The sequence below is a fragment of the Mytilus edulis genome, chromosome 9 (genome assembly GCF_963676685.1).
Source record: "Mytilus edulis chromosome 9, xbMytEdul2.2, whole genome shotgun sequence".
Taxonomy (NCBI): Eukaryota; Metazoa; Mollusca; class Bivalvia; order Mytilida; family Mytilidae; genus Mytilus; species Mytilus edulis.
This window is the reverse complement of record NC_092352.1, coordinates 50087942-50160030: the sequence shown is the minus strand read 5'-3', so window position 1 is coordinate 50160030 and position 72089 is coordinate 50087942. Positions and strand designations below refer to the sequence as shown.

The 72089-nt window shown below is 31.6% G+C and overlaps 1 protein-coding gene and 2 long non-coding RNA genes across 3 annotated transcripts; 2 read left to right on the top strand and 1 right to left on the bottom strand.

Annotated features, from left to right (window-relative positions):
- Positions 1-3927: 3927 nt before the first annotated feature.
- LOC139488530 (uncharacterized) lies at positions 3928-9646 on the bottom strand. The gene is made up of 3 exons (XR_011656024.1): positions 8849-9646; positions 5523-5610; positions 3928-4643 (listed from the first exon to the last, which is right to left on the bottom strand). It is a non-coding gene; the product is annotated as an uncharacterized lncRNA (long non-coding RNA).
- Positions 9647-14756: 5110 nt separating this feature from the next.
- LOC139488529 (uncharacterized) lies at positions 14757-19189 on the top strand. Its single transcript, XR_011656023.1, has 3 exons — positions 14757-15215; positions 17192-17390; positions 18800-19189. It is a non-coding gene; the product is annotated as an uncharacterized lncRNA (long non-coding RNA).
- An 8266-nt stretch (positions 19190-27455) lies between these two features.
- On the top strand, positions 27456-49172 carry LOC139489754 (uncharacterized). The gene is made up of 9 exons (XM_071276523.1): positions 27456-27655; positions 32971-33243; positions 39013-39279; positions 40205-40252; positions 41475-41525; positions 42082-42387; positions 43157-43237; positions 44638-44713; positions 47065-49172. The coding sequence occupies exons 1-9, from the start codon at positions 27580-27582 to the stop codon at positions 47471-47473; spliced, it is 1587 nt and encodes a 528-aa protein (XP_071132624.1). The 5' UTR covers positions 27456-27579; the 3' UTR covers positions 47474-49172.
- The last annotated feature ends 22917 nt before the right edge of the window (positions 49173-72089 follow it).

Below are 72089 nucleotides of genomic sequence, written 5' to 3'. Positions count from 1 at the left end.
CCCCTTCGTATGGTGTTTACATATCACAATTGATACGTTATTTTCGTGCATGTTCACACTATACGGACTTCATATACAGAAGTGTGCTCCTTACACAGAAACTGCTTCAGCAAAGTCATGAGGAGGACAGATTAATATTGACACTCCGTAAATTTTATAGACACCATCACGAATTAGTTGATCCATACGATGTGTCTTCGACCAAACTAGCGAAAGACATTTTTACCAAATGGTAGATTCTGGTTTGTCATTACGTCGTCTTATCTTTTAATAACCGAACGTGACTTATTCCCGATTGTGGCTGTTTTTCTGAGAGTGAATTCGTATTACTTTAAGTTTTTCTTAATGCTTATAACAATGTATAATAATTATAATGATTATATAATGAATAACCCATATTTTAGCCAATACTTACATCTCATATATTCTAGCGAACTTGAAATTAGGAATACTACTGATACTAGATGGACTGATTCATACCTTGATCTTTTCCTCAATATTCACGCAGATGGACGACTTCACACGAAAATCTATGATAAACGGGACGATTACAACTTCCCAATTATCAATTTCCCATTTCTCAGCAGTAACATACCCTCTGCCCCTTCGTATAGTGTTTACATATCACAATTGATACGTTATTCTCGTGCATGTTCACACTATACGGACTTCATCATGTTCATATACAGAAGTGTGCTTCTTACACAGAAACTGCTTCAACAAAGTTATGAGGAGGACAGATTAAAATTGTCACTCCGTAAATTTTATTGACACCATCACGAAATAGTTGATCCATACGATGAGTCTTTGACCAAACTAGCTAAGGATATTTTTACCACATGATGGATTGTGGTTTGTCATAACGTCGTCTAATCTTTTAATTACCGAACGTGACTTATTCCCAATTGTGACTGTTTTTCTGAGAGGGAATTCGCATTACTATAAGACGTGTTACGGTACTTATCAATCCAAAATTCATGTCTTTAGTTTGATGTTATATTTGTAATTTTCATCGGATTTTGTCTAATTGATTGACGTCTTTTCTATTATATTCAAGTGTTATGGTTAAGAAAATTAATCACCACCTTCATTTAACGAAAAGTGGAAAGACCTTTTGTTTTTCTTCTGATTATTTTTTTTTTCTGCCGTCTGAGATGCTTTTTTGTCTAACAACATATCGAATGGATTTTTTGGACAATGATGTTGTACAGTAATGGAGGTTTCAAAACTCACACTGTGTGACCGAACACTTATTCTTATAGGAGTTATCTCCCCGCATCCCTTTTTTCTTGTTATCGCTATATCTCTAAAACCGTAAAAGATTTTAGCAAACTGTTTTCACCAAATTGTTCGTCTGCTCTTAAGAATGATTTGGTTTTTTTTTTAACTTGAGTGATCGGAAGACATCTTATGGGAGTTATTTCCCTTTGAAAATTTAAGATAGGCGATTTTTTGGATAAATTCATACGTTTTAAGTCGTAGAGGCCTACAGTCTTTTGATATGAAATCCTTGGTCCATTTGAAGGAAATTGAGGTCAAGGTCATGTTCTAAATTTTGAATTTTGCTTGTCGTTATTCCACAGAGACTGTGACAGTAAATGATATGATTTGTTTGCCAAGTTACTGTTTACAAAAAGGCGCAACTTCAACCTATTTCAGTCGAAGTGTTTTGGTTAACACATATAGGAGTTTTCTCCCCTTATGTATTTGAAATCAGTATTTCTCCACAACCATACAAATGATTGACCTTGCGATTTTTGATTTGAGATCACTGACCTATGACCTTGAAATTGAGGTCAAGGGCAAAAGTCAATTTGACGTTCTAGATATTGACCTTTGCTAAAAATTATTTTCTGTTTATACTAAAACAATTAAGTCTTCTGCATATACCTATTAATCTTATTTTTTTATATCAATTCGAAAAACTAAATTACATCAACAAGGAGTGACATTTTCTAACATCGTTTTTTAAATTTCATTTTTATTATCGAGGTGGAAAGACCTGCAATTGTTCTCTGAAGAATTGGTTTTTAATTAGTTTTGATTTTGTTCAACGTAATCTGTACGATATTTTATGTTTGAAGTTAGATTCAAAACAAACCGGACATATATATAATATAGTTAATTGTTATTAATTAGTATTGCAATGTGCATTGTGTTTAAATGTAATATCAGTATTATGTTCTATAATAATCTTAAATCAATCCTATTTCTATCTTGTTTTGAGATATAGTTTTTCAAATGTGACGTCATTTTTGTGCTGTTTCAGAAATTCAAATGTCTGTGTGACATAATTTTTGTGCCTTTCACCACTTCGTACGTGACGTCACTTTTATGACTTTTTGCGTTGAGGCCTGGACTAAGTTAGGTGTGTCTATTTTTTTGTGTTGGTCTTCAATGTATTATGTATTCGGGTTTTGTTTTCTGTAATTAGTTAAGACGTCAGTTTTATCATGTATATCTTAACTATTCATTTGATAAAATTTACTGTTTGCAATAGCATAAATTGTTCTAAATTATAAGTTGTTCTTATCCCAAGCAGAAAACCCGCGCCGTATTTGGCAGAACCTTTTTCAACTGTTGATCCTCAGTGCTGTACAACTTTGTCCCCTTTTTTGACTTTCGAACTTTTATAACTGGGCGTCACTAGTAAGGTTGTGTGGACGAGGCGCGTTTTTGACGTATTGAATTTTAAACCTGATAACTTTTGTTATCTATTATTTATGTGTTTCTTTGCCTTATACGTTCTCCTATTTATTTGTAGTCCTGTAATATTATGTTTTCATTTTAATGTTATATTTAACAATGCCATTAAAGTGCGAGGTTTGGCATGCCACAAAACCAGGTTCAACCCTACATTTTTTTCTTTAAAAATGTCCTGTGCTAAGTCAGGAAATTGGCCATTGTTAAATCATAGTTCGTTTCTGTGTGTAACATTTTTTTCGTTGTGTTTCCGTTGTGGCGTTTGTTTCTCCTGTGTTTGAGTGTGAATTCACATTACTATACGACGTGTCACGGTACTTTTCTATCCCAAATTCATGTATTTGGTTTGATGTTATATTTGTTATTCTCATCGGATTTTGTCTAATGCTTAATCCGTTGCTGTGTGTGTTACATTTTAATGTTGTTTAGTTGTTCTCCTCTTATATTTAATGCGTTTCCCTCAGTTTGAGTTTGTTACCCCGATTTTGTTTTTTGGCCATGGATTTACGAGTTTTGAACAGCGGTATACTACTTTTGCCTTTAAACACTGGACACTTTTAATTTGCAAAACACTCATTTGCAAATCCGCCGCCGCCTCAAACAAGAGCTACAATATCATGTATATAACCAAAATGTGCGGAATTACATGGGATTCAATAATTTCATTTGTTTTGTACTGTTACTTTCATATTTATTTTGCAATTTGAATTATAAAAACATGGGATTTTCAATATCCCATGGGACAGGGCAAAATCCCATGGGATTTACCATTATCCCATGGGATTTTGGTTAAATCCCATGGGATTTTTTTTGGTCCCATGGGATTATTGTAGTCCCATGGGATATTTGTTGTCCCATGGGACAAAAAAAATCCCATGGGACTATAATTATCCCATGGGATTTTTAATATCCCATGGGACAAAATAAAATCCTATGGGATTAAAATTATAAATATATATATATAAATATAAAGTTATGTGTATGTTACAATGAATGCTGTTTGGTAGTAAAATGTTTTAAATGTATACAAGTTTTTTTAATATTTTTTATATATACATATATATAATTTTTTTTAAATTTTGTCACAAACATGTTTTTTATTTGTTTATATGACAATAAATATTATTCTTATTTTGGAATGTATAATAATAATATTTTACAGTCAAAGAATAAAGTCCTTTCACTGAAACAAAATGATGAAATTTCTAAATAAATGAAAAAATATTGTTTTGAAATCTTTGTCTTGTTTATTCTATTATGAAAAATAGAACTGAAAAAATATTTCATATTCTGACTGAATAGTTCACTCTTTTCATGAGGTAAGATTTTCTTTGTTATAGGTTCATTGCAATACTTGTATAGGCAAACAATTTGAATTATATATAACTTTGTGGTGTACATAATAGTATGCTTATAATTGCAAATTTATAATATAAACACTTTTTGTTAAAGTTTTTGCTTTCTTTATTCACAGCTTGCTATGTACAATTATTCAGTCCACTATATAAGAGTGAAGTCAATAAATAATTTCATTCACTAGAATATTCCTGCAATTCTTAGACAAAACATTTTTTCAATCTGTTCTTTAAAGATCTTCCTCTGTACATCTTTATTGAATGGAGAGATTCAAATGAGAAGACAAAGCAAGTTTATTTGGACAACAACATTCTAATATCTTGTTCATTCGTTCCATCTTTCAATTGATAATTACATTGTTGTATTTATATGATCAAGTTCTTGTGCATCAATGATCGTGATGATATGACTCCATTTTGTTTATAGTCATCATGTTGAAATTTCCTCTTTGAAATAAATGTAGGAAAAAACATGTTCCATTTCAAATTAATAAAAAAGTCGCACTATGGAGAAAAATATCAGCTTTAAGTTTTCCGTTCAGTATTGATCTGTGAATGATGACCATGAAAATCCAGATTTCTGACCTACAAATACACAAACTCAAAAATTATCAGTGAAGAGATCAATAAAATGGCTATTTTATCATGTTTATGATTAATATGATAAACTTTCATTTAAATATTCAAGTACTAAATTACAGAAATCGCTTAAATTTTATAATAGTTTAGTTAAAGTACAGCTTTTTTAAAATTATAATAAAAAAATATAGGCCACCGATGAGTTAAATAAGATATTACATTTTTAATGCCAAAAAATGGCTTTTTTGCACCAAAGGGAGATAATTTGGAGCTTTTTCAATGGTATATGCATTTTAAAAGTCATCTGGGGCCAAACCGAATTGATTGTTTTGAATGATTTGGTGTACCATATGATAAAGATATAAATAAATTGAGTTATGAAAAAAAAATATTAAAAATTTTTTCTGAAATTGTTATACCCTAGAGCCTCCTTAAATGTCATTTGATCTCTATTGGAGAAATGTCTCATTGGAAATCAGACTGCTAAGTGTTTCTTATTTTTATATCAACCCAGCCATATTATACCTGTCTAATATCAGGAGCTTGTACATAGTTCAGTGGTTGATGTTGGTTCATTCATACCCGTCATTTTTATTTTTCATAATTTTTTGTTTTTATAAATTAGTCTGGTATATTTGACGTTTGAATTGATGCTCTGTTTCAAATTTGGTTAGTGTTGACTTTTATAGATTACTATAACATGTATAGGGTATGGGTTTTCTCATTACTTACAGGTCATCAATGGCCTCTAATAAGTAATTACAATGCTTACATCCACTAAATTGAACTCTGATGGATAGTTTTCTCTTTCGTCATACCACATCTTATTTTAATAAATATTTAATTATTATTCAAGGACAAAATTTTTTATAACAGTGGACTTACCATTTAGGCTTTGTTGACCTCTGTAAATCTTATTTTGTTGATAATTTCTTCTGTTTATAGTTTCCCCTTTATCTTTCATGTTCTTGCCCTACACATAAAAGGGTAAACATCATTTAATGACAAAAATAACTACTACATGTATTACATAATTCGTAGGCAACTGAAAATTTTGTCTTATTTGTATATAACATCAACTTACTCATCATTCTTGCTGTTCAATATCATGAATATTATCATTATTCTATGAATATGAGGTCACAGTAAAATTAACCTTGGCAGGCAGACATCTTTTTTTATATGATACCTTGTAGTCATTCCATACAACAAGTATACCTATGCTTAAAAAATCTAAGGCCAAAATTAAAATAATGTTTATTTCCCCTCCCCCCACACGGGTCAAAAATAAGCGCCCGGGTCAAAAAATTATTTTCTACAAAAAAATCGAAATTATTTTTTTCCTGAAAATAATTTGTTTCCATTTTTGGAAAGTGCTTGAAAGCACTTGAAAGCAGAAGGATTGATAATCTAAATAAATACACTCAAATTGAGCACAAACAACTGATAAGTGGCCTGGACTGGACAAGTCAAACCATTCATGTGACCATGCTATGACAATCACATCCAGTTAAAAAAAAATAGAGGCTCTCAAGAGCCTGTGTCGCTCACCTGTTAATGTGTTTACTGATGTCGGCCATCTTCGTTGGTAGGCGGGGTCATTAGACACTTTTTTTTTAAATAGATACCCTAGTACTATGATTGTGGCCAAGTTTGGTTAAATTTGGCCAAGTAGTTTTAGAAATGATTTTTATACAAGTTACAAAAATAACGAAAAGTTGTTCAATATTGACTATAAAGGGCAATAACTCCTTAAGGGGTCCTCTAACAATTTTGATCATGCTGACTTATTTGTAGATCTTACTTTGCTGAACATTATTGCTGTCTACAGTTTATCTCTATCTATAATAGTATTCAAGATAATAACCAAAAACTGCAAAATTTCCTTAAAATAACCATTTCACAGGCAGCAACCCATCAACAGGTTGTCCGATTCGTCTGAAAATTTCAGGGCAGATAGATCTTGACCTGATCAACAATTTTACCCCATGTCAGATTTGCTCTAAATGCTTTGGTTTTTGAGTTATAAGCCAAAAACTGCATTTTACCCCTATGTTCTATTTTTAGCCATGGCGGCCATCTTGGTTGGTTTGACAGGTCACGCCACACATTTTTTAAACTAGATACCCCAAGGATGATTGTGGCCAAGTTTGGTAGAATTTGGCCAAGTAGTTTCAGAGGAGAAGATTTTTGTAAAAGTTTACAGACGACGGACGCAGGACGACAGACGACGAACGCCAAGTGATGAGAAAAGCTCACTTGACCTTTCAGGTCAGGTGAGCTAAAAAAAACCTGCCTTCCTGGTCTGTTTACAAAGGGTAGACCCGGGGAGGGGAAACAGACATTCTTTTAAATGTGGCCTGATAAAATGACAAAACCAAGAAAACTTATCATTGACCAAAGAACAATAAAATGCGGTCATGGTTTATATATGAATCTGCCATTCAGACATGCACACCTTACAATTGTTTCATATCTACCAAATATAATCTACCTGTAACTTTAAACATATGATAAACTGACAAAACAATGCAGTGTTTCATTGACCAATGAACCATGCATGAAAATGAGGTCAAGTTCACATAAAATATGACAGACAGCTAAGTGCATCTTACAATTATTTCATTCACTAAATAAAGGGGCCTTATTGCTTACAGTATCTGGAAAATTGACCAAACCACAAAAACTAAATATTTTCAAAGTTCCTTATACCCTGCCAATTTGTTATGGTTGTGCCTGTTCCAAGTCAGGATCCGATAATTCAGTGATTGTCGTTTGTTTATGTGTAACATATCTGTTTTTCTTGTAAAAAAATTTTTTGTACATAAATTAGGTTGTTAGTTTTCAACTTTCAACTTGGCTATCATGTGTAAAATCATACAAGTGTTGGGAAAACAGGAAGTTGTCGAGTGATGAATCTGAAAATGCATCACACGGTATAGCTGACTTATTTAACCCCGAAACCAAATTTCAGAAATCCTTCTATTGTAGTTCCTAAGGAAAATGGGACGAAAAATATTCATCGGACGGACGGACTGACTGACGCAAGGATGGATGGACAGACAGGGGTAAAACAGTATACCCCCCCCCTTTTTTAAAGTGGGGGCATAATTTTAATACGGGGCTATAAAAACCCATGCAAGATGTCAAAACAAAAAGAAGTAACCTAATTCTTACTTGTTAGGGGCTATTTATTTATTGTCGGTTATACATATAACAATACAAAATATTAAAGGTCTGTAGAGCTTTTATCCGACATACATATATATGACAAGCACAATACATTTGTACATGAAACATAAAGCTCATCACTGAGATAGTAGTCTCAGATAGAGGGAGGCGGGGTCAACCAAACTCCCCTATTCAATCTGAATGCAGGACAGAAAGTCACAGTCAAAAAGTCACACACTGTCACAGGACAAAAAGTCACAATTTAGTTTTGAGATTATTTTTCTTTGAACAAGAAAACACTCTTTTTGTATTTTTCTTGAAGTTTTATACATGAACATGATGTAGCAACTTTAAATTAAAATTTATTAAAAACAAATAAATCAGTGCATTAGGTTTGCGCACATTACCATTACATTTGTGCACAAAAATCATTACGTTTGTGTGCAGCTTTTGATTACATTTGCACGCATTTTTTAACATGTAAATATAAAAAAAAAGATATAGTATGATTGCCTTTTACAGCTGACTATGCGGTATGGGCTTTACCTCGGGCTTTGTTCATTGTTGAAGGCTGTTTGGTGACCTATGGTTGTTAATGTCTGTGTCATTTTGGTCTCTTGTGGACAGTTGTCTCATTGGCAATCATACCATACCTTCTTTATATTGGCTTATGGTTGAAGGCCGTAAAGACCTCTAGTTGTTAATGTCTGTGTCATTTTGGTCTCTTGTGGACAGTTGTCTCATTGGCAATCATACCACATCTTCTTTTTATATTATGAACAATTTCCTAAAATTAAAAATGAATATATGTAATAAAAAGAAGATATTTCAAAATCTTTTTTCATTTATATTCAATCAATTGTCAACAAATTGTTTGTGACTTTTTGTCCTATTAACTTTGTTACTTTATGCCTGAGTTTGACATGTGTTTGACTTTTTGTCCTGTGACTTTTTGTCGGAATGTCCTGTGACTTTCTGTTTTTGCAGAAGTCCAGGGAGTGTTAAAAAATCACATGTGCAAGTTGAGAGTCAACACTTACACAGGAACTACACAATACTTTTTCAGAATGTCAGCAAAAAAGAATCACTGGTGACAGGGGAGTGTAACCGATGAATTGATCCTGAATCAGATAAGATTTTCCCGGTACGTCTAAACACCGCTCAGGAGGACCTCCTGGGTGCACACATGCAGGGCATACAAAGTGCACTCATGGCAGACCCTATATAGTCGCCGTCGTATCTGCACACATGATGGATGTAGATATTCGTTATAGATCGTCATACACTTCTCATTTTAGAGTTAAATTTGCAAGCAACCTCTTAAGATTCTAAAATAATAATGCTACTAAAAATATATTATTTCCCCCAATTTTCGCAATTTTTTCGCCATATAAAATATTTAGGCGACTGTGCTTTTAGTGAATATAAACGATGACGAGGCCTCACGAATAAATATAAATATGAAATATACTGGAACATCGATTAGCATAGATCGAGCAGCAGAGTAAACTTCCACATAAATCTCTAAGTTATTTACGCCGGATAATATAGACTGTGCTCCTGAATAAAGTTGTCAAATACATTAATTTGTGTTTTTTACTTCTACAAGAAATTTGATTCAAATGCTAATTACGCACCATTTGCTGAGCAGAGAATCATTCTAAGCCAGGAACCGTCTATACTAACTGATAACAGTAAGAATAGAAAGTCTCTGTAAAAAGGCAGTCAATACTAACAGAACTGTATTAACTTAATGATACATGTACATCAAGTTCCAGCACCTCACCAAGCACCCTTGCCTTGCATACTGAGATGGCAAACTGGTGTGTGTCAGTATTTTAATATAAAACTGTGTAGGTTCATATCGTTTGATTCAACGTTTGTTTGGTTATTTTTTAAGGATCGTTGTAAAATTATATCTAAATCTTTGTTAAAATACGATTTTAAATTGTTCAATTCTTTCTATTTCATAATTTTGTCAAAGTCTACTTTTTAAAGTTTTAAATTTTACAGAAAAAATGAATATTCCAATTTGATTTGAAGAAAATCTTTTTGAACTGTCATGACATGGTGTTGCAAAGCTGATTACAGGTAACTATAACATACAGTAATTTTCCATTACGACAGTGCGTGTATTCTCGGGTGTGTATAACGTATAGTTTTCTAGAGAACATCCTGTCTACGTGTAATACAGATTGATGACATTATACAACATTTCTTTGGTTAAATGTGATAAGGTATCTGTGTCCATTCCCTATTTCAACACCACTAATTTTTCGAAGAAACAAAACAAAAAATAATTATATGAAATTAAGAAGAAAAGTAGCAAATATAAACTTCAGTAATTGCGCATTGAGTAAACATAATTCCAATATTGCATGAACAAATCCGTGAGAAAACGTATATATACATGTATGAATAAAGATGTGTTTTAAAAGACCTATTGGCATTATTTCACACTAGGACCTAAGATAACTAGAACTAAGCAATGGTTGATCCAGAAATTTTCATAAGTGGGGACTCATTGACTGCCTTAGAGGGGTCACGTCCAGTCATGCTTCCGTGATTCCCTATATAATCTACCATTTGTTTCCCAAGATTTAGGAGGGGGGCTGGTACACACATATATATATAAATATACCTCTGCGGCGGAGCCAGCCATTTGAAAAGAAGGGGGTCTCAACCCAGGACAAAAGGGGGAGGGGTGGTTCCAACCATATGTCCCCATTCAAATACATTGATCGTTCAGAAAAAGGGGTGGTTCCAACCCCCGAAACCCTCCCCCTGGATCCGCCACTGATACCTAGTATGCATATAATTAAGAACAGCTTTGAATATATGCATATAAAATAATGGTACGTTTAAAAACCGTTCAGGATCTCCTGGTTGCACACAGGACATTAAGTAACTTAGGACATGTATATATAATAGTAAGAGTTCAGGGTATACATTCGATAACTAACATATTTTATAATTTTGTAATTTTTGTTTTGATAAAATCAGAGACATATAATACATGTATTGAGACATATATAATACATGTGTCTCTGAAAAAATCAAACCATCTTTAAAGAAGTTATTTCAGTTTGAATCGACTGTCTTTTGCATTAGAATTCCAAAACGTTAATGTTATTTACAAATGCCAAAACCTGCAAGAAAGAAACATTTATATTCGGTGATTTTTACACTAAACGTTTTCGTAATTTGTTTTAAAAATATTAAAAAGTACATGTACATCGTTTTTTCAAGATTTGTATAGTAACTGGTTTAATTAAGTCCCCTTGATGAAATTTAAATTGCGAGACGCTAATTAATAAACTATGATCTATCTATCGGCATGCGTCGTTATTTGGGATACGTCACGGATGACCGATGGTCATATTCAATACGATATACCAATCATCATTTGAATTTGGGCAATTGATCTTTAATAATTAGGACTAATTGGTGATGGCAGAGAATAAGTCGCTGGTGATGGTTAAAAACATATAGAATTAAATTTGCAAAAAAAAAGGTTTCCTCGGAAAAAATTATGAAAATATATGAATATGCTAAATAATTTTTTTTTTCCGAAATAATAATTAAAGACGTTTAGAAATAACAAATTTTCACAGTTGGGAAATTTTCAATTCAAGTTATTTCATTTTGAAAACGTTGAAAAATATAGATCTTATTATATGTTAAATGTGGGCCGCTTGGAGATCAACTTGTGAAACCCTGCATAATTAGGGTTTGTCTACTTTCGTCTTTTTATATTACCAAACATTCTATAATCAAGGATTTGTACAAGGCCTTGTTATAATGAATATTATCGCCAATATCACCATAATTAAATAAAGAACAGATACAATATTCGCCTAAAGAGTTTGCCATCTAACAATTCAAAATGAAATGTTGAGTCGAAACTGAGGTACCAAATCTATAAAAAGAATCACTATTTTAGTCGAAATTAAACTGTATATAATATTCTTTTTTTCAAAACTCCTGAAATAATTTAACATTAACTATAGAGAGCTTACATATGCAAATCTGTTTAAAAGTATGTGAGCGTAAATAAAATTTGTTTATTACCCCCCCCCCCCTTTTTCCTTCTATAAAATTTAATTGTAAACGATTTTCGTTCTTAATTTGTGTTTGCTCATTAACTGGGGTTCATGCTGTCAAAAAAAAAAAGGTCTCCTTGTGTAAAAGTTATTGATAAGAAAAAATTGAAGCTTCCAGAAGAATAACGGTACGTCTAAACACCGCTTGAAGGACCTCCTGATTGCACTCATGACATACGAAGTGCACTCAGGACCCTTTATAGTCATCGCACACAGGATGGATGCATATATTCTTTATACGCTTCTTATTTTAGAGTTAAATTTGGTAGAATTTGTAATTCTTAGAAAATAATAAGGGCACGTGTCACTGATTACACAACTACTGAGCCATGAATTATCCAATCAACAAAATTAATTGGATGTTTATTGTTGTTTTATACATTGTGTTGTTAGTACAGTGTGACCATGCGGGAAGTAATATTGTGACGTCTAGAATGAATATCACGATGTTTTAAGATTTTCGTCTTTTATTAAAATTTCGTTCCATAAATTTTTAAGTTTTATTCTTAATTTTATTATCATGTCCTGGACCAGTAATTAATTCTTTGCACGAGTTTGAAAAGGGAAATAATTATAAATGTTCATACTTTAAAAGAATTTATATTAATTAAAGTTTTGTATATGGAATCCGTTCTAAACGGTAAAAGCCGTACTTTTCAAACAATCAAACTCATATACATGTAGTTAGATGTTATTTCTCATTTTTATCGAACTTGTCCAGGAATTTTATTTTTGAGTTATACGAATATTTTAAGAAATCCGTTTTTATTAATTTTTTTTTCTCTAATTAAAGTCGTTTTGTCCAGTTTCACAAGCCTGAAACGAATTTCAATGAGAAAATAAATTCTGAAAATGAACTTGTCTCCGTTTTCGTCTCCGTTTTTTGAAAATTATGATATTTTGGGTATAATTATTTCTAAAAAATATGTAAGTTAGATTGTAGTAGCGAGAAATTTTAAAAAAGAAGATGTGGTATGATTGATAATGAGACAACTATCCACAAAAGACCAAAATGACACAAACATTAACAAAGAAAGACTATTTCGAAGACAGTTTATTGACACGAAATCCGTTCAAACCACGACTAAGTCTTCGTGCACAGATTTCCGTTAAGGTTAAACTGAATATTGTACATAATTGTCTTCTCTTGTATAATGGTTTGTTGAGAATAAAGATATACAAATGTAATAAAATTTGATATTCAGTCAACATTGTGTTTGTTTAAAAACTTGATTTAGAGAGAGAGATAGAGAAAAGAATCACACTGAAAAACAAAAATCGAACTTGTTTCAGAAAAAAAAACGCAACTATAAAATAATTTTCTTTATTCGTGAACTGCAAAACACAACAAATTAATTTACCCGTCATCATGAAAAATAAACTGAAAAAGCACATCGAATGAGATATATGTTTTATTTTTTCTATATGCAAATTCATGTTAAAGGTAAAACTGAACTAAACAATACAATTCCTAAAAAACAATAAAGATAATCCAATCAATTTTGTTGATTGGATAATTCATGGCTCAGTAGTTGTGTAATAAGTGACACGTGCCCTCATTATTTTATAAGAATTAACATATCTATCTAAGTTCGATTCAGGCGCGGATGGGGGGGGGGGGGGGGGGGGGGGGTTGGAACCCCCCTTTTTTTGGCCGATCAATGCATTTGAATGGGGACATGTAGTTGAACCCCCCCTTTTTTTGCCCTGGGTTAGGACCCCCCCCCCCTTTTAAAATGGCTGGATCCGCCCCTGCGATTTCAACTTCTACCAAAATTTAACTCTAAAATAAGAAGCGTATAACGAATATAAACATCCATCATGTGTGCAGATATGATTACGGTAATGGGTCCTGAGTGAACTTTGTATGTCCTGAGTGCACTCAGGAGGTCCTGAGCGGTTGTTTAGACGTACCCGAAAAATAAATCATTTCCTGAACCTAAAATACATTTATCTGTAATTAAAGAAAATTCGCCTAAAACATTCTCTCATATATTTAAACAATTAATTGTAAAATAATTAATTCAACGTCGGACTTTCTGTCTGTTTACTAATACTTTTCTTGTTCAGTTTAGTTTATACCCATAATAGATGAACGGAAATAAGTACTTTTTTTTGGAAAATTTACAATTAGATGAACGGAATTAAGTACTTTTTAGGAAAATTTACAACTCAAATTTTCAAAAACAAAATTCTACACTTTTTACCTGGATTGTTTTCTCTGTCTCGAAGCCGCAACCTTTGACCCCGTATCAAACGTAGCGACCAACACCTCGCATGACGTATTCTCGATGTTGAGGTATTGACAATATACAATCACATTTATCAATCACATTTATCAATATACACTACAGCAAGTAAGTAATTTGGTGTTGAATGCCAGTAGATCAGAATTTGTTAATTGAACTTTACCTGTTTAAGGGGCACTAGCTGCCAAATTCATGTTCTTCATCGATTTTAATAAAATTCACATAACGTGTATATAGTGTTGAATTGTTTATTAAAATGTTGCGCACAATCTTGCCTGATATGCATAAAACCATTATATTTCATGACACTGCATGAAAAAGAAATTGACTTATCGCATAATACCAGAACCAGAGACATATATATTGTATCTAATATCTCTGCCAGAACTAAAAAATAAACTACAGTAAGTCCACATACACATAAGAGGGTATGGATGTTAAATAACAGAATAGAGAACAAAGGACAAAGAAAAAAAAAGGAATAAAGAATAGTGAAAGAAAGAGAATAATGGAAAAAAGTGTAAGTTATTAAAAATATAACTAAAACAAGAATGTGTCCTACACGGATGCCCCACTCGCACTATCATTTTCTATGTTCAGTGGACCGTGAAATTGGGGTAAGAACTCTAATTTGACATTAAAATTAGAAAGATCATACCATAAGGAACATATATACTAAGTTTCAGGTTGATTGGACTTCAACTTCATCAAAAACTACCTCGACCAAAAACTTTAACCTGAAACAGGACGAACGAACGGACGAACGAACGGAGGCACAGACCAGAAAACATAATGCCCCTCTACTATCGTAGGTGGGGCATAAAAAGAAGACAGAAAAAAAGACACCCCTCCGAGACGAGCCTTACATGCACTGTTATTACCCAAGGTTAATTTTACGGCGGCTCATTTTATTTTGGCTTAGAAATAAACATAATTGACAAGTTTCCTTCCCCTGCATTCTCGATCCCACATGTAAATAGCACGGTGATTTCAAAAAGACATTGATACATCATTACAACACTTGCCGTCAGTATTTGAATATATTGATTAAGAAGGTATAGAAGATTAATGCACGCACACTATTATCCACCACTGGCCTAAATAGTTAGTCCGCAAACAACGAGGGTCATAAAAACCCGGCATGGTGTGAATCTGAAAGCTTCCCACTATCCATTTCTACCCATAGAAAACTTTTGCCTTTCATTTATCAAAAATGAAATATGTTGATATTAATGGTATATAAGAATTATTGGGGAATTCAAACCATTCCTATTGTAAGTGATAAAACTAAATTTATATCAGGGTGATTGAAATGAGGGGAAAAAAAAGGGGGAATCAGGAGTTCAGGGCCCCCTGTTTGGGAAAAGAATTGGTTGATTATATATGGAATCACTGAGTCATGGCAGGAGCAGACCCCTCTTAGGCAGTCGGTGGGCCCCACTTATGAAAAATTCTGGATCCACCACTGTGGTCATGGTGGTCTTCAGTTGTATCATCTTTTAAAAAAAAAATTACACCTGTATAGTGTATATTCTTTAGTGTAAATCAAGGGAAAATACTGTGAACTATCTGTGCATTGGGGCTTATTAAAAGGTATTTCGGGGGGAAGAAAGAAGGGAGGGTGAGTCCATGGGAGGTAATCCCCACCCCTTTCAATTTGAGAATATGCTATTATCTGGTAAACGGTCCAGATCCCCATCCCTAAACCATATATATTCTTGAATGGGACGATAAAACAAATCAAATGAAATTAAAAGGAGGTCTTTGGGGGTTACCCCACTCTGTTCAATTTGAGAATGTGCTATTATCTTGTGAACGATCCAGATCCCCACCCCTAAACCATATATATTCTTGTCGGGGACAATAAAATAATAATGAAATAAAATAAAAGTGAAGTCCCACCCCCTCTAGTTTGAAAACTTGTAAACGGTCAAGATCCCCACCCCTAAACCATATTTATATATTCTTGTATAGAACAATAAAACAAATCAAAGGAAATATAGGGAGAGTCCATGGGGTTCACCCCCACCCCCACATGTTTGAGAAACTTTTAAATGGTTGAGATTCCCTGTCATCCAGTGGTTAGGTGAAAAAATTTCAGGATCCCTGATCCCCACCGTCAAACCATATATATTCTTGTATGAGACAATAAAACAAATCAAATGAATATAGGATCATCCCCTTTGTCTTGGGTTGGGAACCCCCCTTTTTAAAATTGCTGGATCCGCCCCGGCATACCATCTAGCTAGCTATAAAGGCTTTAAAAATATGAAATCAAACAAGGAAATTAACAGTGTAGGCAACTGTTTTGAATTAAAAAAAAAGTCTTTTACATATATATAACAATGTTAAATTTTTTGTGCATTTATTTTTGCTTATCGTATTTTCAATAATAGACAAAATTGCATGATTGAATATTGTTATTTAAGAAAAATCAGCATACATGATATAAAATGGGAAGTGGAAACTGGGAATTTGACAAAGAGACAACAACCCAACCAAAGAGCAGACAACGGCCGAAGGTCACCTATGGGTCTTCAATGCAGTGAGAAAAATTCGGCACTGGTCTTCAGCTCATAAATATGTATTAGAAATGAAAACGAGATACAGCTTTCAGTTGTATTAATAAAAACCTCACAATAAGTTCTGAATATCAGAATATACAGTATTGCAAGATTCTCTCAAAATGTACACATAGAGCTGAAAAACTGTCAGTGACTGTAAAATTAATCATGCTTACATTAAAGTCCATGGAATCCATCTTAATATGCATACTCTCGTACAAAGGAATATAAGTATGCAATAGACATCAAGTTTTCAAAAATAAGAGTATCTATGCCATTAATTTACGACAAGATCTTAATCAAGTAATAATTTCGGTTTGTTTAAATATTTCGGAGGTTAGTATGACCTCCTCTTTGGTGATGATGTTTTCGTTTTAAAGTTGGGAAAATTGTTTGTACATGTACCAACAAAAATAAAAACACAAATTCAATCTAGAATTATGTTTTTATCATTTTTTTATGTTTAGGTTGTCAGCAAGATGAAAAGGACAAGTATGCAGTTCAAAATTCAAAATGTGGATAAGTTGAGGTTCTAGGTCTTACCTTTGCAGATTTTCATATTTTGCATGAATGAATTCAAAGGTTATATGATGGACAGCAGAGAAAGAAAAAAACAACTTTTCAATTATCCTGCTCCTGGATAAATGTAAAACATCTTGTTTTTCGGTAAGTTTTATGCTCTGTTTTGATAGTGTTAGTGCATTCATCTTTCCAGTCTTTCCTCTAAATTGTAAGTTTTTGGTGAGTGTTCACCATGAATTTCAGTAAGTAACTTGTGGATTTACATGTATATACTCAAAATTTAGTACTAATATTAATGGGATTTTAGCATGACATCCTGCCAAATGCTTGTTAATCATGTTTATGTTCCAGAACAAACAAGTATTTGGACTGTACGCATACAGTCTGCCCAATTTTAAGAAGTTTGTCAAGTTTATTGCAAACAAATGTACAGTACAGATCAACATAACTGAAATCTTTAATAGATTAATACAAAAAGTTTAATTGCAGTTAAAATAAAAACACAGGTTTGGTTGAGCTGGTACCAGACAGTACAAGTATACTTAAATGGTCTGACTGTACACATATGGTGGGACTGTAAGTTCTGGACCATAAAAGTAAGATCCGAATACTGATATGGTCTGGAACATTTATACATGTCTTAAAATTAATATCAAACACATTGGTGTTTTTGAACTTGGTAATAAGTTATGTGATAGAACTATAATGTTTTGGGATATCAAAATCAAAAATATCCCATTTTTACTTTTAATAAAGAAGAAGATTATTGATGTATGTTTAAATGTATATTAAAATGAGACAGCAAGCCAACAACACAAAAAAAAAAAGGATAAAACATACATATTTTGTTTGTATCAATGTTATAATTTCCAATATGTTCAAGGTATTTTTTCATTGAAATAAAACACAAATTGAAATCTGTCTGAACTTCAAAAGCTTAAAGAAATATTGTTTCTGTTGTCTGCATTTTGTATAATATATTGCAAATTCTTGTGAATAATGGAAAGTTATTATAGTTGTCTAAAGTTTAACTTTTAACATTGATCTTTATACTGTAAAATTCATAAATTATTGCGTGCATTTATTATTGCGATTCTGTCATTTTAGACTTAAATGCGATTTTAAATTTTACGATTTTGAAAAATCCTGTTTAATCCATATAAAATATTTCATAATACGAGTTTAAATTATTGCGTGTACAACTCCGTTGCATTTTTCGCAATAAAAAAAAACTTGCATTAATTCTGAATTTACAGTATATATATATATTATGTATATAACTTGGGAAAATACCCAAATTTTATAAAGAAGAATAAATTAATTGATTGTTATATGGTATTAGAATAGGAAGATGTGGTATATTGCTAATTTGACAACCCTCCATCAGAGACCAAAGGATGTAGGCCGTTAGCAACTGATGACACTGGACAACCTTTAACAATCAGTAAAATCCATACAGCATAGCTATTTTTATTGAAAATCATATTATTGCTACATGTATGAAAACAATTTTGTATAATCCATTACTTTAGATTTTATTGGTTCTTTTTCAGAAGGATTGAAATTCACCACCTAAAATAAATGGAGAAAACATAGAAACAAGACCAGAATAAATTCAAAGAAAAAAGTTGGATCAGTTATTATTTTCATCACTCAGTCAATGATTTGAAGTTCTTTTAAATTCAAAAAAATATTGAAACCACAATAATGTCAAAGTTCTGTGCTGAATGTCCAAAAAGTGGACTATACCATCAATCAATGCTGGATGATAAGAAACTATTTATGTTTTGTGTTGAGGGATATTGTGAAAAAAATAGATTTACTTAAATAGCTACTAGTATGTTAAGCCTAACAATAGAGTTTTTATTGATTTCAAATGGCAAATAATTGTGTTTCAAGAAAGTATTCTATAATTCATGAATAAACATATATTGATACTTACATTATCTGCTTTGTTGTTTAAAAGTTTAGTTTTGAACAGTTAAAGAACAATATGCTAAATTAACATTTCCCAAGAAAAAAAGATATTCAATTAAAAAGATTCATCTTATAATAATTTACTACCAAATAGAATACATTGTAACATACACATTACTGTTTATTCATATCTATATATTTACAATTAGAATCCCATAGGATTTTAATTTGTCCCATGGGATATTAAAAATCCCATGGGATAATAAAAATCCCATGGGATTTTTTTTGTCCCATGGGACAACAAATATCCCATGGGACTACAATAATCCCATGGGACAAAAAAAAATCCCATGGGATTTAACCAAAATCCCATGGGATAATGGTAAATCCCATGGGATTTTGCCCTGTCCCATGGGATATTGAAAATCCCATGTTTTTATAATTCAAATTGCAAAATAAATATGAAAGTAACTGTAGAAAACCAATGAAATTATTGAATCCCATGTAATTCTGCACATTTTGGTTATATACATGATATTGTAGCTCTTGTTTGAGGCGGCGGCGGATTTGCAAATGAGTGTTTTGCAAATTAAAAGTGTCCAGTGTTTTTATTTCGTCATGTTCGCAAATGTTATTTGATGTTAATCTGAACTACCATGTATCGCAAAATGGCGATCAATTGTGTTTGTATGCTGGTTAGACATATCTTAAATATGTAAATAGTATGTGACAAAACTCATATTAAATATTGTAAAAAGTAAAAACACAAAAATACTGAACGCAGACAAACATTCGGAAAATCAAATCAAATGTCCATAATCACATGGCAAAACCATATGACAAACACATCAAAATTGAATGGACAAGAACTGTCATATTCTACTAAATCAATAAAACTGAAGATATTTGTATGAGTCGATGTATTTTTTCTAGAAATAAAACAAACGTGTAAAATAATAAAATAAGAGCTGGCTTTCTAATTTGGTTTGAAACATTTCACGTGACAGAGTTTTTTCAAGGAGCTACATAAGTTAATACAGTTTGATTTCTGTCGCAATACAAAGTAGCGATATGTCCCCGTATTACCAAACTTGATTTCGTATTAATGTATGTCTTACAATGGCCGGCAAACAGCATGGGTTTCATTGATTAACAAAAAAATGAATAAGTATTTACCTAAAAATCCTAATGATCAATGTGAATGTACAATACCTCGATGATGACGACGACGATGACGAAAATGAAGATGACAATGATGATGAAGATGACGAGGAGGAGGAGGTAAAACTTCTACTGGTGGTGTTTATAATGAGTCAATTTATTATTTGAAAGAAGACCAAAATGTAACGAATTGATTTTGCTTTTTTTATTTTTTTTATTTTTTTTTTTTGCTGTTTTTCTTGAACAAAATTGTTACCGTCTTTTTATCATGTATTCGTGTATGCATTTGCTGTTTATTATCTACTCAAAATACAGCAATCGATATAAGAGTGAGGAATTACGTTATGCCCTTCATCCATTTTAGTACTCTTTTTGTGGAAAATTTTCATCAATATACTAATTGATATCATGTAATTATCTATTGTGACATTTTATTCCTAGATAAGGAAATTGACATTACAGCCATCTCTGCTGAAAATGTTACAGAAAAAGACTTGAAAAGTAAGTTGCAAACAATTATCATCTAATTGACGAGAATGTTATTGTTAATTTTGAAATTATGATATACTGAATGTCTTCATGTAATTATGTCCGAAATAAAATCAAATACAACAGATCTGATCGAATACATACAACGAAAGGTTATTAAAACTGAAAAAAGGAACATATCGTGTAAAAACTATAATCATTTCATGATTGAAAAGAGCAAATCAACATGTATGATTGATGAATGCAAACCAACGATTTATTAATGATTTTGTGTGATTTTTCAAAGAAACAAACAAATCAATCGTTTAACCTGTTTACATACAACAAAGTATTCAATCATATGATTGGCCTGTTCAAGCATTATTCATGTTATTGGTAAGGTCATTTAAATAAGATACAAGATATTTGGAAAGAACGCAGTTAAACCATGAAGCTGCGAGCGGGATTATATGGAATTTTTATCATATGTTAAATCAAGGTAATGAAAATGAGTAATATTATTTTCTTGGATTTATTGTTTTACATAAAGTAGATTATCTGCATGTGATGAGTCTTGATAATGATCACCGGGTAGAAATTAGTCATCATTCGTTCACACAGAAGCTGAACATGTGTAGTTATGGATTGAATGATCTTGATGCTGAGGTTGTCTGTAGATCTTTAAACAAATCCTACATAAGAATAGCAACGGTTATTGACAATACCCGATAGAATAACAGACCTTGTCTTATTCCTTGCACGGGGATGGCCATGAAACAATTGTATACAAATGCAATGTCACAAAAGATATAACAGATTGCAATACAACAAAAGTAGCTGGTTCATTGTGTTGTGAAGATTTGAAATGCTTGTCAATTAAAAAAATAATGTCAGGAGGTTTGTTCTTCTGTTTAAAATATATTGTTCTAAATACCGTTATAAATTTGAAGTATATACTCATTAGAAAGTAGAATTAAAAAATAAGACAAAAAACAAAAACCAATGTCCGTATCTTGTTTTTCTTTATAAATAATGAAACCAAAATTTGATGGGATTTGTTTTCCTCTAGAATTGTCCTTCATGTAATATAGGCTCCTTTATCATTTATATAAAACTTTAAACTAAAAGTAAAACAGTTATGAAATCAAAAGTAGTGTTAAGTGGATAGCACTACTGGCATATATAGAACTAGAGGCGTCAGAATAACTGACAAGAGGTAAAAAACAACACAAAAAGATTGAACATCTTCATCTGATTATAGAAATAATTTGATAAATTATGTACCAGTGGCAATAAAACTGGCAATTGCATGTCAATTTCTTCATAAAAAGTTACCAACTCTAGTATTAACCCAGTTTCCAATACAGGTAGATTTCAGTAAGCTTAACTCATTTCCGGTACATGCAAAAGCTATGACCCTTGATTAATCTTTTAACAAAATGCTTGGAGTCAATTACGACAATTTCAAGATTAATGGTTATACTACATTCCAATGCAACTTTTATGTAACATTATTTTTCATTGGCTAAAAGTTACCGTCACATCCAAGGTTGACCAGTTGTAACTAAGGACGAACCATCCATTTTGAATTGATGGATAAAAAAATGTTCGATTACTACAATATTATCAAAAATAAAACAACACTTACCTATAAGACGTCATTTTAATGTGATTTTATCCAAATTTGAATCGTGGAAGTAACAAAATAACCTTCAATTTGTATGACGTCATGTATATCCATTACGTTTTTGCGCCAAAATCATTCATTTAATTTCGTGGACTGTACTGTAGTTGAAGCATTGTCACTGTCAAATTTGATTTAACGGTCGCAAAAACCCGTTTTACTGTCTCCTCTGCGCATCGCCAGAAAAACTGCATTTGCGACGTTTTCAAAACTTCAACTACAATTCTAGTACTCTTATTCCTTAATAATGCCTCCTACATGTGCATGTACAGTGTGAGCTCCGAATCAGCATTGTTGTCTAGCATTCACCATTTTGAATTTATATCCCATCAAAATGTTATTCTTTCAAATGTTTATGTTATATTATGTATCTTTTGCAGCCGTCATTTCCTATTGTTATGATTATTTTTCCTTTGAACTTTATTTTCAGCATAAATTTCTAAATTTGTTTTAGGCACAGAACAATCAACGACATATGTAGTAAATCCAACTTTAGTTAATTTTACGTCTGTTGACGCCGGATCCTCAATCTTAGGTATATAATACATAACCTTACTTGGTGTATCATATGCACGAGATAATGTTCAAGTTTGTGTTCGATTATAATTTCCTTTTTACTCTCAATTTGAGTTCAAATTTTCTCTTACAGTACGTAAATCTAGATGATTTGAATATTGTCAAAACCGTGCTCTTAAACGTTGTGATCGCGATCGAATATCAACGTCTTAAACAATGAACTTTTAATCAATAAAAAGACGCTATAATCAACAATTTGTTGCACATAATGAAATCATCCTTAGTTCTGTTTTATCTTAAATTAACGGATTGACCAGCAATACTTGTCGATGTTCTCTGTAATTTAGGTCCATAAGTAAGAACAAGCAACCCATGTACAACATGTAGCTATCGTGTTTAGCTTTGGTTTAAGTAAACTAGTCCATGTTTATGCAATGTGCAGTGACCAAGTATTGTTATTCTTAAATTTAACTTAAAACTAATTTCAAATGACACATATATTTTCTACATTTCAAGGAGTGACTATACCAGTGGCGATTTTGGTAGTGATTTGCATCATCATTGTTATTTGGATCATCCGACGAAGGTACGGTACACATTTCTTGTGAGGTCATTTATATCGTTATAAACAAACTATATGCATAATATTATGAAGATTCAGATATCAAGAATTCTCCGCAAGTTTTAATGCCCTCGTTACTATATGAAGCTGAATATTTAGTCATTTAAAAATAGATTTTTTTTCCTTTCCGTAGTGGGTTCTATTTCTATTTTCTATTTTTAAATCTTAATAGAGGGATCGTTCCATTTGATTCTTGAAATATCCCCTTTTACGTTTTCGTTCTTGATTATATTCTATTGATACAAATAAATAGGTCACAAAGAGAAATATTCGATTTGCATAAGTGGACAACGCGAATTTAAAATCACTTAATTAATTGGTAACAAAATAAAACTACATGTAGAATACTATGAATGTTATCGAATATTTAAGTTTTGATTATATTCACATTAGAAAAAGTGAATATTAAACAGACTGTGAGCAGCCGGTTTGATGTTGAATACCGAATAACGAATAACAAACCGGCTGCTAACTTCACATACATCAACTGTATGCCGCTATGGCCTTTTACAGCTGACTGCTGTGCAGAATGGACTTTGCTCAGTGATGACAGACGTACGGTGACTTATAGTTGCACATTTCTGTGTTATTTGATCTCTTGTGAAAAGAAGTTCCATTGACAATCAAACATCTTCTTTTTATATATACAGCTATTCCATTGCAGGTATAGATACATTAACGATGACAAGGACAATAAAGAATCTTTTACAACTAAAGGAGAAGAAAGTAGAAATCAACAGATTAGTTCATATGAATGTACAAATGTTGCTAGGAGATTATCTGACCACACTTACAACCTACTCGGAAGTGTACCATTGAATGACATGTCTATATACATTAATACCCAGAATAAAAATAATGAACATCTAACCAGAAATGTTGAAAACAGTAAATTACAAGAAACTGGTTTCTATGAAAGTACAAATGTTGCTTCGATATTTTCTGACCACACTTACGACCCGCTTGAATCTGCAGATTACTTCAACATGACAAACGTATCTGTTCCTTCTGCGAAATAATGTTATTTTATTAAAGGGAATGTGTACTTCGATGTTATAACGAAAATTTACTCTGTTGATAATATTTGTGCGGTTACTGGGGTTTTAACAAATTTTGATGTGAAGAAAGAAGTAGTTGCACCTATTTTAGTTTCTCAAGCATTTTTTTAACAGTGACGGAAACGTTGTTTTATTTGCAGTTACAAAAACGTTGCAAATGCAAATAATACATCGCAGCAGATTTAGGGTTTTTAACGTGACGTTCCCACATAGTTCCTAACCTAATCACCATACACAATACATAGGTGACATTAAATCTTTCCGAGATGAAGTTGATTATAAAAGTATGTGGAATAAATGTCCAAAATGTATAGATTGGGAGTATAAAACGGCGAAAATATTAACATATTACTAATTTAAATTACAAATTCCTAGAAGTTATTCCAACCAAATGTGGCTTATTACTGTGATTATTTCCTTCAAAACATATAGATACATATGTGTATAAAAGGTTCAATAATTCCTTTCTTGGTCTCCTAGTTCATTCTTTTGAGTAAATATTGTCTGATATATGAGTAATAACAAATTTGCATGTCTCCATGGTGTTATTGTTTTTTTTTGTCGTTCTGAAACTTTTTAATACAAATTGTTAGACAAAATGATTTCTAATGGAAAAAAATGTAGAATATTGGGAATACCGAATAATTCCTCTTACGAATTACATATACAATAAATGAACGCTTTGGTATTGTCGCAAATAAGAAATGATTCAGGATAAACATGTACATACGACTTTATCAAAGTACTAATATCGTTACGAATTGGTAAGTTTCCTTGTTCATATTCATCTTTAATAAAACCACATCACATTGACGACCAAAGAGACACTACTTAAGAATAAAATGATTCGTTTTGTTTTGTTCAGAGTGTAAATGCATTAACCGAAGTATATTTTACTTGTTTTATTATACGCTCATTGTTTGTCATCAACTTTCTCTTCGATTGAACGAATCGGATTTGTTGTTTCATTTATTTAAGAGATAGTATGTACTGCGGGGATTAAAGGGCATACGATACAGTTTTGATCCCGTATTTACATTTTGATAAATATTTCCATATATACTACTTTTTACCTGTTTAAATCAAATATGTCATAAAAACTATACCTTCATGTGCTACCTTTTGAGTAAAATGAGGTCGAAATTTTGTATATTTGCTCAAAATTCGGATTTGTGGCCGTAATTTCCCTTTCGAAAGAAAGACGTAACTTTTTTGTTTTAAAAGATAAACACAAACAGTTTTTTTGTTAAAATAATATGTAATGTCTGTATGTTGTGAGTATCCTAAATATTTATGCATTTTTTATTCAGAAATAACTCATATTTATCAAATGTTCATGAATTGAGAAAAAGCGACATATTTTGCTGTATATTTATCAAAATTAAAAACAATTGCACTTTTTACGTTTTCATGGAAATTGCCACAAATAATCTTCTTACGTAAACAAACCAAAATGCTATTTTAAAAAAGAGGGGTCCATGAACTCGTTTTCAAGTTTAATAAGTTTGTATGATAAAAATTAGTCGAATACTGAATCTTTCCCCAATAAGTCATAGTTTGACGTCGCGAAAATAACAATTTATGTTAGCAACGTCATTACTTCCGCTGTAACTATTTCGTGTGCCCTTAGAAGAACAAGATCGAGTAAGGATTCCCGAAGTATTAGAAAGAAGAAATCATGAAAGTACGCAAATATGTTATTCAAATTTTAAAAGCAGGCGGTGACTGCAAAATTCATTATTTGCATACCAGCAAAATTGCCTATTCCCAATTGTCTGACAGCTAAGGCAGATTCTTTTATATATTTGAACATCAAATAATCATTTTATAGAACATGTATCCATCTTTCGAACAGTGTGAAGCACGAGAAGGTTGCATCGATCGTTCATGACAATGTTAACAAGGAACAGTCGAACCTGAAATGATTCAACATATTAATTTTTTTTAACCTTGTTTATGTATATGTACATTTCGTCTCCCACCTGTTATTTCCCAATTCTTACTCCGCAATACGTTCACAGTATGTAACCACTCGTAAATTTTGCCTTTAAATGACAAACCTTCTCGATTTTCACCCTTTAGATATTAAATAATTTAAGGATCATATGTATTCACAATCAATCAGAAGAGAGTGCATTTATCATTATATTTAGAGGTTTTTTTCTTCGTCAAGAAAGTAATCGAGAATACATTATTGGTCTAAAAATATGTAATCTGCTGCACTGTTATATCTGATAAATCATCTCCTTCCTGCGGTAAAAAAATAGAAATTGTATATATCGAAGTTGTTCAAGGAATATTTTATTTAGTCAATATGTATTATGTATTTGTTTTCTACTTTGTTTTCTACTTTCTGGAAAATATATTAAAAACAATTTATATCTATTCTAATAAATGCCCTGTCTTTAAACATTTTATGTGTCATACATTGTATGTATAGTAAGTTTGTGGCTTATTCATTATACATACTTGGACTGCTGCTAAAAGAAAGCACAATAAATCAATGGAATTTAGCATTTTATAGCACTGATATTTGAAAAAGGAGCAGTGTCTTTATTCAACATCAGCCTTTCATACTGAAATGTAAATGATTTCATTATTCATTGTTCATTGCTAATGTTCATTGCTAAACGTTTAAAAATTATTACTTAACTATTTTATGACTCACTTTTGAATTGATAACTTTGAAAGAAAGAAAAAAAAAACGTAATCTTTTCTTGTAGCCTTGGTGTGTCTTTTAACTTAATTAAGTATTTCCTAAATTTAAGTTTTCCTTAACCTATGTGACCTGAAAGCGGATATAAGTACTGTCAACATGTGATGATGTAATCTTTGTGTGTATATGTTTTTACTTCCTTGTGTCTCTAATCAAGTTAATTTACGGACATTGATTACGTTGATTAAAAAATGGAGAAAATACAAATTTATCATGTACTGTGGTTCGTTTTGGACTATTCAGTTTTGTTTTATCCTGGAAAAACAGGTAAGGGCAAGCACATAAGCAGATGAGAAATTTTCCATGTAAACTATACCTACAATGTGTGTTTGTTTTAAATGTAAATAACTGTCATAAAAGTTAAGACTCTTAGCTCTTTAATCTGTTTTCATCATTCATTTTCGTCAAACAGTGTATGTATTCATTGAAGAAGATGACATTTGTGTTCCATTTGTTCTACTTATTTATAGAGAACAGTGTTTGATTTGTGAGTTTTTATGGACTTCCTCTCTTTCTTAATTTACTTTGGAGTGCGGTTATTTTACGTTTAGTTTATAGTTACATGTACATTTTTATAAATACAAATGGATTTTACCAATACATGTATAACTCGAAGAAATATATCGATTCGATATCGATGGTTTTCTTTTTCCTTTAAACATATTACGTATACACTCTAAGCGCACATTGTTAATTTACGTCGTGAAAAAGTTGCGACTACTGGTTAAAATGGTAGTGCCGTACAAGAATAATCATTAGCTGTTTTGTAAACAATTAAGGCCAAATTTTGTTGGTATTATTGGATAATGATTTTCAAATAGAACTCAATTGGTTATGATGTGAATAATTTTTCAGTAACAAGTTTCATTCGGGTATGCCACAATTTGAAACCAAAAAGGGGATAGGGTGGAGGATTGTACAAGTTGAAAAGATCCTAGTTTATGTGTGATACAATTATGTCATAACTGCCATGAAAACATGAGAACGTCCGTTTTACGTTCGAAGAAATAAAAAGAACAAAACTTCATTTTAGGCAGCAATCTCTATTAGAGAAAGCATTATAGAAAAAACGAAAACCCGTTTTGTCCTATATATTTTTGTTGCCGTTTTTGGGAATTTATTTTTTAAAGTTGAAACAATGATTTGTGTAAAAAATCGTCATTGCCCGCATTTTTATTTCAGAAGTTTTGTTAATTTATTGCTAAAATGCAGAGACATTATCATATACGTGCAGATAATTTTAATGTAAAACTTTCATAACACTTTAAAATAGAGACGGATATAACGTATTCGTGTGTAAGATCTTCAACATCTTATTGATTCACATGGAAAAGGTTGATTGATTTGTGGTTGCTTAACGTCCATTGGCAAATATGTCATGCATGTTCAGGACGATACACACTGAATCTGAAATCAACCGTCAATACATATTTCCAAATTTATTACGAATAAGATATGTTTGATCTGAACAAAAATTTTTATTTAATGATTCTTTCTCGCAAACTATGTAGATTGTGAATTAGGGAAAATGACATAAATGAACAGATAAGGCAGCAACCATTTGATTTTTTGATTTAATAATGGCAGTGGCTATTCGTCCGGCTAGCCGGACAAATAGTCAAAAATGTCTATTCATCCAGCAAGCCGGACCAATAGCAATTTTACGATTTTTCGCTATTTGTCCGGCCAAAAATATAATGATGAAGATATAACATCGTGTTCTGAAGGAGATAGATCAAGCATGAGTAGTTTGCATATATATTGTCTATCATCGTTTTATGAAAAAAGAACTCATTCTAATAAAAAAAAAACTAAACTTTTACATTTGATTCAGATTTTTTTAAAGGAATTTGGGGAGGGGGTTTAGGGGGGGGGGCACACATTATTCTCTCTTTTGTTGTTCTGCCTATGAATTTCTTGTAAGGTAAATAGTCGGGGCAAATGGTAATTGACTTCATTAAACATCTATGATTCTAAAAGATCCTAAATGTATTGTTGTTGTGAAGTTTGGTTAAAGTAAGGTCCTCAAATGAATATGCACGATTCTTCATTTAAATTGTTCTGCGATTTTTAAATCATAGGAAATCAGAGAAAAGGATAGGCACGTGTAATCTGTCCCTAAAATTAGGATTGTGTTTTCGATAGATTTTTTTTTTTAGAAAAAAAATGTATATATGATAAAAAAAAAAAAAGGGGGGATACCCCAACCCTGGTGTCATATTCCCAGTCCAGGCATATCAGTGCATGTTGATAGATCTTCGTTGTAGTATAACTTAAAAATAATGCATCCAAGCAAGTTTAATATAGTATTTTTTCCTAATTCGTTTTGCCTCCATAAGGTAAATTGGGGATCATGGAATCATCAATTTAACTTTGATTTCAGGCTTATTCCTCACAGTTAACATGTATACGCTATTGTTCTTGATCACTCCTATAGAAATTCGTTAAAAGCAAATCACATTCTCTCTTGCTTTCTTTATAACATCTTTAAATATAAATCACGATCTCCGATTCTCAAAACGTCCATTGCATACTCGCGTTTGTTATCCGACACCGTATCCGGGACACTGTCCGCGTCACATTACACTGATTGATATTGACGATTTGCGCATGCGCAGACGGATGGCCGGACGAATAGAGATTTTTAATTATTCGTCCGGCTAGCCGGACGAATAGACACTCCGTTTAATAATTAACCAGTAATACATAGATTGCCACAGCCCATTAGTCCGACAGCCCATTGGTCCGACAACCCATTAGTCCGACAACCCAACTGTCCGACAACCCATTGCTCCGACAGCCCAATACTCCGACAACCCATAAGTCCGACACTTATCAAGTCAAGTATCAGGGTAAAATATTTTTTTGTCTGTCTGTATTTTTACGTTTATGTAATAGAATATTTTAAGAAATAACTCCGTATATATTACATAAGACTAAGGTAGTTCGAATACTTTTTATATATTCAATTCGAAATCTGTATATAGAATAGAACAGAAAAGAATATTTCATTTTCCAAATAACAGGGTCTATAAAGAGCATATAAATCATGACCAACCAGTGATGGTGCGAGCTACTGGTGATACCCCTGCCCAAATATTTCGGTAAACAGGAAATTGTTGAGATGTGAATCTGAAAAAGCATTACACAGTATAACTGACTTATATAAACCTTGAAACCAAATTTCAGAAATCATTGTATTGTAGTTTCTGAGAAAAATATGACGAAAATGTTCAACTTAGCTCTCATGTAAAAAATGTTCGGTTAACAGAAAGTTGTTGAGTTAAGAATCTGAAAATGCATCTCACGATAAACCCGACTTCAATAAACCATGACACCAAATTTCAGAAATCCTTGTAATGTTTTTCATGAAAAAGATGCAACGAAAATATTCACGGGGCGGACGGACGGTCAGACAAAGGTAACACAGTATACTCCCCACTTTTTCGAAGCGCCGGTATAATGATTGGGTCAACATTAAGACATTACAATACTAATATATACTAGTTATCTTTATTTCACCATAAGCCTCAGTCACAATATGAGCCAAAACAAAATAGGAAAAAAAAAGATCTAAGGGGACAACCATTTGATATTCTGGGGGGGGGGGGGGGGGGGGGGGGTCAGGAGGATTTTGAAAATAAATAACTCAGCCTTGATAATCACAAAAATAAATGGTTTGTTCTGTGGTTGTTTGAAAATAAATTACCTGACTTGCAATGTATTGAAAATAAATAACTCAGCAGGTCTAATCGAAAGTATGAAATGGCACTAGATTCTTCATAAATTCATCTTTTTCCCCAAAAAAATCGGGAAACACTTCCCAATTTTTTTAATAATTAAAGTATAGATATTATTTAGATATACTTGAAATGTCTGAAAATTGGTTTCATTTAACTTGAAGTATATTGTCCCAGGAAACCTTGCCTCACTTTTATTTTTAACAGAGCCGTATAACTACATTGAGGCAAATGCCTAATGTAGGAAAAGACAAAAAAAAAACTACATATACATGAAGTTGGGAATGTATAAGATTAATTTTTGCAGAGGATGATGATTAATTCTGATTAAATGGTACACAATGACTTCACTATACTAAAAAATTATGTTTTCGAAAATCATAAATATAGTTTGAAAATGAATAAGCAGTCCCTTGCTTTAATGAAAATGAATAATCAGTCCCTTGCTTTAATGAAAATGAAAAATCTTGCTTCAAAAGTGCAGAAAATGAAGAATATCAAATGGTCGTCCCCTAACACAAGTTTTTACAATTAGATAATTTGACAAAGACACAAGCGTGACAAGAATTTCACACATTGTCTTAGATTTTTGCTAGTTGTTATTGGCTTTTATACTGCACTTGTTCTATTTTTAATAACAGTCAAACTGAGTTGACTGTTTGTTTCTTTGTCATATACAGTCCCTGAACCGATACCACTTTTCCTCATGAATATTTTAATAGAAGTTGCCGAAATGTTCATGTCCGTCACATTTGTTTTTCGTAGTGAGTTTTGTTGTAAATCATAAGTCCTGCACCTCCCCAACCATTATAAAGGAGGCAAATTTTTCATAGATTTTAAAATAACCTTGGGATATAAAATAAGCATCCCTACAAATATATTGAGTGTCATCTCTCGTACTATGTCTGATCTATCGCTATTGGAAGTGACTTGTAGTTGTCTCCGTATTTCGTGGATTCACATTCCCGAACATGATACCGTATTCATATAAAAAAAAAAACACCAGGCGAACTAGGACATCATAGACTGACAGTTGACACACAAAGGACGAAATATAAACAAATAAATACCCAAACACGTAAAACGAAAGAGGGTCGAATGTAAGGACTGAGCAGTTGCAATTAGCATGTGTATCAACTCCAGTATAATGAGACAACTATCCCGCATGGAAAGAATAATAGGAATCAAAACGGACAACCCCAAATATTCAAGAGAACAGAGTTGGTCTTTTTAAAGGAAAATTACCAGTACACACAAGACAGATGCATTGTCGGAGTAATGGGCTGTCGAAGTAATGGGCTGTCGGAGTAATGGGCTGTCGGAATAGTGGGCTGTCGGAGTATTGGGCTGTCGGAATAGTGGGCTGTCGGAGTAATGGGCTATCGGAATAATGGGCTGTCGGAGTAATGGGCTGTCGGAATAATGGTTGTCGGACTAATGGGATGTCACTAAAATCAAAAACGTCACAACAGACACGGCATAGCGAACGAGCTGTGAAATATAAACACCGTAAGATGGTGCCAAAGGAATATCACCATCTAAAAATGGAAAATTAACAATAGGGAACGACAAATCGTCTCTTTTGTCGTAAATTTTAGTGTGGAGTTTCCCGTTTAAAACCGAAATGCTGACGTATACTAGAAAATCATCCTTTTAAACAATTAATACACTTTATATAAGCTGAATATTCGGTATTGGTTTTGCTCATTGTTGAAGACCGAACGGTGACCTAAAGTTGTTTATTTATGTGTTATTTGGTCTGTTGTGCAGAATTTTCTCATTGACAACCATAAACCGTCTTTTGTACATTTACTAATTTTATTTTATTTTCTGTATTTGTAGAAAGTTATAAACTACATGTTTGTGAAAATTTCAAACCAGAATTGGTGACATGCCCAGATAATGAAATAATTAGTTCAAAAAAGATAACATACATGTATGATGAATTTCCGTGTCAGGATTTCAGCAACAGTCATACCTGTCACTCAAATATAGATGATTACTTCAATGCCAATTGTATTGGTCAAAATAACTGTACTCTCCCAATCGAATTGTCGTTCAGTAAAACTTGCCAAAGACCACCAAGGCGTTTAAAAGTTTATTTCGAGTGTTCAAGTGAGTATTTTACAAATTTTTGACTTAAACCTGCCAATATATTAATATTATAATAATGATTATGTATCTGTTTTATGTTTTATATGTCGCATCGTGTCAATACGATATTTGATAAATAAAATGTAATAATAAACACTTATTGCTCATTAAAAACTCATCCTTATTTATCCATTTTTTAGCTATTTGTGTTATTTCCATTTCCTCATTTTTGTCTCGTTTTCGTTTCTTCTGTGAAATTTCATTTGAAATAAAGTTTTTATATTTCAAGAGCCTTTTTGTGTCGATTCAAAATTGTTAAAGGTATTCTAGTGATAATAACTAAAAACGTCTCATCACTATCAATTTTAAAGTTTTACACAAATCACAACAAATCTATGTGAACTACTGTAACAATTACTTGTTTTTTCATCATACAAAAACTTTAAAGTTAAAATCTGTAAATTTGTATCAAGTATACACTTTGTTATCGGAATAGTTAGAAAACGAGGTAAACCACGGTGGGTATGGTTGTCCTGCGAGAGAACGTACTGTGCTGGTGATTTGGTCCTGACGGGTGCTGGTGATCAATGAAAAAATGTAAACAAAGACGAAAATAATGATTTTTGACGTTTTCACTCATAAAAAATGGAAGAAAACGGTTGAGATTTTTCAATTTTGTTTCTTATGGGTTCATATGTAAACCATTAAAAAGTTGACCCTCTAAACTTTTTCAGTAAGCGTAACACAGAAATGCTCATTTTCAGAAAATCTCGAACTGAAAAAATAAAACAAAAATGCTCTTAGAGTCCGCTTTCTATACCGCAATCCACGCGACAAAACTATTTTGTGAAAAAACATTGCAATTTATTAAAATTTAGCATTTTCTCAATTTATTCATGTCCTGATACTGTGCTGGTGGGTCCTGTCATTGTGCTGGTGGGTCCTGTCATTGTGCTGGTGGGTCCTGATACGGTGCTGGTGATTTTGGATAAGAAGTTGGTCATATTTGAAACAAATGTTACAAAATCAATAAAATTGGGCAGATAATTGTTGTCAATAGGATCTATGACTCCTATTTTAGCTCTTGTGCATCCATTTGGCTGTTTGATATGTGTTTTGAAATGATCGTAACTTGTATTAAATAATTACATAAAAGGGCAACATCTTTCGTCAAATATCAGATAACAATATATAGTATCTAAAATAAGAATAGTTTTATTAAGATATTTTAAATGCCCCTTACACTGATGCTTCAACAATGATCAAAGCCAATGCCGCATAGACATGTTTGTTAGCGCTCCGCATACCCCTCCCCACTTCCACCCAACCAACCCTGCTCATTTCCTCCTTCATTGTTACAGTGGTGTATCAACACAACAATTTATTACATAAAATAATAACACAAAGACACACATTATTGAATAACGAATGCTTACAGGTACTGAAAGTTAGTTCAAAGCCGCATTTTCAACTAATAGATAAACCATGTTCTCAAATACAAAAATCCAATCGTGTAGATTAAAAAAGTCTCAAAACTTAAGTTCACATTTTAATGTTTGATGAAGCAGAACTTTAAAAGTGTGCAGTGAATCTTGTTCTCACAACAGTTATTGTCATAATTATGTTTACATAAGACTCATAAAGGAATTAAGAAGGTACCAAGAAATATTTTACAATTCAATTTAATGATCATGAATGGAAGGAAATGGTACGGAAGTTTAAATAGGACAAAAAGAAATTGATAGTATTTTTTGGCGAAAGACTTAAACGCTTCCTTGCATTATATAGTACAGCTCTTCTATAAAAGCATGCAAAAAAAAAACTTTGATTGACTTGCTTGCTATGTTCGCTTGGATGTTTTCAAACAATAGGTAGGCGGAGTTTCAATACATACTGGGATTTTATTGGACAAATACAAACTGACAGGAATTGAAGTTAATGTTTATTTTCCAAACAAATTGTAGTATATAGTAAACAGACTACTTACCTGTCGTTTACAAACATCCAAACAATCATAGCAAGCAATTTAATCAATGGTTTGCTTTGCATATATTTATAGAAGAGCTGTAAATTCTAAAAAAAAAATGAAATTTTGTTGTCGTAGATGGTTAAATCCTCAACAAAATCTCAATATCTTTGTTGGAACGAATAAAGGTTTTAAATCAAATTTTCGTGGACTTTTTAGCTTCCACCCTGACGAGACATGTTAGCTGTTCGTATGCTGTTGCACCTGACGCACGGAAACTTTCACATTTCCATCTTCTTTTCTGAAATATTTTATCCAGCTCATACTTGACAGGACTGTTATCCTAGTAAAAGGTGTAACCAATGAATTGAACAAAAGTTAAAAATTCCGAAATACTATATAATTAATTTTATGTGTCAATTTGTTCGAAAAAAGTCGAAAAGAAGAGAGGTTTTTTTAATGTCATGATTATCTGCCGCTTTCTAGATCTATGCTTAGCATTTATTTCAGATGACATGGACTCCTCACCCTGGTGACCCTGCTATTTTTCATAACTTTATCCGTATACATATATTAATATATAAACAAAAGGCTGCAACTGGTATTTGATTCGTTGTAACGAGAATATTTGTGGTGAATGGAAACTGTGAGGGTCAAAATCTTAAATTGCTTATAAATGTTGCTGGACCCAGTTTCGTTATCTGATCTGGATTTTCTGAAAGTGCAAGGTAGATAGACATTTTGTTTTTTTTTACTCGGTAAGTTTTGCCCTAATTGCTTGAACATTTGCAATATTAAAGCCGATTTCAATGAGCGTGTAGACAAAGGGAATATCTTTGGTTATCTTGCTTGCTGAACAGAAAAGTCATTGTTAGGTTATGTAAACTACCCTACTTTAAGAGTAGACTAGTCCGACAAATGACACATCTTTCTGTCTGTAGGACCAGGCTAATTCGAAAGGAGGGTATAGACCTTACCTAACAATGACTTCACGGTTTAGCTAACAAGCAAGCTAACCAAAGATATAACCTTTGCCTACATACTCAATGGAATCGGCTGTAACTAAAAACTCGAATACATTTTAACAGACAGTGGTCTGGTTTGTTGATGAATATTGTTTTTCCTAGATTCACTCTTGAAAAATCATTTGGTTACATTTGGTCATTGTAATACGGACGCCAAGACAATAAATGAACCTCATACGATCCCTCGACACAGTTGAGCTTATATATGATCTTATAGCGATTCGGGTTGAAAATCAGTTGAAATTAAGCCAGTTGTTTGTGTGTGTAGATTTGTATTGTTTTAAACTGTTATGACTTTTTAAAGTTAAATCTAGGTGTTTAATTTAAGAATTTCTTTTTTAAACTTATATACTTGTTTTATACTCAATTGGTAGTATGAAGTTACGAGATATTTTAATTTTTGAAATTGAAGGCACAATTAACAAAGCAAACGTTAGTTTCAAATACTTTTAAACAGATTTTTAAGGATAATGTACCCTTGTGTTGATCCCATGCTAAACATAACAAAAATCTCTGTACAAAGGTCTGTGAATTTTCTACAAAAATAGTGATTTTATTTTCACCAAATTCTCTTTTTCTACTAAATACAATAATGAACTATAAATAATAATGCTTTGCAAGAAGTTTCCCCTTGATACATGTATATGTACAAAATTATATCTCTATTATCCCTTGATACATGTATATGTACAAAATTATATCTCTATTATTTATTGTCTGTGCTGTTTTGATACTATTGCAGTTTGCACATTTTCGTAATTGACAGGCCACAGGAGGGGGTGATAAACCATACACGAAAATATAAAATATTGATCTAAGTACTTAATTTGCATCTCTGAACCCCACCCCCGGCTTGTTTTTTAGGAGGGTGTCTAAAAATGGTCGATTACAGACAGCCGAGTACGCATTTTACTTTCCAGGCGTGTTTATGTTGATTGTTAAAGTCCTGAAAACGGATAGATAGAAACAAAAAAGTTTGATTTATCTGGCTTTAGATTCAGTTTTTTTAAATATAAATTAAGTCTACATTTTAATATAATAATACTAAGAATTCACAATATAAAAAAATGCAGAAAAAAATGGAGATAATAAGGAGTCATTACTACAGAGATAGTGTGTTTGACACACAAAACTTAAAAGCTTAGTGATATTACCAATATTAAAATAAAAGTGTATTTTAGTTTGGTTGTTTTTCCATTTACTCATTTTCAATCATAATTAAGGCACATTTGATTTTTATTCATAAAAATATTTAAATATAGAAAAGTAGGACACATTGTTCACTTCCTCCCCTGTAATTCTTTATCAAAAATATTTATTTATTTTTGAATTTTGAAATGAAAAAGCTAAGAAATCTTAGTTTTGTTAATGTTCTCTAGGTTATCTCGTCTTCATTCTCTGACATATTCTAGTCTGCCCTTTCATAAAATAGTGATTTTTTTAGTGTTCTATCGAACTTTCGAAAAAAAAAATAATACCTGATAACCGTTCAGACAAAAAAAATATGTTGAAAAAATCTTACAGATACAGCAAGTGATTCTTTATAGCTGTAAGATACATTTTTCTTTTAAAATACAACTTTTAAATCTTACGGGAAACTATTCCAAGCTTAACTCTTTCACTGTAACCTCGCTCTAACTTATCCCCCATTCCCCCCAAAAAACCCAAACAAACAAACCCGCAATACTATTGTCATTCTTATAGTCAGCACTCAATTTTTCACAAACAAATGTGTTTTAAGCTGTTAAAGACATATGATTCAAACGCTCAGAAAGTCCTTTGTTCTATATTTTTGCTCTCCATTTTTATGCAAAACCTTTTACATTTTTATTTTATGGGTTATTGTTGAAGGTTATACAATGACGTATGGTTGTTAACACATACTTTCTTTGGTTTCTTATGGAAATTTGTCCATTGACAACAAACATACAACATCATCTACTTTATATAAGTATTGTATAAATTACAACGTATTTTGACGATCTTGCAAAATGATCGTAATCCCGAAAATCGTAAACATATTTTCTTATCTTAAAAGGGAGCAAGAAGGGTTCCATTAACAGGCCAATAAATAAAATTACAGTTACTTTTAAAAAGAATAAAAAATAGTTTGGTTTTTTTTCTCTCATCATAACAGTAAACAGATTCATAACAATGTCAATTTCAAGAAAGCAGACAACAGTTAATTACTAGTAGTCAATAACAGTACAGCATCAATGATCTTGAATATTTGCCACTTTTAACTAAACTATAAAGGCACAGAACCAGGACATAGGAGCACAGAACCAGGACCGTTTTTCTTATCACCAGCACATCGTCAGGACAATTCCGTTTAACGAACTTGCACGACTTTTGCAATTTTATATTGTTGAAATATACTTGGTACTTATGACGCATCAGAGAAAAATTAAGCAACAAAACAGTCGTTTTATTGCCGTTCTGATACAATGTAAACAAACCCACCAGCACAGAATCAGGACCCACCAGCACCCGTCAGGACCAAATCACCAGCACAGTACGTTCTCTCGCAGGACAACCATACCCACCGTGTAAACCATCTATGAAAATGGATCCCTTTATTTTGTTACTTTGTTTTCTCCTACAGTTCCAAAAATAATAATAATAGCGACCATTCACGCTTTAACGAGTTTGCGTATTTTAGTATATCATACATCATGGTTTTTATAGTCCTGATCAACAGATATTTGCCACTGGACGTTAAGCAACAGACTATCAATAAATCAATCAAACAATCAAACAATCAGATATTGTCTGATCTGTTTTTCTTTTCGTCCTTAGGGGGATTTTGGTGGCGTAATAAACATCCTGCTCCTGTAGATACATGTGCAAATTTATTAGAAAATGTGAACTGTCCTTCGAAATACCACATTCATATACAAAATTGCGGGTCATATAGTAAGAGTATTTGTGATGGTATGGACAATACTTGTGCGATAAATACACTTAAAAGATTATGCAACGAGAAGCAGAGGTGCTTACCGGATATAAGTAAAACATCATGCCTTTTTCATAGACGATTCGCCAATATTCAGTATACTTGTAAAGGTAAGCAGGATAACATTTCATATTGATAAATGAGAGGCGAATGATACTAAAGGGACATTCAAATTCAAAAGTCGAAAATAAACTGACACCGTTATGACTTAAAACAAAAGAGAAGTAGACAAACAATAATACACAAACCACAACAAAGAAAACATAATACTTTGTATAAAATTGACATCTAACATACACGCATTCCAACATCGATCCGAGCTCCGATTGTAAAATATCTCATTCGGAAGACTCCGTATATATACTATAAGAATTTTGTTGTAATTATATTACGATAAAGTGATCTAATGATGTTAGTATAACCAGACTTGCAATTGCTAACATCAATATAAGCTCTGAATAAAAGTGAAACCTCACATCCTCGCATTCACGCATTCCAACATCAATCCGAATTCCTATAACAAAAACATCTTTTTTCAGAAGAATCCGTATAAATGCTTTCAGTATAGTATTTTATTTATGTTACAAATAATGATCGTATGTTGCTAGCATTACTAGACTTACAATTGTTTACATAAATTCACTCATACGTATTGTGCATTGATCAGGATTGATGCAAGCAATTGCAAGTCTAGAAATACAAGCATCTTACGAATAAAATTTGTTGCTTTCCGAATTCGGATTGATGATATAATGCGTGGATTATAATAAGTGTGACTTTTATTCAAGACACCATAAAAATCGTTCAACACATCAGTGGTGTAAACGTACGACGTAATCACCAACTATACAGTTCAATTAAACAAAATAATTATTTCTCAAATTGACACAAATCAAATGATATGTATTTTACCATGTAGTACAATATATAATTGGTTGTTTGTTTTCGTCGCAGCGTTCAATTCATCCGTATCATTTTTATGTTTTGTTTTCTAGTGGAAAAATGCAATGATAGTTAATTTTTATCTTCTTTCAGGAATAATTAATCATTCAGTCACATCAACCATACCAAGCACATCATCAGGTTTATAGTTTTAAATAATGCAGAGATTTATTTTGTATTTAAAATTGTTTTAACTTAAGAAATGCTGACTTGAGACAGACACATACAGACATTTTCAAAAGTTAAAAATGTGTAATGGCGTCCAGCACTCCCCTAAAATGGATGGGACAGTGTATTAACGGTACAACATACGCACATATTTAAATAATACTTTGACTTATCACAATGATATAAATCACACGAGGCATATTCTACCGTACTCTAAATGTATACCTGTGGTTTGAAATTGACTATTATAACTGTGTGCTTTGTCATTTAAAGTTTAAAACATTTATGATATAAACGATTGGTCGTCATCTTTGTAGACCTATCTCTTGATAGCATGTTAGTACATGTACATCCAACGTACCTAATCGATATGGCCATCATATGCACACACTTATCGGTCCATCTTTCAAGCTTTATGATTGAAAGTTTCAATTTTACTTTAATAATCGCATCTGGAATTCACGCGATTAATGATACATGTCATGGTTAAAAACAAAGACTGCAATTTTCATCGATTTTGTTTTACATTGCAGTCCTGTAATTGAATTTCGTAAATACTCATGTTTTCTGAACTTTATTTGAAGTTTTTATTATTTCATAATTTCTACAATGTAATACAACTTCATATAAGAATGCAAGATAGAATTTTACAATTGATTGGTATTTTTTTTTTATCAATATACATCAATGCTGATAAAATTGAAAATGAAAATGGGGAATGTGTCAAAAAGACAAAAACCAGACCATAGAGCGGACAGCAGCAGAAGGTCACCAACAGGTCTTCAATGCAACGAGAAAATCCCGCACCCGGTGGCGTCCTTCAGCTGACCACTAAACAAACACATACTAGTTCAGTGATAATGGATGTTATTCTGAACTCCGAATTATACACAAGAAACTAAAATAAAAAAAAACATTCAAGACTAACAAAGGCCAGATGCTCCAGACTTAGGACAGGCGCAAAAAAATGACGGGGTTAAACATGATTTTTGAGAACGCAACCCTGTAGCCAATGTAGAAAAGTAAAAGCATAACAATTCGCACAGTAAAATTCATTTCAAAAGAAGACCGAGTCTAGCTTTTGTCTGACCATATTTTTATTGACCCCAATTTTGTTTGTCTTTGATATTCAACTTTATTCTATCAACTTGTATTAACGGAATTACTAAATATTTTAAAATGTTGTTTTTTTAAGATCATGGACGTGATACGGTTACTACCGCTTTTGAAAATGATACTTTTGAATGTAAGTAACAATTCAGATTTCTTCAACGTGCATGCCAATTTGTACTTCCGGAATGCTAATCCTACATGATCGAAAAAACTATAAATTTATGACCAACAATGAGAAAAGAAACCCCAAAAAATATATAGTATTATAACTATTATATGAACACAAAATATCCACATATGAACCGAAAATACACACCGAAATAAGTTTGATTAATGTATGCAAACCATAAGTAAAACTGGTTAACTAATGCAAACATGTAAACAAGTTAATAGTTTAAACTGCTCAAATCAACTGAGTTAATAGTTTAAACTGCTCAAATCAACTAAGTTAATAGTTTAAACTGCTCAAATCAACTGAGTTATCAGTTCACAAAAAACACAAATTAATCTTAGCCGTGTTTTATTTAGAACAAAATGACAAAACAAATGTTTGAACTATTTCAATTTATTTTGATTATTGGCCTGATTTGGTTTTTTTTAAGTATTTGATAAGGTGTGGTTTTATGTGTACTTCGAGAATTAGAAATAGTATAAAACATAAGTTTTAAAACATGTCTATCGTGTCGCAGATCCTGAAATGCCGGAACTAAGTCTTGATAAGGACCATCGCGTAGTATCCTATCAACCTTCGCAAAGTGAAACGCAATACCTTTGTAGTCATGGATGGGATGACAAGGATGCTGTAGTGCTCTGTAGATATTTTAACCAAACCTGGCTTGGACATTCTACAGTTGTTGACAAACTATTGGATATACCGATTGCTCCTTATTCGTTACATTGTAATGGACTTGAAACTAGTTTGCTCAAGTGTAATTCAACAGAAAATCCGACAAGCTGTAATACATCCAAAGTTGCAGGTGCTGTGTGTTGTCAAGGTGAATCAGGGTTAATCATCAAACTGCATGCTTTTTTGACAATTATAAACATACATATATTTCATATGAACGAATTCTTTTAGAGAGGCTGGCGGTTCTAACGGAAGAAATACAACTCAAAAGTCAGAAGAAATCGGAAAAGGCATGGAAAAAAAACGAATAAAAAGAACAGTTCAATCAATATCCTACAAATATCGAATACTAAAATAAGGACTAAACAACATTATCCTACCATAGACAACGGATAATATAGTATGCTTCGGACAGAAAGTCATATCAGCTACACATGTGTCATCAATCGTTTTTCTCATTGTAACATAAACATAAAGAGACTGCTGTTTCATGGTCAATGTATCAAAAATATACTAGAGTTCAAATGAAGTGTACAGAAGTTATACTGAGTCATTGTAAGAACGTCAACAATGAGAAAAAAAGCATACTGTAAACTCTGTCACAAGCAAAAAATCAAATATCTGTTAATTAGAATAGGACAGATACACAAAGAGCACAAACATATCATTCGATGATGTCATCATCGAGGAACAAAACTCTCATGTGAATTACTACGACAGATGGAGCATATACATCATCCTTTGTTATACAGATTCATTTTAACACTACCGGCCAACAAAATAAGCTTGTCCAGCAGCCATCTATCGAATATCTTTCATGCTATAATATAAAAATAATTTCAACAACACCATTGTACATCAATCCATGTAACTATTTGATGAACAATTCATTGAATATATATTTTCTTCTTTCTTAGAGGCAAACAGAAGAGGGCAATGTGTCAGATATTCCGTTCCTCAAAAAGCAACCTCAGAAAAATCAGAATCATCAACCTTAGGTATGCTGTATATAACATTACTATGTGTTGCTTATTAACAAGATAATATCTTAGTTTGAAACACTTGAGTATATAAGTATGTGTTTGTATCACCATTGTATTTATGTCTTTCAAGTTTACTTCTAAAGGTTATATGTTGAGGTCAAACTTTCAATTTGACGAGTCCGAAACACAGTTCATGCTCAATCCTTGCAATCACCAAAATATTCAGGACGATGATATCATGTTAAATACAGCTAACGAACGAATTTGGTATTTGTAAAATAGGTTGTGTACTATGGGTACAAAGTCTACTTTAAAGGTATAATTCAAATATCATTTAGTTACTCAATGTGAAAATCAATAAGAAAGAGATCGTTTATTCAATAGACTTCGAAGAGTCTTGGAAGATGTCAGTTAACCAGTTAGCACCAAGAACAAGGCGAAATATATCCATAGGATATACATATTCACATATCCAAAATCAACTGACAATGCCATATCAAAACAGAAACGATGAAAGAGAATTAATAATTCACAAAACACAACACAACAAGAATGTGTCCAAAGTACATCTATCATTTTCTATGTTCAATGGACCGTGTAAATGTGGAAAAATCTCTAATTTGGCATTAAAACTTCAAAGATCATATCGTAGAGAAAATGTGTACTAAGTTGCAAGCAGATTTGACTTCAACTTCATCAAAAACTACCTAGACCAAAAACTTTAACCTGAAGTGAGACAGACGGACGGAATAACGAACGGACGAACGAACGGATGAATGGACACGAACGAACGGATGAACGGACGGACGAACGAACGAACAGACGAACGGACGAACAGACGGACGCACAGACCAGAACACATAATGCCCATAAATGGGGCATACAAAAACTATACTAAGCAACACGTACACTTGACATGATATAATATGAACCGTATACGTAGGTGAAGCATGTGAACGCTCAAATTTTAGGATGTTACACATGTTACTACAAACCCGGTAATAATTCTTATTCGAAATGAAACATTTGAAGAAAACATAATACGAGTGTAGATACAACAATTGGAACATTTCTGTCATCATCTATCAAACAGATCTGTACAATTTTCAGGATAATTTCAATCTCACCACTTGCATTTCTTGTGTCTATAACTGTTTTGGGAGCAGAAAAATCTATCAAGAAAATAATAATAGGAAATGCACGTTCATTAATATCATATCACATTGTAGCTCGGAATAATGTACTATATTTCGTAACTCTGAATCGTCAATGTTGATCATCAGTTTCTTTCTTTCGTCGAAGGAGTATAAAATTAATTCGCTTATAAACTTTCTTAAATAAAATGCCACACCGAAAACAAAGTTTCTGAGATTCACAGTTGAACAAATAACGTTTAAATAATTTTTTTTTTCTAGGAATGGCTGTCGGTATACCAGTGGCTATTATAATGGTGGTTTGCGTTATCGTAGTTATTGCGTTCATCCGCCGAAGGTATGAAAAAACATGTCGTAATTTGAGATTTAAAAACAAATTGGCAATGGCGTGTTTAATATCAATCATATTATAATGTAGGTTACAATGTACCATATAGCGTCACATGAGATCTGGCAAATTGTAGAAGAAACACAGTATGAAGGTTGAATGTTTGACGATCTGAAATGTGTTGGTAAACGTAAATAATTTTCTTCTATGATATAAATGTGTTTTAAGTCAACCATACATTTGTTCTTAACAGTTATGACCATATCTTAGAAGGGAATACAATTTGATACTAGGAAATTTCAGGAGTAGAAGTTAGATTTATTTAATGATATACCCCAAAAAAGCTAGGTCATGAGATATAAGTTTTCACATATCAGTTCAAGTATTATATCATCATTCATGTCATATTGTTGTTAAGGGGGCTTCTGGGTATAAATCTTTTTTTTTTCTAATATAAGATTTCGCTATATTTTTTTATAAATGAACTTTATCATATACTTAAAAGAAAAATGAAATAAAAAAATGGGGTCACCGTTCATTTAAGCTCACAATCGGCCTCCGGAAGAAGCATACATTTTTGTTAATGTTCTTTTTTTCTGTTGAACTAATAGGAGAAATAAAGGTAATATCGAAATAAAAAAATAACCTAATTACAGAAATCGCTTAAATTTTACAATTATTTAGTTTATGTACAGCTTGTATGAAAACAATAATAAAAAATATAGGTCACCGATGAGTCAAAAAAGATATTTCAAATTTAATGCCAAAAAATGGCATTTTTGCACCAAAAGGAGATAATTTGGAGCTTTTTAAATGATATCATCTGGGGTCAAACCGAATCGATTTTTTGGGTTGATTTTTTTACCATATCATAAAGTAATAACTAAAAGTGTAATAAATAAAATTTGTAATGAAAAAATAAAGGTTCAATTTTTTGCTGAAATTTTTGTACCCACAGCCACCTTAAGTGGAATCAAATTAAACAAGAATTTGCAAGGAAGATATTTCAAGTATTAAGACTGTTGTTTTAAAATGATAAATGATAAACACGAACAAATTTTTTAACATCAAACGCACAGTTGACATACCAAATTCAAAAACACTTAACATAATACCTGTATACACATTTCCTCATAGAGACTTAATTAAAACTATTTACGATTATTTTGTAAACCTAAAATCGGTTGTTCTTCTGTGTCCCACTGTCATGTTATATGGACAGTGTATCGATACCACCAACATAGTTGGTTATTTTGAGTTTCAATATATCATTGGAAAATTACAAATGCAAAGGAAAAGAAAAAGACAGTTACAGTAGAAACTTGCATTTATAGTCAGTAGATGAACGAATTAAAACGAATTTATACTACTATGAGATTTATTTTCTCGATTAATTGTTGGAAAAAAGTTGTTTAGTTATTAATCTCTGCATAATCTTAAAGCACTCCCAAAGAACCAAGTGAGCATTTCTCATCACTTGGCGTCCGTCGTTCTTCGTCGTATGTTAATTTACAAAAATCTTCTACTTTGAAACTACTTGGCCAAATTCATTTAAACGTGGTCATAATCATCATTGGGGTATTAAGTTTTAAAAAGTGTGTTCAATGAACCGGCCCGCCTACCAAGATGGCTAACATGGCTAAAAAAAGAGCATAGGGATAAAACGTTGATTTTGGCTCCATGGAGCCTCTGGTTTCGGTAGTCTTTAAGTGTGGATGGTCTGTAAGTTTGGTGATTCATAATATAATTTCGTGTGATATAATTTACGACTTTTAAGCATTTACAAAAACCAACTGGAACCATGCTTCTGCGAAGTAGTCTCACTCAATTATAGAAACTCGAAAGCAATCTGAGCGATAAAAATGATTGATTTTATTAGTACATGCAAATTCTGCAACTAATTTTTGACAATTTTACTTATTATGCTGTGTTGGTCATGCATCGTTTTAAATATAATGAAATTTGATGAGATTGGGATACAAGTGAGAGGTTTAGCGCATAATAATCAGGTTCAATCCATCATTTTCTACAATTGAAAATGGCTGTACCACGTCAGGAATATGATTATTGTGGTCCATTCGTTTGATGTGTTTTATTATTTGAATTTTCCATTTCATTAGGGACTTTCCGTTTTGAATTTTTCTCAGAGTTCAGTATTTTTGTGATTTTACTTTTTAATTTACGGGTTTGCATTATGAATATGACATTTTTTGACGGATATCATCACTCATTATTTAAGAAACCTTCTATTTAACACTCATGTATGACTATTTTTTGATATAAGAGACCAATAGGTGACCGGAGTGGTGATACAATGCCCAAATATCGTATCTGATACAGAAAAAAATGCTCTTTTTCAGATATGTTAGTAAAGATTCGATTCGAAAACGCATTGTGAGTAACAACAGCGATGATGATTATGTAGGCCAACAAAATATAGCACTTCCTCAGTATCCATCAAACAAAAAGGTACCGAAAAGCCAGGTAACAAAGAATAGCACAAACACGACAGAAAACGAAGACGACCAATCCTATAGTTATCCATCTAAAGACTCACAATCATTGTATGCGCTCTCTGAGGAGGGGTTATATGATAAAACTAATGAACGGAGACATGTGGTTAACGACACCGACGCATACAGCCGTACAATTGATACCGTGTATGATTCTACAGAACAAAACACAAGACTAGATAGAAAAGAGGAAACTTATGATCATGTTTTTGGACAGAAAACTGAAGATTATTACGACAAAAGTAAAAGAATTTAACACCAGGATTTTTAAAACTGCTCGAATCTCTTACAATAACATGTGTTTAATTATACCAATTATGAAAACAATAAATCCAGATTACACAAAATCTTATCAAATATTGTAAAAAAATAAATTGTACACAAAAATCAATCCTGCTATTCGAAGTAAAAAAGCCTGTCGATGTTTTTAGTTCTATGGACTTATATAACATATATAGTTACATGTTGTAGTGTTTTTATTTGTCATTTTTTATCTATCTTTACTTTTTAGTCCAATAAAATATGGTTTTATATAGTACTTTTTGGTATTTTTTTACATCCAGCAATTTTGTTATTGTGTAATTTTCATTTTTTTTTGTTATTGTCTTTTATTTTTGCTTAATAAGATCTTGTTTCTAAATAATGTCCATATGCCATGATGCATATATATTTTAACGAATATTGATTAAGATTATAACACAATGTTGACATATGTAGTAAATCTTTTGACAATTTTACTTAACGTAACTGTTTGTTTTGCACATGCATTGTTATCTGTATAATGGAATGTTATGTGAAGGTCATACATGTAAGATATTTATCTTGCTATATTACCTGTGGAAATTCTTAAATATGACAGAATTTTTCCTTAAATTCATAAGAAATCTTATATAACTCAATGGATAGTTTTCATTATAAAACTTATGTACATATACTTTTTTCTGAAGAAAATTCTTTAATTTGTTCATATTCCGCATAAGTTTACTTTATTTTAATTGCTTCCAGGAAGCAATTTCCCGACATTTTTCCGTATGCAAAGTGACCTCAGTGTGACTAGTCTCGTAAAAATATTATCTGACTCTACATGTTAAACACGTGCTCAATATCAGTGCATTTTTGTTGATTGTTGACGAACAGGTGACAATCGTTAAACTTCGGCTTCAAAACACGAACTTTAATTACCTGCCATATTTTCACAACAACACTGACCGATTGTAAAAAAATTTGACGATTATACGAAATTTATGCGAATAAAATGATAAAATCGTGCACATACGACTTAGTTAATGATGTTTGTATGCATTGGTTCAGGAATTGGAATAAAATTATTTTTCACCGGTCACTCGTTTCTTGTGACTTTAATTTTGATATGTTTCAGTTTTTGATTTTGCTATTCGATAATAAATGACTGTCTGACTAAAAACAATCTTTAATGTTCGGAATGTTTGCTGCCTTTTCAGTTGAGTAGCAGTCATTAATCGGTTATCCACCATATTCTACATATAAAAATGTGTGTACCAAGTCAGGAATGTTTTTTATTCGTTCGATGTGTTTGAACTTATACTTCTGGCATTTCTTAAAGGACTTTCCATTTTTTCCTAAGATTCATTTTTTTAACGTGTGTTTTATTCAAGATTCTACATATTGTGTAAGCTAAATGTATTGTTATGATGTCAACAAATCGGATTGCTGTAGTGCATTTGTCTACAATCCACTCTTACAAAGTCTAAAAAAAATATTAATCTGCAGTACGTTTATGTATTAAAGTTATTCGTTTTTATTTAATGTTGTGCTTAATTCAGGCTATATTCTGCTCAAAATTATACTATTTACATCTATGTACTCGAAATAAATGATTGTGTGAGGATTATATATATTCAATAAACATGATATATATAAAATAAAACATGAATATCAATATGCTCATGATTAAACTATCTGAAATTAGACAACAATTCCCTACTTCTTTATTTAAGTTTCAGAAAACAAGAGTGCACACGCTGAAATGTCTCTCCTTTTTTACTAATCATTGATATTATTTTGATAGTAAATATAAAGATTTACTACAACTATTACATATGCTTAAAAATGATTCAAGAAATGTAGGTCAAGATCAAATAACCAAACAAGAAATACATGTACACCTTTCAAATAATTAATACACTAAATACAGACAAAACTTAACACTGAGCAATGAAACGTGAAAATGAGGACAAGGTCAAATAAAACATGCATGACTGATATGTATATCATCAAATAATTATATACGCCAAATAGAGTTGTTGTATTGCATAGAGTTTTAGAAACAAACACCAAAACTCAAAAACTTAACTATAACCACTAAACCATGAAAATGTGGTCATGGCCAGATGACATCTGCTAGTTAGACATGTACACCTTATAGTATATGAAGATGTGGTAATGAGAAGTAACCAGAATATACTAAACTTATTGCTTATAGTATCTGAGATATGGACTTGACCACCAAAACATAGCCTTATTCACGGATCCACTAAATCTAAAGCAAAATAAATGACAATCTGTACCATTTTTTTAAATAATTTCAGCGATGACAATTATCATATTCTAGTATCCCTATTATCCACACCTTTGAATTAAATGCGCGTGTTTAATTGTACTGAACTACGAGTTGAACGGCCATTTGAAAATAGTAGTTTTGAAAGTAGTCAAACTACTTCAGCTTTTGCACCTGTTTGAAAATATATTCCTTAGGGAATTTATGGTTTTTCTTAAAATCACATATATGGAAGGACTTTAGAATATCAAAGGGCTCTAATAAACCCTTATGTAAAAGATATTCTCGGCTAGATAGATTTCAAATAGTCAATTTTCATCAGTCGACAACCGTGCCGTTTTGTTTTCAAACAATGGGGACGTAATTATGATAAATGATAATTCATGTAAAAATGGAGAGGCGCATTGTGTTGTTTACTAGAGAATACTAGGTTAAATTATCGACATAATAAAGGTGTTATAAAACAGGATTTTTATATTTTCCCGCTTAATTGTATCTTTATCATTGTTTATCTGACAAATCAACACGTTTTGAAGAATAATAGAGGCAATGATATTGTATAAATAGTATGAACATATGGAATGCGGTAAATGTGTTTTATTGTTTATATCAAATGTGTTTTGTTGCTTTATCTTTATCAGTTGTCATGTCTTTATTATGTTAGGTTTTAGAGCCTATTTTTCCGACACTGCTTCTATATGAATACATATTACAATGATGATTAACTACCTTAAGAGTTTTTACAGGTCTTCTATGTTGTGGCGATTCATCCTTTATGTCAATTGATAATTGCGTCTTGTGTAAAAAAAAAACTCATCATAAATACCAGGATTGAAATCAAATGAGATTGTTAAATGTTGTCAAAAGTTATCAAAGGTACCAGGATTATAATTTGATACGCCAGACGCGCATACGTTGTAAACCTTTAGATTTGATATATCTTTGTTATGTGAAATCTCATGATAAGATATGGTAATGGATTAATGCTGTGTGTATTCATATGTATCGTCAGTGAAAATATAATATACCATGATATAGCTTATGGTTTTTACAGGTCTTATAAAGTATGTTCTTACATACTTTTGATTTTTTAACCCTGTATGCTAACATTCCTATGTAAATTTTAAAATTGTTTGTATGCACATTGAACGACAAATTTATGTGACGTATAAAATTTTCTGAGGTCAACCACTCAAATCAATGAATGTGTTCGTAGATAGTAGATGTTTTTGTGTTCTGTTAAATTGTTCCTTTTAAAATTGTTATACGATGATGACTGATGTACCCATATTTTGACTATTTATTGTGTCTGTTTATTTAACGCATCAATGTTAATATATCGGAAATTGATGAGACTGTCATTAAAGTGAGACGGTTAGCGCTATAGAACCAGGTTTAATCCACCATTTTCTACATTTGAAAATGCCTGTACCAAATCAGGAATATGACAGTTCTTGTCCATTCGTTTTTGATGCGTTTTGTTATTTGATTTTGCCATGTGATTATGGACTTTCCGAATTGATTTTCCTCTAAGTTCAGTATTTTTGTGATTTTACTTTTTACATCAGTTTTGCCAAATAGTTGCACTTTCCGTTGACATTGCTGATCTCATGCGAATCTTCTGGTACGTGCATTGTTAATACGTTTTACATGATGAGCAGACACCTACAACTTTATGTGCAGATACCTATTACATTATGTCGCTTACACCTATGAAGTTATGTTAAAAAAAAAATTGAATGTTTCTTTTTACAAATGTGTTTAGGTGTGAAGGCGTTGAGTGAAAAACATAATCCGCGCTTAATTCTAAAAATATACTCGCGGTCATATAAAATTATTGAAAGAAGCACTCGATATTTATAATTATATTTTTTGGCAAGTATCATTAACGCACAATTTCTTTCATTTACATGTGCAATTGATTTTGAAGCTCATATCATCATGAATGTTAAATTTCATTTTGAAATGAAGGTTGATTTCAGAATGACGAAATATTTCTGTTCGCCAATCATAATAACGTAGTATGATGAAATATACATGTTGTATAATTAAATAACTATTACGTTATGTGCAAACACATTTTACGTTATGTTCAACCACTTGTTACGTTGCGTACAAACACCTATTAACACAGTTCAAACAGAAAACGCTTGCGTGACATAGAAATAACAGCAACATGAAAAAACATATGGTTTTTGAGCTTTAACTCAAAATTGTGTATGCTAAAATGTAAATGTTTAGATTCCCTATCTTACAATAAATAAAATTAACTTTGACTCAACACGATTGGAAAATTGGACGACGTTTAGACTAAAAGAAATAATTATATAAAATTATTACCTGGGGATTTCATACGGCACATTTTGTTGATACAAATGCTACATAGAGGAACATGTGATCAGTCTGTTTGAGTTCCCTTGAACACTTGTCAAAATCAAGAAGATAAAAGAAGCCAGGTCAATTAATTTCACATTCAGATATATTGACGATGTTCTCTTTTAATTACCAATCCAAACTTTCTGATTGAAATCTGTTAATATATCATCATTAATGAAAAATAAACTATAGAACAGACACAGCCACCTGTTTCATTTTAGACTTATACATCGAATTTGAAATACATAGTCATCTCAGAAACAGAAACAGAAAGCTGCTCAATCTTTGTAAAACGACACCAGCATCTGCGCACAAAATTAAAGCCCCATGGGTGTGGTAAAGATCTTGTTGATAAGCATTCCGTAATTTGAAAAAAAAATTCAAAGAATCAAAGATCGGAAATTACATACAGAAAACATACGACTTTGTGGACAATCATAACAAATATATCGACAAATTGGCAATATGTGTTTATCTATATTATTATTTGGGAAGTTCAACTCTTTTACAGACATCGCTCATTTTAACAAAAAAAAGTCATTACAAACAAGCATATCACTTGGGTTTGATGTGTTAAGATTGAACCAACGAGTGAAATTTGCAATCGGGAAAGAAAATCGTCCCTTTTGTCGCAAATTTCTGTGTCGAGTGTCCCAATTTTTATACTTCTGTAACAATCCTGGCAAATAATTTATTTTCAAACATTTATGCTCATTTATGTATTTACTTTTCTTGTTTCAAAATTCGTCAAAATATTTAAATGAGTCTCTCTCTAAAAATACCCCTACGTTAAATTGTACTTTTAACATTGTTCATGGAAGCGTTCCGCAGAATTTTATCTTTCAAAAATATCATATACCTTTTATTTAAACCAAACATGCCTAATGTCATAAACATTACGGATATAGGTTGAAATTTTGAAAATATGGCCAATGCAATTTCCCATAGGAAATCTCTTTGCGGCAGTACCTGTGAATATAAGTTTTTGTGAAAAAAAATAAGTCCCAGAACGGAAAGTTGATACATTGTGTATGCACTTCTATTATATTTAAAGGTTAAAAAAAATAGGGTTTTGCTGCATTTGTTCAACGTTTATATGTCTTGAACCTCTTCGAGTTTAAACTTATACGTAAAAGCTATACTACCCCATCCTTCACTTTTTGACATCCTTATAATTTATTTTTAGTCGATACCATCTTTTTCTATACTTGTAACATTAAGTTATGTCTTTATGTCTGTTAGCCTATGAGAGGAACACAGAGATCATATCTGGGAACAAGTGGTTAACAAATTTACATATCTATGAGTATTATATATCTCCCCAAAAGAAGCGTGACATGTGGAACATCTGTATTTACAAAGTGCAACGTAAAGACATTTAGTTTTGTTTTGTACATTCAGCTGTATTTTAAATAACAGTAGAAGTATATTATTTGTGAAAACCTTTCTGGTCTATACGTTTATAGTTAGAAAATTTCAATTAAGAAAATTATTATGACACTCATTCACGTGTTTACTTCCTAAAGATTTTGTCCATTTCAGAACAAATATTTCATTACCCAGTAGAGTACGCATCTATGTCATATTTAAAAGGATGTGATACTACACCGATAGCTATTGGATGTTTCTTTCTTTTCTTTATCAATAACATTTAGTTTCTTTTCTCTTTTTATGAAAGAAACTTCGTTTGTTATGTCTTCCTGTCTATTGTCGATTGATGAAAATAGCTATTTGTTGGCAGTAAATCGTTTCCTTAGGAAAAATGGTTATTCGGGTCATTCATTCTTTCTGGTAATTTAGTTCATTAACATTGAATACACTCAGCTACGAAATGTGCCGGACTTTTATTTTTTGTTTAGGAACAATGTTTTTTATCCAAATGGATACAAAAGCGGGTAGGTCGAATTTATTCTGAGCACACAACATGAATGTTATACGTACTACACGACTAAGCTATTTCAAATTCTCGTGAAGCAAATTAAATGTTTTCATAAAAATATAAAGACACATTTGCAATCAAAATGTTTCATCATAGCTTACGTTTCCTTAATTTGATGCGCCCTGCTACGTGTGTTATTTATCCATATCTAGTGCATACATTGCATTCTTAAGATCCGACGAATATCTATACTTGTTTAACCATGTATCATATATTGTGTCTCTGTTCGAAAAAAACACTTTCGTCCCCGAGGGTATCACCAGCTCAGTAGTCAGCACTTCGGTGTTGACATGAATATCAATTATATGGTCATTTTTTTAAATTTTCTGTTTACAAAACTTTGAATTTTTCGAAAAACTAAGGATTTTCTTACCCCAGGAGTAGATTACCTTAGCCGTATTTGGCACAACTTTTTGGAATTTTGGATCCTCAATGCTCTTCAACTTTGTATTTATTTGGCTTTTTAACTATTTTGATCTGAGCGTCACTGATGAGTCTTAGGTAGACGAAACGCGCGTCTGGCGTATAAAACTATAATCCTGGTACTTTTGATAACTATTTATCTGATTATTTGTCAATTTAATATTTCAATAACTCATTGTATAATAAAATCAACTTTTTGTTGTTACTAATCTCAGAACATGATTGGCTGGGATTTTTGGTCATCATCTCTTTCACTGCCCATTAATCAAAATTTGATAACTAGTGTTTTAGAATTTAGTGGAATATGGAAAGCAATCGAAAGTTTCAAAATTTGAAATTTATTTGATAATCAGACAACAGATTATTTTATAGTTACATTTGAATTATCGGATTTATCCGATCTCAATAGTTCAATCAATTATCAGTAATATTGATTATTAAACTTTATCGATTAGATAAATTTTATCATCCTGTGGTTCATGAACCAATGTTAGAATCTACATATCATCACTACATAAATATTATCTGATGTAATATAAAAGTACGCATCTCTTTCTTTTCCATCGCTTCCTTTATAAACAGCATATGATATAAAATGAACGCAATGAGTAATTGTTTTATTATAACAAAGCACAAACTAGTTGATGACGACAGATTGATAGGAATGATTTACAAAAGTACATAAATCAAACACAATGAAGAAGTAAGACATTATAATTCATCATATTCAATAAACAGATGTGTTATGATCGCTGTTTTGAGTTGAACTTTTTTTTCATCTGAATTAAGGTAGAGGGGGTATTTATTAAAATCCATAGAATTTTCAATAATTTGTAAAAATGTAGTTAATATCACGCTTTATAAAAATTTAATAAAACGTATGGTTCAATGGGCTTTTTCTTACGCTACAGGTTGTGCAAAACTGTCAATCAGATTTTGTATATACCATGCAAGGAAAGTCCAATTGTGGGTGATGAAAAGAAAACTGCACCATGAATTTTAAGATAAAATATCATAAGCTAGCTTTAATATAGTTATAGGAAGATGTGGTATGAGTGCAATGAGACAAATCTCCATCCAAGTCACAATTTATAAAGGTAAACCATTATAGGTCAAGGTACGGTTTTCAACACAGCAAACAGCAAGCTATAAAGTACTAATAAAATACTTGCAGATAAGAAATAAGAAACTGGTGGCTCTCAAGAGCCTGTGTCTTATAATACTGACTGGTCAAGTATTGACCATTTGAAATTGATTTTGACCAATTTTCCCATAGACTTCTATAGAGTAAACACACATGCTTTATGTTTAGCCATTATGGCCATATCGGTTAGATAACTGGGTCATCAGATACATTTTTCAACCAAAATACACTACTTATTATTGTTGCAAATTTAAATCTGTTTGACCCAGTAGATACGGGGCGCCGAATGGGACTCTTGTGATTTTGTACTCGAAATTCAATTTTGTACGGACAAAAGTGAGATTTGTTCAACAAAAATGAGTTTTGTTCAACAAAAATGAGTTTTGTTCAACAAAAAAGAGTTCAGTTTAACAAAATGTGTAGCATACTACAAATTAAAAAAATTGACAAAATTGACTTTTGTGAGACAAAATTGACATTTGTGAGACAAAATTGACATTTGTGAGACAAAATTTACTTTTGTGAGACAAAATTGACAAAATTGAATTTTGTCTCACAAGATTGAATTTTGTCTCACAAAATTAAGTTTTGTCTCAAAAAAGTCAATTTTGTATGCAAATTTGTTTAGTTTGAATTCTGTGAACAAATCTGCATACGACATGTACAAAATTGACTTTTGTGAGACAAAATTGGCTTTTGAGAGAGAGACAAAATTAACAAAATTGAATTTTGTCTCACAAAATTGAGTTTCGTCTCACAAAAGTCAATTTTGTCTCACAAAAGTCAATTTTGTCTCACAAAAGTCAATTTTGTCTCACAAAAGTCAATTTTGTTTCACAAAAGTCAATTTTGTCTCACAAAATTGATTTTTTCTCAAACAATTGACTTTTGTGTTTTTATTTCCATATTAGAAAACAAAAGTCAATTTTGTACGTAAATAAGTTTATATTTGCATACCTTTTTGACAAAATTGACTTTTGTCATGACAAAACTGAATTTTGTCTACAAAACTGAATTTTGTCTACAAAACTGAATTTTGTCTACAAAACTGAATTTTGTCTACAAAACTGAATTTTGTCTACAAAACTGAATTTTGTCTACAAAACTGAATTTTGTCTACAAAACTGAATTTTGTCTACAAAAATGAAATGTGTCTACAAAAATGAATTTTGTCATGACAAAACTGAATTTGAAAACTGAATTTTGTCATCACAAAATTGAAGTTCTCATAAAACAAGTCTATATCACATAGTTATGTAAGACAAAAATGATTTTGTTATGACAGAATTGAATTTTGTACAAAACCACAAGAGTCCCATTCGGCGCCCCATAGTAGATTAAGTCGCGAAGATTTTGTAACGGATTATAAAAGAAAAAAAATATGTTAAGAAAATGACTATTGAGATCAATAACTCCTTATGGGGTCAATTGATAATTTTTATGTCATGTTGAATTATTTGTAGATCATACATTGCTTTATATTATTTCTGTTTACAGTTTATCTCTATCTGTAATATTCAAGATAATTACAATAATCTGCACAATTTTCTTAAAAATTACTTGTTCAGGGGCAGCAACCCAACAACGTGTTGTTGTGCTGTGTTTACCTGTCCAAATCGTCTGAAAATTTAAAGTCAGATAAGTATTAACCTATTGAACAATGTAACCCCGTAAAATGTTCTCTGAATACTTTAGTTTTAGAGAAACAAAGCAAAAACTGCATTCACCCCTATGATTTTAATTCATCCACGGTGGTTATGTTGTTTAGCAGGGGGGTCGTCGGACACATTTTTGAAACTGGATACCCCAATGATAATTGAAATAAAAAAGTTCTGTTCTTCATGTAAGTTCCTTTTAATTTTAGATTTAAAATAAAAACAACAAATAATTTTAGAATCTACCTTCACAGCTGTATTTGATACCAAAATTAGGGTACTATTCTTTTACAAACAATGTTCAATTGCTTTTCGACCACATTCTTTAAATTTCTAATTTACGATTAACATCGACTTGATCTGCACTTTAATCCGGCTTACATATATGGTTAAAATACTTACTCAAGGGCTTGTGTGAATTCGAAGTTTACACTCACAAATTCCAAAGATCAGTGAGTTAAAATTTATTAAATATAAGTCCTTTTTCAAACTTTTATTCTTGGAATGATGTCAAAACAGTTGATGCATATATAACGCATTCCAAAGAACCAACATGTATGCTAACGTAAATACAGGTATCGTCTCAAAGAGAGATATCATCGTGCTTAAAAACACTCTCAAACTGACATTATTGATTATTATACTAGTTTGCGTTATATAATATTTCGATTTTGGGGTTTAAACCTAAAATTGATTTCATTTTCGTCATTAGAGATCTGCAGGTGATTAATTGTGAAATTGACCATCATACTATTTATGCTTTTTCTTATATTATATGGAAGCTTGTCTTCAACACATGAGTTACAGCTTACATGTGTCTTAACGGGTTATTCGGGTACCAATATTTTTTACATTACAAAATGCTCCTCTAACTATATTCGTCAAATATCATACCGGAGCATTTTCGGTGGAATCGAAAAATTCCAGCGCTATGGTTTAGTTTTTCGTAAAGTATAAAGTTGGTGTCATTTTGATAAACAATTTGTTGACTGACATTAATGTTGAAGGTATCTACCATGTCTTCCCTATCAAATTTGAAATATGAGATAAAAAAAATACAATGTGTCATATATAGACTTTTATCAAGACATCGACTAACAACATCGAATAAAAATATATCTGTACTACATTATTTCTAATCTATAACTGCACATTTAAGTCAATTATATTTCATTTGAGACGATTTTCTGGAGCTTTTATGCTTTATGAATTTCATACAAATATAACTGTAAATCAAATTGTGATCTACGGATATAGTTATATATATATGCCAACAATCGTGACAATTTTGTTTTGTCGATCATATATCTATCTCGCTTTTCAAACTAAAGATACAAAATTACTCAGTTATCTCGGAAATAATTATAACAAATCTGAATAAATTTTCCAGATGCGCAGTGTACGATTCCAGCAGACTTGAGAGGTTCTTGGATAAGCGCAGACAAAGGAGTACTAACATTTACAGATAATACACTTTTTGGTTATTCCATACAGCTGTCTAGGACATTTAGTTCGGTAGATTTTGAATGTAAAACTCTATCCAATAATCAGTATTATCTAAGGTATTTTAATTGTTTACCACGAGCAAACAAAATAATGTTTTATTGCATCGAAACGACAAAATTTTAAAGAATAAACAAAACCTAACGAGCAATTTAAATGATAAATGAACAGCAAAATAATAGCCATTAGCATTACCAAAACTTAAAATTTACCAATCTCTACACATAATGAGCACTACACATAATAAAAAATAAATACTAAAACAGCCAACACACTCCAAAGACCGTTGGTAATTTCTGAAGAGTAACGCATTTATTCATAACTGTTTCAGGAAACTAATAAATGACAATTGTATTCGATTATAAATCAAACGCATTCAAACAACGCACCGTTTTCTGTATCAAAGACAGAAATATCTAACCCTTGGTCAATTGTTACAAATTCTTGACAAAATAAAGACAAACAAGAACATCCATATTTCTTAAAAGGAGAGAAATGTGAATACAGATTGCGAAGTGTCGATACTTCGATCAACTGCGTGAAATTTTAAGAAAAAATTATATATATATATATTTATTATTTACTCTCATCATGCTCATTAAAGAGAGTCAAAAGATGAAAATTTACAAAGTGAACACAATATTACGTAAACAAAAAGACATATCAATCACATAAAATACATATGCATCAATTTTTAAAGACATGACGCGTATGCAGAATGATATATTAGTTAAAAATACTTATACATAGTCTGTAATGTGTAATTATTTTGGCATGTTTTAAAGAAGAAATAAAGGATTGTTAAATGAATAAAAAAAAAGACTTGTAGGTAAATTGATATTTAGTAACGAGGGCTTAATTTTGTTTTTATCTTTCTTTTTTAGAGGCACTTCCAAATTTGATGTTTTTTCTATTATTTAAAGACCGCACATATGTCTGGAGTTTTACAACTTGACCTCTGATAAATATTACTATCATGTAGCAACAGGTTAGTGCGTGTATGTCTTTGTGTATGTGTGTATGGAGGGCTTTAAAGAACCATGATTTTTTTCAGACTGTGTTTACGAACAATTATCGTTTTTCAAGTAATCGGTGCATGATAAAACATTCAAGGTAGTAACTGCATGTTTTAGTTTTTTTAAGGATGTAAATGTACACCTCTGAGGAGCCAAACATTTCTAGAATTAAACTTTTTTTCTTAACCTGATTTTTGGGTTTATAATACTGTTACAAAATAATTGGTGAAGAAAAAGTCATATGGTGGTGCACGTCTTTTTTTTTGCTACAGCCCTTTGAAAATGCCCAATTTTGATGATTTTCCCATTTTATCGATTTTTACCTATTTTTGGGCTATTATCATGAAAAAAATCACAGTTCCACAATTAAACATTTTCTCATAGTTTCGATAAAGATGAAGTGGACCAATCTGAATAAATTTTACTTACAAAAACTATAAGTAGGTGCTAATATAAGAAAGTTTTATCATATTTTGACGCTTTTTTGTGTAAAATTTACCATGCTATCAATTTTGTATTTTTGTGATTTTACTTAGTTTTAAGAACAAAATGCATATTATTTCAACTTTTTTGTTATAAATGAATGAAAAAAAGACATATCTAAGAAATTTGAAAAGACCAACATGATATGGGATGTACATGGTTCTTGTAAAATCATTTTTTTTGGTATCCTTCACCCTTTTTCTCAAAATTTTGGCGAAAAATACTGACTTGATTGGTCGTAAAATTTGAAAACTGGATTACGCAAAAACCATTTATTGTAAATACAAAATTATTTCACAGATTTATGTTTGCTTATAATATTTTTAAAATTCATTGATGTTTTCCACTTCTATAACATGTTTTGGAAATAATTTAAGAGCGAGATTTCAACGAGGCTGAACGAGACTGAAAAGTCTGAAGAATACAACCTTAATGTACGATTATATATTTGTCACATCATTGATTATAACTTAATATTTAGATGTATTCATGCATATGCATGTACAACCACATAATACAAAGAATGACACATACATGTTAACCTGTGATTAAAAATTTGCATACACTGCTAAAAGAAAGACGTAAGATGTCAAATGGGCATTTTGTGTTCAACACTATAATAGCTGTATCGTCGTGGTCAATTTTCGATTGTTTAAGAGAACCACCAACTTTCAGTAGGTACTCACTTTTGTGAATTGTGAGTAGTGCAGAACACTTGGTAAAAACTCAAATGTTTTTTTTTATTTCTTTACTTTCTCGTTTTTGTATTTTCAGATATCCAATCCACGATCAATGACAGAATTTACATTGATAAAGATGTAAACCAAGTGACGCACGGTGATGTGTGTAACAGAAAAATCCCATTTGAAGAAGGATCATATGTAATGTTGATAAAAGATGGTATGTTCTTAAGAAAATATCATTAACTTACATTGATGTTATATAAAACATTGAAAAACGTCTACCCTTGGGTGATATATGATTAAAGGAAAACTTACTAAAAAACAAATGTGTTGTCGAAGTCGACCATCAATTAAGTTTTACACTAAATGAATAAATTACAACCCAAACCTCCAAGTATTGACACAATTTAACAACAGTCAAAGCAATTTCGAATCTAAGTGTGAACTACTTAACGAAAATGATATCACTTTAATTTTGTTTTATCTTTATTTATCCCAAAAGTAAAATAAAAAGGTGTTAATAAATTTTTTATTACAGCTATTAAGATAGTGCAACGTGTCACAGTTTTGTTTTTCTTTAAACAGGTGCATCAGATACATCTGTAGCAGTCGAATGTCCGAATGATATTTCAAGAAACTTTGATAATGTGAAATTTAGTTCTCCAGATGGAAATTATAGCTGCTCGGGAACATTAGATATATTCACTGACAGACTGAAAATGAATTACACGTACAATGTTTGTGAAAACCGTCTCACATTTTCAGGTTTGTTTACATTTTATGCCCATAGAAATAACAGTTTACCATGACAATATAATTGAAACTATCGAAAACATTCATAAAATTGAATCACGGAGGTTTTGTAGAATACGAAACAATATTATTCCTTTTTTTTAATTTTAATATCGTTAAACACAAATGTATTGAATATGAATATATATTAGAAAAATGACAAAGAATATTTTCAAACATTAGAATCATAATCGATTTTTTACATCTTAACCATAAAAAATTACATAATTGCAGATAAATAGACAATAACTGTTTAGTATTTTTAAACATCAGCTGTATTTGTACGAGGCTAAGAAACAGGTGTAATGCGAGCTTAAGCGAGCTATAACTCTTGTTTCGAGCCGAGTCTGTTTCACTAAAATACTGAACTCAGAAGAAAATCTAATCGGAAAGTCCGTAATCACATAGCAAAATCAAATGACAAAACACATTAAAAACGAATTGACAAGAACTGTCACATTCCGGACTTGGTACAGGCATTTTTAAATGTAGAAAATGGTGGATTAAACCTGATTTAATAGCGCTAAACCTTTCCCTTTGATGACAGTCTCAGTAAATTCCGTTATATTTACAATTATCCGTGAACTAAACAGACATAATAGATAAAATAGTCAAAATATGGGTACAGCAGTCATCATCGTGTGACAAGTTTAAAAGGAACAATGCAACAGAACACAATATTATCTATCTACAAACACATTCATTGATTCGCGTATCTGACGTCAGAAAATGTTATACGTCACATATATGTTTCGTTCAATGTATATACAAACAATTTGTTCCAATTGTAAACATTCACGTTTCAAATCGACGATTGTCGTCGTAGAAAATACAGCTGTTCATATTGTCTGTTATCAGAACATTAGTTTAATTCTTATTGCTGTAAATAAATGTTTCACAACAAACAGAACGTATAAAAAAATTGTGAATTCGCATAAGGTCAAACAATACGTCATTGAAATGCGACTTCAATACACATTCTGAGATCATGCAGGTTCATGCAACACTCGTTAACAGCAATACACAAACGTTGTCCCGGTAGTGGGCATATCTTTAGATCGATATCTGTATAGTATACAGATACAGCATAGCGATATCTGTAGGGCTGTTTCTGTATAGTAAGATACCTAATTGCAGGATAAAACAAGTTTATATTTTGTTTTTCATCGTAGATGATGGAGTCTGGCGATGTTTATACAGCATATATTTTGACAGCACAACCTACCTTGCCGCACTGAATACGGATGCTGTCCTTCTTACTGGTCAGACATATAGAATTGTTTGCTATGTAAGATATTTCGATTTTATGACAAATCATACAATCAAACATATAGAACTTTTATCCAACGTCTAGGCCTTGCATTTGCATACTTTTTTTACTCAACATTGAAGATGCACAATCATATAGACACGTCAGAACCTGTTGGTCATAAACATTTACGATAAGCGTACTTAAACTTCGATCAGATAACCACCAATCAAATTAATGGATGTTGCATACTTTTTTCTCTATGAAAAATATTTCTTTATTTCTTTCTATAGATCAATACAAAAAGGTTTAAGTCGTTTGCTTTCCTCATAAACATATTTGAATTTCGTGAATTTTGAATATACATCTTTTGACTCTCGCCATGTTATAACATGTATAAAATTGGTGGATTTGAGACACTTATAGTTTTACAGTTCGTAAGTTTTTGATGTATTTAAGTACCAAAACATGCGTATAGAAGGGATTGTTTTGTACCAAGAACGCTTTTATTGTTGTTTTAACTCTTCATTGAAACCCAAGAACATGCATTTGGCCCTGCAACATCAAAAATTTAGTCCCTCCGAGAGCACTATCTGTGTTCTGCAAAATCTATCATGTCGAACAGAGTCTACAATCTTGTTCGAGAAAATAAAACATCCAAAAATTCATTTGTATGTTTAAGCTATCTTATATTACACAACGAACACCAAGTTAAACGTTGACTGTTGTAAGTTGTGTATTTGACAGATGTTATTCATTTGTTTGCATTGATGTGAATGAGGTTTTGCTTTTGCCATTTACTTAGGGGCTTTCCGGTACGAATTTTACTCGGAGTTCAGTACTTTTGTTATCTTATTATTCATACAATGTATTTACGAAAACAATTTTCATCAAAACCTGTTCCAACAAGAAAAACGCGCTTCAAAGTTATGATATACATATTCTGTTAACAAATCTGCTAGTATCAATAGTATATGGATAACATACACAAAACAAAATTATTTTATTCTTCTTGATTGTAGAGTTGTTTATTGCATTTTACTTGCCTTCAAGTTTCCACACAAATGACCATGCATATTATTGTTTTATTATTTATTGTATTTTGTAATAGTTTATCAAATAATTTCAGGCTTTAAAGTGGCAGGGTAAAATCTTAAAATCGACAATATATCCTGGATCTTGTCGACTAAATCAAAATGCTTCATATGTTGTTTCACCTGGACTATATGTGGCAATGTCAGACATTACAGGTTGGTACAGTGTAATGTTTTTTTAACTATTAAATCAAATTTAGTGTCTCTTATCTCCTTACTTATGTGTTAAATATAAAGATGTTAATTCGACCGTTAGTTTTCCCATTTGAATTGTATTTGCTATATGATTTCGGGGTATTTGGTACCTATGCAAAAAGGGTTTTGCTTATTGTTGAAGGCTGTCCGTTGAAATATAGCTGCTAACTTATAATCCAGTTTGATTTCTTGCTGAGAGTGTCTCATTGACAAGTCTACCACACCCGTTTATATAAATGATAACAAATTTGTTTTGGATATTTCTATACATCCAACATAATGGAAGGTGCGATATTTATTATAGAGTGGCGTATACTTATAAAATAAAATCTGGATGAGTGCACACAAGAATATAATAAAATCAGAGTAAGGAAGATAAGGGGCCTTTATATGTTTATCTGAAAAAAGGGGTAGGGCAGCGCATATATATAGATTCTACCACTGCATCGAGTGTTCAAACAATCTGCAAAAAGATGGTTCATTCTATATGGCTGCATCAGGCATTGTCGCCTAAGTTCATGTCGTCACAATAGGAAATCCAGGAGAATACTTATTAAGCATTGTTCCTAACATTTGTCTAATTCTGTTTTTTCATTCCTTTGTCGTTTAATTACATGTACATGGTCATTATATATTTAATATGGAAAACTGGAAAATTCGTATAAACCAAATCTCGCTCTCTCTCGAGGCAAAATATTTATTCAGTCCCAATTATTCAAAGCTCATAAGTTCCTGTTTGTTGTACATGCAATGCAACGAATCAAAAATATTATATTCTGATTATGGTTCCTATTACCCTTATTATGTTATCTGGTTGTTTGAATCCCCCACCAATACGTTATGTAAATCTTATTGAAATCTTCTGAATAAATCGGTAATGACTCGTACATTTTTGTTTTAGGACCTGCGGATACAAAGAACACAACAGAAAACACAACACAAGGTTAGTATATACATGTATCATACTGAATTGTGTTAAAATAAGGGATGTCAACAAGTACTCAATTACTCGCTTGGTAGTACTGAATATCGAATGCAAAATGATACTCGACTAATCAGTATCGTGTGATAATGTTGATGGTTTCTAAAGCTTAAATATTTTTTTTTTGTTATTGAAAGCGCCTATTGGGAAAATAAATATTAAATTAAATTAAATAGAAATTAAAATACGATTCAACTGTTTGCGTTTAACTATAATTTATAATTCCTCAAAACAGAGGATGGCAATGAACGAGACCACTTTTACAAGGCCCGTGTTACACTTTTAATTAGTGTTAGTCATTCTCTTACCATTGTACCGCCATATCATATATTTTTAATAGAATGACGGTTACCTAACCAATTACAGAAATCGCCTCGTCCAAGAAAAAGTTGACAAGATAATATTTTTAATAACACTCCTTTGTTGATCATGAAATGTGTTTTAACGTTCCCAAATACTGTTGTTTGGAGTAAATAAATGATGTTTCTAGAGATATCAATTAATAACTTGATTAGATTATTGCAAACTTGTATAATTAGTACGCGTAGTTAATAAGCTATGAATTATGGTTCTAAATTCCTTTAACTATTATCCTATGTAATAATGTTGAGTGTTTTACGTTCATAAGACAACGACACACACTACATACATGGGTGTTTGTGTTTCCATTTTGTACATGTTATACCAAGCGAGACTCGAGTATCGCTCGGTCAATCCAAAGAGTACTCGATCAATAAATCTTCATCGAGTTGACATCCCTAATTCAAATCAAACTTATTGCAGTAGAGATGTCAAACATGTAAGGAATTAGCCTTTACAATTTCATAAGTAAATGAATTTAGATTTATAGTAACATAATCCGTAATGTTATAATTTGTAAACTTTTCATTTCAGGACCAACAGATCCACTAGTCACTGACAATACACCAGCAAACACAACACAAGGTTAATATCATACTGTTTTGTGTGTTTAAATCAAACTTTTCAAACTAGAGTTGTCAAACTTGTAAGGAATGCACATCTATAGGGTTGAATTTATGTAAATAATAGACGATGCAATTTTCCAAAGGAACTCATTTTACTTTGAAGTTTTGAAATAAATTATATCCTAAGGTGGGAGGTTAACGTTCATATGCACCACATTTTTTTTCAAAAATCTAAATATAGGGAATATTTTCAACGTATAAAACTTGCACTGAAATTCGGAACTGCCTCATCCGTGAATTAAACATTTCCGCAGATATCAATATGACAAATATGCATATGTATTTTTACTAGAAACATTTCCAAGTTATCTCTCTACGAGATGAAAAATAGAGATCATAACTTGGAACCAATGCGTCAACAAAATTACCTATCTATGAATATTATATTTCTTCCAAAAGAGATCCGTTATTAAATGAGATAGTCCTAGGTATCTTAGGTTATTAAGTTACTTTGAATAACATTAGGAAAAGCATGGACAGGTGTGAAGGTTGATTTACTTCTTTGCAAATGAATTCTACTTTGGATGTTGCTGTTGCGTAGTTGTTACAATTGATTTATTGAGAAGATGAATATGTTGTGTTTATATCAGTTTAAATTTGCAACTTTTCTCTTGATCAATTTATTTTTGAGATATAATATATAATGTGTCCAATTGAGAGCTTGCTCTTTAAATGAATACTTTTAAATTGACAAAAAAGATATGTGCGCTATCAAATTGTTCAATTCATGCAATTACTGTTAATAATTTGTTAATCGAACATGACGCTAAACAGTTATGTCAAGAAAAAAATTTCTACTCTCGACTTAGTTTCGAAAAACATTTATTATATCTGACATTGTAATGATACGTAGTAATGTTGGTGTTCTATAATTATCTATACTCCTCTCTTGCTTTTCATTCATTTATTGAACAAATGTAAATTTAATAAAAACAGCGAATTCCAAGAAAAATAAAAAAAAAGTGCAGATTTTTCGTTAACTGAATATATTGTTAACGTATGGTCACTAATTGGTTTCTACCACTTCCGAAAAAATATATAACAATTTACCATAATGATGATCCTTTATTTTGTTATTTGTCTTCAGATTATGGACTTGATATGATTACTCTCTTGGCTGTAAATGTAACTATTGAAAGTAAGTTTCCAATTATACTTGTTCAGTGTGAGAGAAATACGAATATGAAACATCGAATTCTAGAGTATATGTCTTCTTAAAATCGAGAATATCCACCAAGAAGGATGACAACGTTTATTTTTTTATAATAATGCTTTAAACGCGCAATTTCAATTGTATCAATATTGCGCAAGAACAAAAGTTGTAAGTTGCTGTTTTTGAACTAATTGAATTGTTGATTTAGCACCTTTTCAAACCAGTAGATTGTCATTTATTAACCTAATTCCAAACGCAGTAATGGGTAATAAAGAATACAAATCAACTATTCCATGGTTTGCAATCTGAACGCATTGTTGATAAGTTTGGGTAGATTAAGGGAAAACTTCATCTTAAAAGATTACAACCTATTGTAATGGTAACTTTATGACATCTTTTAAAGTAAAAGACAGATAAATCTTAAACTATTGTAACTTAGCAGAATGCTATCTGTATTACACCGTTTAAAGTATTTCATAAAGGTACATGCATACACATGTTTGAGAAATGTGCTGACATTAGAATGAAAGCTTTGATCTCAATTTTTCTAGAGTGTGTTGCATCTTATCTTAGGCAAAAAGCATCCTGGACTGCGTTTAGATGATGACAGACGAGTAGAAGTAGGATTGTATACGCCATAACGAAACCTTCACTTTTGTAGTTCTGGATGGGATGATCATGATGCGACAGTTCTCTGTAAATCTTTTTATATGACTTGGATAGGAAAAGCAATAGCTGTTAAAAAATTGCGAGATGTACCGATTTTTCCTTATTCCTTTGATTGTTGTGGATTAGAACCTAATTTATTTGCATGCAATTTAATAGAGGATGAACACATTTGTAATACAACAAAAGTAGCCGGTGCCATGTGTTATCTAGGTATAATATGTAAATGAACAGACTGATTATTGAAAAATACATCATATATCCTGATAAGCCAAAAAAATATTGTTAGGTTTCAATAAATGAAACAATATGTTTCAAATTTCAAGCGCATTCGGGGATTAAACCTTTATCGATTGGTAACACCAATATTCGAATAGTTAAAAGTCAATTATGTATAAGAATAAAATCAGTTAAGAGCTATATGCCAAAAAGGATCCTTAGAAAAATAAAAGAATTATTTTAAGATTCACAGTTATCCAGCACTAGCCTTGACTTTTAAGTTAGTTCATTCTTCACGTGCTTGGCCCAGACGCTTTTATTGACTAATTTTCAGAGAGCCGCTCAAAGTAAAGTTCAAGACCGATTGTTACGTGGTCTTTTCACAACTCCATTCTGCATCTCTATTGAATGTTTTTTGTGTATGAACCTGCACATCTAATTTTAAATGTCAAACTAGCACAAACCAGTGTTTATAAAACCACATTTAACAAGGTATCCTCAATAATTTTATATATACTACATATGTTGTTTGATGTTCACGAGCCAACAGCCATTAGTCAAATATTCATAACAATTATTGATATTTTGATTATGTTGAAAGAATAAACCTGGTTATGCTGATATTAATAAACTTTTAGGGTCAGGAAAAGCAGCCAAATGTGTCACGAATCATAATCAAGAATTATCCACAGTCGAATCAGGATCCTCGTTTTCAGGTTTGCGCTTTTTATTATCAATGAGTTGAGTGTTGCTTACAAACGAGATCTTGTTCTTGTCCGAGTTAAACTGGCTTCAATTTAATTAGTGTTTTAGTTTGACTGAGCTATTGAATCTACGTTCGAGATAATCAATTTTGATATGTTAATGTTTAATATGAATTTCTTTAAGTTAAGTAATGTGTTAAAAAATTATTTCTTGTTCTTAAACGAAAAACACGTACATTTAAATTGATACCTTTTAAATATCAAAGAATAATCTGAAAATTCTGTAAATCAAGGTATTCTTTGTGTATTTGTAATATGTTTAATACTTTTTATCAAACTTTTAATTGTATTCTATAAAAAAGAATAAATAATCATTCAACTGTAATGTCATGAGAACTTTATGATATAAAGTCGATCTGTAAAACATGCAAGCTCTTGGTCGCGTACGAATAATCAAAAAAGGATTTTCATTATAACATTGATCATTCTAAAACATATTTTTAATAAACACGTGGCAGTTTGTTTTTTTGTTAGGAGTTTAACAGTTGAAACACATAATGTTTTAATGATTTACATTGTAAACATATTTACTTGTATTCTATCATGTTATTTTTTTTTATATCGTGAAACTAAAATGTTTAAACAATCGATGAACTGTTCACTGATTTTTTTATGTTATCATTGTGAGACTTGAAATTCAAATTGTTTTGAAGAATTGAATGCTTCTTTTTGTAACTTCATTGGGGTGTAAAAGCGTTGACCAAAGAACATTTTGTATGAAGCGCGAAAGCGCTTTATTCTCTAAATCTGCGCACGGTCAACGATTTTACAACCCTATGAAGTTACAAAAAGAAGCATTCAATACTTATAATTACATTTGTTTGCTAGCATCATGAACAAATTTTTTTATCAACTTTTTATTTACTTCACCTGTGCACTTTATTGTGGGACATCGTGTTATCATGAATGTCACGGACGGACGGATAGATAAATCATTCAGTGCTATTTTACAATATTGACTAAAGAATCAGCGATTAGAATAGATAAATTATTTAATAAAAGAACAAAATAAAAAACAATTAAGAAGAAAAAATACATCAAATTACTATAAACATGTATAGTCCAAATAAATAGTCCAACAGCTTCAGTAGGTTGTATATCCAGATTACCTCCCTATATGTAAGTTCATTATGACGGTTATGCTATCGTGCACGACAGTTCCACTATAACAAGTAGATATGTTGTTTGTTGAATGATGTATGATAGCGTTCAATCTGTATGACCACTCCTTAACACCGCAGCATTGCATTATTCTGGTGCAGGCTGGAACCTAATAATAATATAATTATACAAACTCTTTAGTACGATTATTAATTTAGATATGCATTTTACTTGCACGTTCATGCAACACAAATATGGACTCTATAATCTCACGTTCATAAAATGAACATATGTATTCTATTAATTTACGAAGATAAATACGCACATAATCTTATATGTAGCAAAATGTGTCATACTGTAATAAATATCATAATTTGCATGATAGTTTCACGTACATAAGGAAATTCGGAACATTGTTCACATAAATATCACGTACATTGAATTTGTACCCGTAATTAACAATCTTGTTCTTGTTCACTAGTAAAACCGCAAATATCTGAATATAAAACATTGTTTTCATATCTTTAAATCCGTTTACAAAGCATTATAAATTGTACAATTTACATAATAGAAAATTAGCTGCAGAAGTCGGAAAGTTTCGGAAATTTGATAAACAAAAGTAACACACAGAAAAGTATAAATATATGTAAGAATAAAACACTTACCTCGGAATCGATGCACTATATACAGTAGAACCATTGTAGGTGTAATTTAGATATCAAATATGAAATGCTCTAACGAGTGTGGCATTCTACCACACATAAATCCGAAGCAGAAATAAAATGACAAAGTGTCCAAAGAACTCATCTGACCACTGTTTAAAAATTGCCAAACCTGTCTGAAGAACTCGATTGACCACTATTTTGAAATAGTCAACAGGTGTGTAGTTAGGCCAAGCCTAATCAGTGTGCGTTTAAACACAGGTTAACCAGACTTAAGCCAAACGTAAATTTATACATAAAAGCGTGAAAAAAGGCGTCCTGCTCAAAGAACGCAAGTGCAATTCTCTGATCATGACGACAATTTCACAAATCATTATCTATATACAAGTTTGACTGTATAAATATGTGAATAACTCTATAAAATTCATCTGGATCGTGACATCACCTCCCCAATTTGAGAAAGTATTCTTACTTTCATTTATCTCTTCGACCCTATATACAACTCAAAAAATCTGCTCCAACGTTGTCCTTCCTTTGATGGCAACAATCCTGAACCTATACGGCTGTAACAAGATTGACCATATCATCAATGGTGCATTTGCAATTTTAGACTTTTGCAAATATATCAAAGGTTAATGGTCTGTCTGTAATATTAACTGTTTACCATATAAATATCTTTGAAATTTGCTGATTGCCCATACAATGGCTAGGCATTCTTTCTCGATAGTGGAGTAATTTCGTTCACTAGTTTTAAGTTTTTTACTAGCGTACGATACAGTCAATTTAATATTACCTTCATCATGTAGCAGTATAGCGCCTATTCCGTTATCAGAAGCATCAGTTTGAAGGATAAATATCTGGGAAAAGTTCGGTAACTTTAAAACAGGAGCTTTTACTAATACATTCTTCAAACTTGAAAATGCTTTTTCATTAAAATTTTCCCAACGTACTTGATTTGGTTGTCCCTTTTTCGTCAGATCAGTAAGCAGACTAGCTATATCTGAGAAATTGGGAACAAACTTTCTGTAAAATTCAGCCATGCCAATGAAACTTCTGACTTGTTTCTTGGTTGTAGGCCTATGAGCACTTTTGATTACCTCAATCTGGATTTGGTGAAACACGATCTGTTCAAACAATGTGACCCAAAACTTCAAGACTACTATACGCTATATAACACTTCGAGGGTCTTGCAGACAAATTAGCAGATGCCAACATCACAAATACACTCTCCAAAACCTCCATATTGTGATT

Excerpts from the sequence above, each read along its gene's own strand:
- LOC139489754 (XM_071276523.1), top strand. The coding sequence starts at position 27,580 with ATGGAGAAAATACAAATTTATCATGTACTGTGGTTCGTTTTGGACTAT. Across the intron at positions 43,238-44,637 it reads ATCAGAATCATCAACCTTAG|GAATGGCTGTCGGTATACCA; the intron begins GTATGCTGTATA and ends TTTTTTTTCTAG. Across the intron at positions 44,714-47,064 it reads ATTGCGTTCATCCGCCGAAG|ATATGTTAGTAAAGATTCGA; the intron begins GTATGAAAAAAC and ends GCTCTTTTTCAG.